The sequence below is a fragment of the Chlorocebus sabaeus genome, chromosome 2, assembly GCF_047675955.1.
Source record: "Chlorocebus sabaeus isolate Y175 chromosome 2, mChlSab1.0.hap1, whole genome shotgun sequence".
NCBI lineage: Eukaryota > Metazoa > Chordata > Mammalia > Primates > Cercopithecidae > Chlorocebus > Chlorocebus sabaeus.
Window position 1 is genome coordinate 14185176 of NC_132905.1, and position 70310 is coordinate 14255485.

The 70310-nt window shown below is 50.4% G+C and overlaps 1 protein-coding gene, 1 non-coding gene and 1 pseudogene across 2 annotated transcripts; 1 reads left to right on the forward strand and 2 right to left on the reverse strand.

Annotated features, from left to right (window-relative positions):
- Positions 1-39563: 39563 nt before the first annotated feature.
- LOC103244502 (keratin, type I cytoskeletal 18 pseudogene) lies at positions 39564-40957 on the reverse strand (annotated as a pseudogene).
- A 2555-nt stretch (positions 40958-43512) lies between these two features.
- Positions 43513-60559, reverse strand: RNF114 (ring finger protein 114). Its single transcript, XM_008014364.3, is given in 7 exon segments — positions 43513-45321; positions 47998-48105; positions 50741-50855; positions 51498-51604; positions 55239-55389; positions 60404-60498; positions 60500-60559. Coding segments are annotated over 7 exon segments (687 nt in total). The 5' UTR covers positions 60545-60559; the 3' UTR covers positions 43513-45255.
- On the forward strand, positions 56556-56660 carry LOC119618695 (small nucleolar RNA U13). Its single transcript, XR_005235066.1, has one exon. It is a non-coding gene; the product is annotated as a small nucleolar RNA U13 (small nucleolar RNA).
- Positions 60560-70310: the final 9751 nt, after the last annotated feature.

Here is a 70310-nt window from a genome sequence, read left to right on the forward strand (position 1 = left end):
TTGACGTTTGAGGGTCTGGGAGCTGGCGACCCAGGGAGGAGAGGTCATGTTCTAGTTTGAGGGTTGTGGACTTCCAGACCCAGGCAGGAGCAATGTTGTTGAAGTTCGAGGTCTGGAACCTGGCGACTCAGGGAGGAGAGGTCATGTTCTAGTTTCAGGATCATGGAGCTACAGACCCAGGCAGGAGCAATGTTGTTGTAGTAAGAGGGTCTGGGAGCTGGCGACCCAGAGAGGAGAAATCTTGTTTTAGTTTGAGGGTCGTGGAGCTGCAGACCCAGGCAGGAGCAATGTTGTTGAAGTTTGAGGGTCTGGGAGCTGGCGACCCAGGGAGGAGAGGTCATGTTCTAGTTTGAGGGTCGTGGAGCTCCAGACCCAGGCAGGAGCAATGTTGTTGATGTTCGAGGTCTGGAACCTGGCAACCCAGGGAGGAGAGGTCTTCTTCTAGTTTGAGGGTCGTGGAGTTGCAGACCCAGACAGGAGCAATGTTGTTGAAGTTTGAGGGTCTGGAACCTGGCAACTCAGGGAGGAGAGGTCATGTTCTAGTTTCAGGTTCGTGGAGCAACAGACCCAGGGAGGAGCAATGTTGTTGAACTTTGAGCGTCTGGGAACAGGCAACCCAGGGAGGAGAAATCTTGTTTTCGTTCGAGGGTCGTGGAGCTCCAGACCCAGGCAGGAGCAATGTTGTTGAAGTTCGAGGTCTGGAACCTGGCGACCCAGGGAGGAGAGGTCATGTTCTCGTTTGAGGGTCGTGGAGCTCCAGACCCAGGCAGGAGCAATGTTGTTGAAGTTCGAGGTCTGGAACCTGGCGACCCAGGGAGGAGAAATCTTGTTTTCGTTTCAGGGTCATGGAGCTCCAGACCCAGGCAGGAGCAAAGTTGTTGAAGTTGGAGGTCTGGAACCTGGCGACCCAGGGAGGAGAAATCATGTTGTAGTTTGAGGGTCGTGGAGCTGCAGACCCAGGCAGGAGCAATGTTGTTGGAAGTTTGAGGGTCTGGGAGCTGGCGACACAGGGAGGAGAGGTCATGTTCTAGTTTGAGGGTCGTGGAGCTCCAGACCCAGGCAGGAGCAATGTTGTTGAAGTTCGAGGTCTGGAACCTGGCGACCCAGGGAGGAGAAGTCTTGTTCTCGTTTGAGGGTCGTGGAGTTGCCGACCCAGGGAGAAGCAAAATTGTTGAAGTTCGAAGGTTGGGAAGCTGGAGACTGAGGGAGGAGAGATCTTGTTCTTGTTTGAGGGTCATGGAGCTGCAGACCCAGGGAGGAGCAATGTTGTTGTAGTAAGAGGGTCTGGAAGCTGTCGATCCAGGGAGGAGAGGTCTTATTGTAGTTTGAGGGTCGTGGAGCTGCAGACCCAGGCAGGAGCAATGTTGTTGAAGTTTGAGGTTCTGGAACCTGGCAACCCAGGGAGGAGAGGTCATGTTCTAGTTTGAGGGTCGTGGAGCTCCAGACTCAGGCAGGAGCAATGTTGTTGAAGTTCGAGGTCTAGAACCTGGCGACCCAGGGAGGAGAGGTCTTCTTCTAGTTTGAGGGTCGTGGAGCTGCAGACCCAGGCAGGAGCAATGTTGTAGTAGGAGGGTCTGGAACCTGGCGACCCAGGGAGGAGATGTCTTGTTCTCGTTTGAGGGTCGTGAAGTTGCAGACCCAGGGAGAAGCAAAATTGTTGAAGTTCGAAGGTTGGGAAGCTGGAGACTGAGGGAGGAGGGGTCTTGTTCTTGTTTGAGGGTCATGGAGCTACAGACCCAGGGAGGAGCAATGTTGTTGGAGTAAGAGGGTCTGGAAGCTGTCGACCCAGGGGGAGAGGTCTTATTGTACTTTGAGGGTCGTGGAGCTGCAGACCCAGGCAGGAGCAATGTTGTTGAAGTTTGAGGGTCTGGGAGCTGGCGACCGAGGGAGGAGAGGTCTACTAGTTTGAGGGTCGTGGAGCTGCAGACCCAGGGAGGAGCAATGTTGTTGTAGTAAGAGGGTCTGGAACCTGGCGACCCAGGGAGGAGATGTCTTGTTCTCGTTTGAGGGTCGTGGAGTTGCAGACCCAGGGAGAAGCAAAATTGTTGAAGTTTGAGGGTTGGGAAGCTGGAGACTGAGGGAGGAGAGGTCTTGTTCTCCTTTGAGGGTCGTGGAGTTGCAGACCCAGGCAGGAGCAATGTTGTTGAAGTTTGAGGGTCTGGAAACTGGCAACTCAGGGAGGAGAGGTCATGTTCTAGTTTCAGGTTCGTGGAGCTACAGACCCAGGGAGGAGCAATGTTGTTGTAGTAAGAGGGTCTGGGAGCTGGCGACCCAGGGAGGAGAAATCCTGTTTTCGTTTGAGGGTCGTGGAGCTCCAGACCCAGGCAGGAGCAATGTTGTTGAAGTTCGAGGTCTGGAACCCGGGGACCCAGGGAGGAGAGGTCATGTTCTAGTTTGAGGGTCGTGGAGTTGCAGACCCAGGCAAGAGCAATGTTGTTGAAGTTTGAGGGTCTGGAACCTGGCAACTCAGGGAGGAGAGGTCATGTTCTAGTTTCAGGTTCGTGGAGCTCCAGACCCAGGGAGGATCAATGTTGTTGAAGTTCGAGGTCTCGAACCTGGCGACCCAGGGAGGAGAGGTCATGTTCTAGTTTGAGGGTCGTGGAGCTGCAGACCCAGGCAGGAGCAATGTTGTTGAAGTTTGAGGGTCTGGGAGCTGGCGACCCAGGGAGGAGAGGTCATGTTCTAGTTTGAGGGTCGTGGAGCTCCAGACCCAGGCAGGAGCAATGTTGTTGAAGTTCGAGGTCTGGAACCTGGCAACCCAGGGAGGAGAGGTCTTATTGCAGTTTGAGGGTCGTGGAGCTGCAGACCCAGGGAGGAGCAATGTTGGTGTAGTAAGAGGTTGGGAACCTGGTGACCCAGGAAGAAGAGTTCATGTTCTAGTTTGAGGGTCATGGAGGTGCAGACTCAGGCAGGAGCAATGTTGTTGAAGTTTGAGGGTCTGGAGCCTGGCAACCGAGGGAGGAGAGCTCATGTTCTAGTTTGAGGGTCGTGGAGCTCCAGACCCAGGCAGGAGCAATGTTGTTGAAGTTTGAGGGTCTGGAACCTGGCAACCCAGGGAGGAGAGGTCATGTTGTAGTTTGAGGGTCGTGGAACTGCAGACCCAGGCAGGAGCAATGTTGTTGAAGTTTAAGGGTCTGGAACCTGGCGACTCAGGGAGGAGAGGTCATGTTCTAGTTTCAGGTTCGTGGAGCTACAGACCCAGGCAGGAGCAATGTTGTTGTAGTAAGAGGGTCTGGGAGCTGGCGACCCAGGGAGGAGAAATCTTGTTTTAGTTTGAGGGTCGTGGAGCTGCAGACCCAGGCAGGAGCAATGTTGTTGAAGTTTGAGGGTCTGGGAGCTGGCGACCCAGGGAGGAGAGGTCATGTTCTAGTTTGAAGGTCGTGGAGCTCCAGACCCAGGCAGGAGCAATGTTGTTGAAGTTCGAGGTCTGGAACCTGGCGACCCAGGGAGGAGAGGTCTTCTTCTAGTTTGAGGCTCGTGGAGTTGCAGACCCAGGCAGGAGCAATGTTGTTGAAGTTTGAGGGTCTGGAACCTGGCAACTCAGGGAGGAGAGGTCATGTTCTAGTTTCAGGTTGGTGGAGCAACAGACCCAGGGAGGAGCAATGTTGTTGTAGTAAGAGGGTCTGGGAGATGGCGACCCAAGGAGGAGAAATCTTGTTTTCGTTCGAGGGTCGTGGAGGTCCAGACCCAGGCAGGAGCAATGTTGTTGAAGTTCGAGGTCTGGAACCTGGCGACCCAGGGAGGAGAGGTCATGTTGTAGTTTGAGGGTGGTGGAGCTGCAGACCCAGGCAGGAGCAATGTTGTTGAAGTTTGAGGGTCTGGGAGCTGGCGACCCAGGGAGGAGAGGTCATGTTCTAGTTTGAGGGTCGTGGAGCTCCAAACCCAGGCAGGAGCAATGTTGTTGAAGTTCGAGGTCTGGAACCTGGCGACCCAGGGAGGAGAGGTCATGTTGTAGTTTGAGGGTCGTGGAGCTGCAGACCCAGGCAGGAGCAATGTTGTTGAAGTTTGAGGGTCTGGGAGCTGGCGACCCAGGGAGGAGAGGTCATGTTGTAGTTTGAGGGTCGTGGAGCTCCAGACCCAGGCAGGAGCAATGTTGTTGAAGTTCGAGGTCTGGAACCTGGCGACCCAGGGAGGAGAAGTCTTGTTCTCGTTTGAGGGTCGTGGAGTTGCCTACCCAGGGAGAAGCAAAATTGCTGAAGTTCAAAGGTTGGGAAGCTGGAGACTGAGGGAGGAGAGTTCTTGTTCTTGTTTGAGGGTCATGGAGCAGCAGACCCAGGGAGGAGCAATGTTGTTGTAGTAAGATGGTCTGGAAGCTGTTGACCCAGGGAGGAGAGGTCTTATTGTAGTTTGAGGGTCGTGGAGCTGCAGACCCAGGGAGGAGCAATGTTGGTGTAGTAAGTGGTTGGGAACCTGGTGACCCAGGAAGAAGAGTTCATGTTCTAGTTTGAGGGTCGTGGAGGTGCAGACTCAGGCAGGAGCAATGTTGTTGAAGTTTGAGGGTCTGGAACCTGGCACCCCAGGGAGGAGAGGTTATGTTCTAGTTTGAGGGTCGTGGAGCTCCAGACCCAGGCAGGAGCAATGTTGCTGAAGTTTGAGGGTCTGGAACCTGGCAACCCAGGGAGGAGAGGTCATGTTGTAGTTTGAGGTTCGTGGAGCTGCAGACCCAGGCAGGAGCAATGTTGTTGAAGTTCGAGGGTCAGGGAGCTGGCGACCCAGGGAGGAGAGGTCATGTTCTAGTTTGAGGGTCGTGGAGCTCCAAACCCAGGCAGGAGCAATGTTGTTGAAGTTCGAGGTCTGGAACCTGGCGACCCAGGGAGGAGAGGTCATGTTGTAGTTTGAGGGTCGTGGAGCTGCAGACCCAGGCAGGAGCAATGTTGTTGAAGTTTGAGGGTCTGGGAGCTGGCGACCCAGGGAGGAGAGGTCATGTTGTAGTTTGAGGGTCGTGGAGCTCCAGACCCAGGCAGGAGCAATGTTGTTGAAGTTCGAGGTCTGGAACCTGGCGACCCAGGGAGGAGAAGTCTTGTTCTCGTTTGAGGGTCGTGGAGTTGCCTACCCAGGGAGAAGCAAAATTGCTGAAGTTCAAAGGTTGGGAAGCTGGAGACTGAGGGAGGAGAGTTCTTGTTCTTGTTTGAGGGTCATGGAGCAGCAGACCCAGGGAGGAGCAATGTTGTTGTAGTAAGATGGTCTGGAAGCTGTTGACCCAGGGAGGAGAGGTCTTATTGTAGTTTGAGGGTCGTGGAGCTGCAGACCCAGGGAGGAGCAATGTTGGTGTAGTAAGTGGTTGGGAACCTGGTGACCCAGGAAGAAGAGTTCATGTTCTAGTTTGAGGGTCGTGGAGGTGCAGACTCAGGCAGGAGCAATGTTGTTGAAGTTTGAGGGTCTGGAACCTGGCACCCCAGGGAGGAGAGGTTATGTTCTAGTTTGAGGGTCGTGGAGCTCCAGACCCAGGCAGGAGCAATGTTGCTGAAGTTTGAGGGTCTGGAACCTGGCAACCCAGGGAGGAGAGGTCATGTTGTAGTTTGAGGTTCGTGGAGCTGCAGACCCAGGCAGGAGCAATGTTGTTGAAGTTCGAGGGTCAGGGAGCTGGCGACCCAGGGAGGAGAGGTCATGTTCTAGTTTGAGGGTCGTGGAGCTCCAGACCCAGGCAGGAGCAATGTTGTTGAAGTTCGAGGTCTGGAACCTGGCGACCCAGGGAGGAGAAGTCTTGTTCTCGTTTGAGGGTCGTGGAGTTGCCTACCCAGGGAGAAGCAAAATTGTTGAAGTTCAAAGGTTGGGAAGCTGGAGACTTAGGGAGGAGAGTTCTTGTTCTTGTTTGAGGGTCATGGAGCAGCAGACCCAGGGGGGAGCAATGTTGTTGTAGTAAGAGGGTCTGGAAGCTGTTGACCCAGGGAGGAGAGGTCTTATTGTAGTTTGAGGGTCGTGGAGCTGCAGACACAGGGAGGAGCAATGTTGGTGTAGTAAGTGGTTGGGAACCTGGTGACCCAGGAAGAAGAGTTCATGTTCTAGTTTGAGGGTCGTGGAGGTGCAGACTCAGGCAGGAGCAATGTTGTTGAAGTTTGAGGGTCTGGAACCTGGCAACCCAGGGAGGAGAGGTCATGTTCTAGTTTGAGGGTCGTGGAGCTCCAGACCCAGGCAGGAGCAATGTTGTCGAAGTTTGAGGGTCTGGAACCTGGCAACCCAGGGAGGAGAGGTCATGTTCTAGTTTGAGGGTCGTGGAGGTGCAGACTCAGGCAGGAGCAATGTTGTTGAAGTTTGAGGGTCTGGAACCTGGCAATCCAGGGAGGAGAGGTCATGTTCTACTTTGAGGGTCGTGGAGCTCCAGACCCAGGCAGGAGCAATGTTGTTGAAGTTTGAGGGTCTGGAACCTGGCAACCCAGGGAGGAGAGGTCATGTTGTAGTTTGAGGGTCGTGGAGCTGCAGACCCAGGCAGGAGCACTGTTGTTGAAGTTTAAGGGTCTGGAACTTGGCGACTCAGGGAGGAGAGGTCATGTTCTAGTTTCAGGGTCGTGGAGCTACAGACCCAGGGTGGAGCAATGTTATTGTAGTAAGAGGGTCTGGGAGCTGGCGACCCAGGGAGGAGAAATCTTGTTTTAGTTTGAGGGACATGGAGCTCCAGACCCAGGCAGGAGCAATGTTGTTGACGTTTGAGGGTCTGGGAGCTGGCGACCCAGGGAGGAGAGGTCATGTTCTAGTTTGAGGGTCGTGGACTTCCAGACCCAGGCAGGAGCAATGTTGTTGAAGTTCGAGGTCTGGAACCTGGCGACTCAGGGAGGAGAGGTCATGTTCTAGTTTCAGGATCATGGAGCTACAGACCCAGGCAGGAGCAATGTTGTTGTAGTAAGAGGGTCTGGGAGCTGGCGACCCAGAGAGGAGAAATCTTGTTTTAGTTTGAGGGTCGTGGAGCTGCAGACCCAGGCAGGAGCAATGTTGTTGAAGTTTGAGGGTCTGGGAGCTGGCGACCCAGGGAGGAGAGGTCATGTTCTAGTTTGAGGGTCGTGGAGCTCCAGACCCAGGCAGGAGCAATGTTGTTGATGTTCGAGGTCTGGAACCTGGCGACCCAGGGAGGAGAGGTCTTCTTCTAGTTTGAGGGTCGTGGAGTTGCAGACCCAGACAGGAGCAATGTTGTTGAAGTTTGAGGGTCTGGAACCTGGCAACTCAGGGAGGAGAGGTCATGTTCTAGTTTCAGGTTCGTGGAGCAACAGACCCAGGGAGGAGCAATGTTGTTGAACTTTGAGCGTCTGGGAACAGGCAACCCAGGGAGGAGAAATCTTGTTTTCGTTCGAGGGTCGTGGAGCTCCAGACCCAGGCAGGAGCAATGTTGTTGAAGTTCGAGGTCTGGAACCTGGCGACCCAGGGAGGAGAGGTCATGTTCTCGTTTGAGGGTCGTGGAGCTCCAGACCCAGGCAGGAGCAATGTTGTTGAAGTTCGAGGTCTGGAACCTGGCGACCCAGGGAGGAGAGGTCATGTTCTAGTTTGAGGGTCGTGGAGCTGCAGACCCAGGCAGGAGCAATGTTGTTGAAGTTCGAGGGTCTGGGAGCTGGCGACCCAGGGAGGAGAGGTCATGTTCTAGTTTGAGGGTCGTGGAGCTCCAGACCCAGGCAGGAGCAATGTTGTTGAAGTTCGAGGTCTGGAACCTGGCGACCCAGGGAGGAGAGGTCATGTTGTAGTTTGAGGGTGGTGGAGCTGCAGACCCAGGCAGGAGCAATGTTGTTGAAGTTTGAGGGTCTGGGAGCTGGCGACCCAGGGAGGAGAGGTCATATTCTAGTTTGAGGGTCGTGGAGCTCCAGACCCAGGCAGGAGCAATGTTGTTGAAGTTCGAGGTCTGGAACCTGGCGACCCACGGAGGAGAAGTCTTGTTCTCATTTGAGGGTCGTGGAGTTGCCGACCCCGGGAGAAGCAAAATTGTTGATGTTCGAAGGTTGGGAAGCTGGAGACTGAGGGAGGAGAGGTCTTGTTCTTGTTTGAGGGTCATCGAGCTGCAGACCCAGGGAGGAGCAATGTTGTTGTAGTAAGAGGGTCTTGAAGCTGTCGACCCAGGGAGGAGAGGTCTTATTGTACTTTGAGGGTCGTGGAGCTGCAGACCCAGGCAGGAGCAATGTTGTTGAAGTTTGAGGGTCTGGGAACTGGCATCCCAGGGAGGAGAGGTCTTCTTCTAGTTTGAGGGTCTTGGAGCTGCAGACCCAGGGAGGAGCAATGTTGTTGTAGTAAGAGGGTCTGGGAGCTGGCGACCCAGGGAGGAGAGGTCTTCTTCCAGTTTGAGGGTCGTGGAGTTGCAGACCCAGGCAGGAGCAATGTTGTTGAAGTTTCAGGGTCTGGAACCTGGCGACCCAGGGAGGAGAAGTCTTGTTCTCGTTTGAGGGTCGTGGAGTTGCAGACCCAGGGAAAAGCAAAACTGTTGAAGTTTGAGGGTTGGGAAGCTGGAGACTGAGGGAGGAGAGGTCTTGTTCTCGTTTGAGGGTCGTGGAGCTGCAGACCCAGGGAGGAGCAATGTTGGTGTAGTAAGAGGTTGGGAACCTGGTGACCCAGGAAGAAGAGGTCATGTTGTAGTTTGAGGGTCGTGGAGCTGCAAACACAGGCAGGAGCATTGTTGTTGAACTTCAAGGGTCTGGAAGCTGGCAACCCATGGAGGATAAGTCATGTTCTAGTTTGAGGGTCGTGGAGCTCCAGACCCAGGCAGGAGCAATGTTGTTGAAGTTTGAGGGTCTGGAACCTGGCAACTCAGGGAAGAGAGGTCATGTTCTAGTTTGAGGGTCGTGGAGCTCCAGACCCAGGCAGGAGCAATGTTGTTGTAGTAAGAGGGTCTGGGAGCTGGCGACCCAGGGAGGAGAAATCTTGTTTTCGTTTGAGGGTCGTGGAGCTCCAGACCCAGGCAGGAGCAATGTTGTTGAAGTTCGAGGTCTGGAACCTGGCGACCCAGGGAGGAGAGGTCATGTTCTAGTTTGAGGGTCGTGGAGCTCCAGACCCAGGCAGGAGCAATGTTGTTGAAGTTTGAGGGTCTGGGAGCTGGCGACCCAGGGAGGAGAGGTCATGTTCTAGTTTGAGGGTCGTGGAGCTCCAGACCCAGGCAGGAGCAATTTTGTTGAAGTTCGAGGTCTGGAACCTGGCGACCCAGGGAGGAGAGGTCATGTTGTAGTTTGAGGGTCGTGGAGCTGCAGACCCAGGCAGGAACAATGTTGTTGAAGTTTGAGGGTCTGGGAGCTGGCGACCCAGGGAGGAGAGGTCATGTTCTAGTTTCAGGTTCGTGGAGCTCCAGACCCAGGCAGGAGCAATGTTGTTGAAGTTCGAGGTCTGGAACCTGGCGACCCAGGGAGGAGAAGTCTTGTTCTCGTTTGAGGGTCGTGGAGTTGCAGACCCAGGGAGAAGCAAAATTGTTGATGTTCGAAGGTTGGGAAGCTGGAGACTGAGGGAGGAGAGGTCTTGTTCTTGTTTGAGGGTCAAGGAGCTGCAGACCCAGGGAGGAGCAATGTTGTTGTAGTAAGAGGTTCTGGAAGCTGTCGACCCAGGGAGGAGAGGTCTTATTGTAGTTTGAGGGTCGTGGAGCTGCAGACCCAGGGAGGAGCAATGTTGGTGTAGTAAGAGGTTGGGAACCTGGTGACCCAGGAAGAAGAGTTCATGTTCTAGTTTGAGGGTCGTGGATGTGCAGACTCAGGCAGGAGCAATGTTGTTGAAGTTTGAGGGTCTGGGACCTGGCAACCGAGGGAGGAGAGGTCATGTTCTAGTTTGAGGGTCGCGGAGCTCCAGACCCAGGCAGGAGCAATGTTGTTGAAGTTTGAGGGTCTGGAACCTGGCAACCCAGGGAGGAGAGGTCATGTTGTAGTTTGAGGGTCGTGGAGCTGCAGACCCAGGCAGGAGCAATGTTGTTGAAGTTTAAGGGTCTGGAACCTGGCAACCCAGGGAGGAGAGGTCATGTTGTAGTTTCAGGGTCGTGGAGCTGCAGACCCAGGCAGGAGCACTGTTGTTGAAGTTTAAGGGTCTGGAACCTGGCGACTCAGGGAGGAGAGGTCATGTTCTAGTTTCAGGGTCGTGGAGCTACAGACCCAGGGTGGAGCAATGTTGTTGTAGTAAGAGGGTCTGGGAGCTGGCGACCCAGGGAGGAGAAATCTTGTTTTAGTTTGAGGGTCGTGGAGCTCCAGACCCAGGCAGGAGCGATGTTGTTGAAGTTTGAGGGTCTGGGAGCTGGCGACCCAGGGAGGAGAGTTCATGTTCTAGTTTGAGGGTTGTGGAGCTCCAGACCCAGGCAGGAGCAATGTTGTTGAAGTTCGAGGTCTAGAACCTGGCGACCCAGGGAGGAGAGGTCTTCTTCTAGTTTGAGGGTCGTGGAGCTGCAGACCCAGGCAGGAGCAATGTTGTAGTAGGAGGGTCTGGAACCTGGCGACCCAGGGAGGAGAAGTCTTGTTCTCGTTTGAGGGTCATCGAGCTCCAGACCCAGGCAGGAGCAATGTTGTGGAAGTTCGAGGTCTGGAACCTGGCGACCCAGGGAGGAGAAGTCTTGTTCTCGTTTGAGGGTCGTGGAGTTGCCTACCCAGGGAGAAGCAAAATTGTTGAAGTTCGAAGGTTGGGAAGCTGGAGACTGAGGGAGGAGACGTCTTGTTCTTGTTTGAGGGTCATGGAGCTGCAGAGCCAGGGAGGAGCAATGTTGTTGTAGTAAGAGGTTCTGGAAGCTGTCGACCCAGGGAGGAGAGGTCTTATTGTAGTTTGAGGGTCGTGGAGCTGCAGACCCAGGGAGGAGCAATGTTGGTGTAGTAAGAGGTTGGGAACCTGGTGACCCAGGAAGAAGAGTTCATGTTCTAGTTTGAGGGTCATGGAGGTGCAGACTCAGGCAGGAGCAATGTTGTTGAAGTTTGAGGGTCTGGAGCCTGGCAACCGAGGGAGGAGAGGTCATGTTCTAGTTTGAGGGTCATGGAGCTCCAGACCCAGGCAGGAGCAATGTTGTTGAAGTTTGAGGGTCTGGAACCTGGCAACCCAGGGAGGAGAGGTCATGTTGTAGTTTGAGGGTCGTGGAACTGCAGACCCAGGCAGGAGTAATGTTGTTGAAGTTTAAGGGTCTGGAACCTGGCGACTCAGGGAGGAGAGGTCATGTTCTAGTTTCAGGATCGTGGAGCTACAGACCCAGGCAGGAGCAATGTTGTTGTTGTAAGAGGGTCTGGGAGCTGGCGACCCAGGGAGGAGAAATCTTGTTTTAGTTTGAGGGTCGTGGAGCTGCAGACCCAGGCAGGAGCAATGTTGTTGAAGTTTGAGGGTCTGGGAGCTGGCGACCCAGGGAGGAGAGGTCATGTTCTAGTTTGAGGGTCGTGGAGCTCCAGACCCAGGCAAGAGCAATGTTGTTGAAGTTCGAGGTCTGGATCCTGGCGACCCAGGGAGGAGAGGTCTTCTTCTAGTTTGAGGGTCGTGGAGTTGCAGACCCAGGCAGGAGCAATGTTGTTGAAGTTTGAGGGTCTGGACCTGGCAACTCAGGGAGGAGAGGTCATGTTCTAGTTTCAGGTTCGTGGAGCAACAGACCCAGGGAAGAGCAATGTTGTTGTAGTTTGAGGGTCTGGGAGCTGGCGACCCAGGGAGGAGAAATCTTGTTTTCGTTCGAGGGTCGTGGAGCTCCAGACCCAGACAGGAGCAATGTTGTTGAAGTTCGAGGTCTGGAACCTGGCGACCCAGGGAGGAGAGGTCATGTTGTAGTTTGAGGGTCGTGGAGCTGCAGACCCAGGCAGGAGCAATGTTGTTGAAGTTCGAGGGTCAGGGAGGTGGCGACCCAGGGAGGAGAGGTCATGTTCTAGTTTGAGGGTCGTGGAGCTCCAGACCCAGGCAGGAGCAATGTTGTTGAAGTTCGAGGTCTGGAACCTGGCGACCCAGGGAGGAGAAGTCTTGTTCTCATTTGAGGGTCGTGGAGTTGCCTACCCAGGGAGAAGCAAAATTGTTGAAGTTCAAAGGTTGGGAAGCTGGAGACTTAGGGAGGAGAGTTCTTGTTCTTGTTTGAGGGTCATGGAGCAGCAGACCCAGGGGGGAGCAATGTTGTTGTAGTAAGAGGGTCTGGAAGCTGTTGACCCAGGGAGGAGAGGTCTTATTGTAGTTTGAGGGTCGTGGAGCTGCAGACCCAGGGAGGAGCAATGTTGGTGTAGTAAGAGGTTGGGAACATGGTGACCCAGGAAGAAGAGTTCATGTTCTAGTTTGAGGGTCGTGGATGTGCAGACTCAGGCAGGAGCAATGTTGTTGAAGTTTGAGGGTCTGGGACCTGGCAACCGAGGGAGGAGAGGTCATGTTCTAGTTTGAGGGTCGTGGAGCTCCAGACCCAGGCAGGAGCAATGTTGTTGAAGTTTGAGGGTCTGGAACCTGGCAACCCAGGGAGGAGAGGTCATGTTGTAGTTTCAGGGTCGTGGAGCTGCAGACCCAGGCAGGAGCACTGTTGTTGAAGTTTAAGGGTTTGGAACCTGGCGACTCAGGGAGGAGAGGTCATGTTCTAGTTTCAGGGTCGTGGAGCTACAGACCCAGGGTGGAGCAATGTTGTTGTAGTAAGAGGGTCTGGGAGCTGGCGACCCAGGGAGGAGAAATCTTGTTTTAGTTTGAGGGTCGTGGAGCTCCAGACCCAGGCAGGAGCGATGTTGTTGAAGTTTGAGGGTCTGGGAGCTGGCGACCCAGGGAGGAGAGTTCATGTTCTAGTTTGAGGGTTGTGGAGCTCCAGACCCAGGCAGGAGCAATGTTTTTGAAGTTCGAGGTCTAGAACCTGGCGACCCAGGGAGGAGAGGTCTTCTTCTAGTTTGAGGGTCGTGGAGCTGCAGACCCAGGCAGGAGCAATGTTGTAGTAGGAGGGTCTGGAACCTGGCGACCCAGGGAGGAGAAGTCTTGTTCTCGTTTGAGGGTCGTCGAGCTCCAGACCCAGGCAGGAGCAATGTTGTTGAAGTTCGAGGTCTGGAACCTGGCGACCCAGGGAGGAGAGGTCATGTTCTAGTTTGAGGGTCGTGGAGCTGCAGACCCAGGCAGGAGCAATGTTGTTGAAGTTTGAGGGTCTGGGACCTGGCGACCCAGGGAGGAGAGGTTATGTTCTAGTTTGAGAGTCGTGGAGCTCCAGACCCAGGCAGGAGCAATGTTGTTGAAGTTCGAGGTCTGGAACCTGGCGACCCAGGGAGGAGGGGTCATGTTCTAGTTTGAGGGTCGTGGAGCTGCAGACCCAGGCAGGAGCAATGTTGTTATAGTAAGAAGGTCTGGGAGCTGGCGACCCAGGGAGGAGAGGTCTTCTTCTAGTTTGAGGGTCGTGGAGCTCCAGACCCAGGGAGGAGCAATGTTGTTGTTCTAAGAGGGTCTGGAACCTGGCGATCCAGGGAGGAGAAGTCTTGTTCTCGTTTGAGGGTCGTGGAATTACAGTCCCAGGGAGAAGCAAAATTGGTGAAGTTTGAGGGTTGGGAAGCTTGAGACTGAGGGAGGAGAGGTCTTGTTCTCGTTTGAGGGTCATGGAGCTGCAGACCCAGGGAGGAGCAATGTTGTTGTAGTAAGAGGGTGTGGAAGCTGTCGACCCAGGGAGGAGAGGTCTTATTGTAGTTTGAGGGTCGTGGAGCTGCAGACCCAGGGAGGAGCAATGTTGGTGTAGTAAGAGGTTGGGAACCTGGTGACCCAGAAAGAAGAGGTCATGTTGTAGTTTGAGGGTCGTGGAGCTGCAAACCCAGGCAGGAGCATTGTTGTTGAACTTCAAGGGTCTGGAAGCTGGCAACCCATGGAGTCGAAGTCATATTCTAGTTTGAGGGTCGTGGAGCTCCAGACCCAGGCAGGAGCAATGTTGTTGTAGTTTGAGGGTCTGGAACCTGGCAACCCAGGGAGGAGAGGTCATGTTCTAGTTTGAGTGTCGTGGAGCTACAGACCCAGGGAGGAGCAATGTTGTTGTAGTAAGAGGGTCTGGGAGCTGGCGACCCAGGGAGGAGAAATCTTGTTTTAGTTTGAGGGTCGTGGAGCTCCAGACCCAGGCAGGAGCAATGTTGTTGATGTTCGAGGTCTGGAACCTGGCGACCCAGGGAGGAGAGGTCATGTTGTAGTTTGTGGGTCGTGGAGTTGCAGACCCAGGCAGGAGCAATGTTGTTGAAGTTCGAGGTCTGGAACCTGGCGACCCAGAGAGGAGAGGTCATGTTGTAGTTTGAGGGTCGTGGAGTTGCAGACCCAGGCACGAGCAATGTTGTTGAACTTTGAGGGTCTGGGAGCTGGCGACCCAGGGAGGAGAGGTCATGTTCTAGTTTGAGGGTCGTGGAGCTCCAGACCCAGGCAGGAGCAATGTTGTTGAAGTTCGAGGTCTGGAACCTGGTGACCCAGGGAGGATAGGTCATGTTCTAGTTTGAGGGTCGTGGAGCTGCAGACCCAGGGAGGAGCAATGTTGGTGTAGTAAGAGTGTCTGGAACCTGGCGACCTGTGGAGGAGAAGTCTTGTTCTCGTTTGAGGTTCGTGGAGTTGCAGACCCAGGGAGAAGCAAAATTGTTGAAGTTTGAGGGTTGGGAAGCTGGAGAGTGAGGGAGGAGAGGTCTTGTTCTCGTTTGAGGGTCGTGGAGCTGCAGACCCAGGGAGGAGCAATGTTGTTGGAGTAAGAGGGTCTGGAAGCTGTCGACCCAGGGAGGAGAGGTCTTATTGTAGTTTGAGGGTCGTGGAGCTGCAGACACAGGGAGGAGCAATGTTGGTGTAGTAAGTGGTTGGGAACCTGGTGACCCAGGAAGAAGAGTTCATGTTCTAGTTTGAGGGTCGTGGAGGTGCATACTCAGGCAGGAGCAATGTTGTTGAACTTCAAGGGTCTGGAAGCTGGCAACCCATGGAGGAGAAGTCATGTTCTAGTTTGAGGGTCGTGGAGCTCCAGACCCAGGCAGGAGCAATGTTGTTGAAGTTTGAGGGTCCGCGAGCTGGCATCCCAGGGAGGAGAGGTCTTCTTCTAGTTTGAGGGTCGTGGAGCTGCAGACACAGGGAGGAGCAATGTTGTAGTTTGAGGGTGTGGAAACTGGTGACCCAGTGAGCAAGGGTCTTGTTCTAGTTTGAGATTGGTGGAGCTAGAGACCCAGGGAGGATCCGTGTTGTTTTGAATGTCGTGGTTCCGGAGACGCACGGAGGAGCCGGTGCTTCCTTTCAAGTCTGAGAGTCATTGAGCTGGAAATCCAGGGAGGACCCGGTGTTGCTGTTCTAGTGAGGGCAGTGAATATGGAGACTCAGGGAGGAGTGGGTGCTGTTGTTCGTGCCTGAGGCTTGTGGAGCTGGAGAACCAGAGAGGAGCTGGTGCTGGTGTTTAAATCTGTGGGTTCTGGAGCTGGAGCCCTGGGGGGCAGATGGTGTTGCTGTTGTTCAAATCTGAGGGTCATGGGGCTTGAGGTACAGGGAGGTGTCGCTGCCTCTGTTCAAGTCTGAGGGTCGTGTAGGGGAGGAGGTAGTCTCAGTGTCTAGTGTGAGGGTGGTGGAGCTGTGGACCTGGGGAGGAGCCGGTGCTGCTGTGGAGTTTGAGGGTCATGGAACTGGAGACCTAGGGAGGAACCAATGCTACTGCCAATTAAGTCAGAAGGTCGTGGATCTGGAGTTTTGGGGAACAGCCCATGCTGCTGTTTAACTGTGGGGAGGATCCAGTGTGTCAATAGAAGTTTGAGGGTTTGGGAGCTGGAGAACCAGGGAGCAGCTGGTGATGCCGTTGTATTTTGAGGGTCGTGTATCTGGAGACCTGGGGAGAGTCTGGTACTGCTGTTGTAGTTTGAGGGTCGTGGAAGTGGAGACAGGGGGAGGAGCTGGTGCTGCTGTTCTAGTTTGAGAGTAGTGGAGGTAGGGATCCCGGGAGGAGGTGGTGCTCGCATTCAAATCTGTGGGTCCTGGAGCTGGAGCTCTGCGGGGGAGCCGGTTCTGCCATTCGTGTCTTAGGTTCTTGGAGCTGAAAACCCAGGGAGGCAGCGGTGCTGCTTTTCTAGTTTAAGGGTCATGAAGCTGGAGACCTGGATAGGAGGTGGTGCTACCGCTGTTCAAATCTGAGGGTCGTGGAGCTGGAGCCTTGGGGAGTTGCCGGTGCCGCCTCTCAAGTCTGAGAGTTGTTGAGCTGGAGATCCAGGGAGGAGCTGGTGGTGCTGTTGTAGTTTGAGGATCATGGAGTCGGAGACACAGGGAGGACTGGTGCTGTTCTAGTATGAGGGTGGTGGAGCTGGAGATACTGGGGGAGGGGAAGCTGGTGCTGTTGTTTAAGGCTGAGGATTGTGGAGCTGGAGACACTGGAGGGAGCTGTTGTTGCTGTTATTCAGGTCTGAGGGTCATGGGGCTTGAGGTACAGGGAGGAGCCGCTGCTGCTGTTCAAGTCTAAGAGGTCGTGTAGCTGGAGAGTGGGGAGGAGGTAGTCTCAGTGTCTAGTGTGAGGGTGGTGGGCTGTAGACCTGGGGAGGAGCCGGTGCTGCTGTGGAGTTTGAGGGTCGTGGAACTGGAGACTTAGGGAGGAGCTGGTGTTACCGCCATTTAAGTCAGGGGGTCGTGGATCTGGAGCTTTGGGGAACAGCCCGTGTTGCTGTTTAACTGTGGGGAGGATCCAGTGTGTCAGTTGAAGTTTGAGGGTTTGGGAGCTGGAGAACCAGGGAGGAGCCGGTGATGCCATTGTATTTTGAGGGTCGTGGATCTGGAGACCTGGGGAGAGGCCGGTACTGCTGTTGTAGTTTGAGGTTCATGGAACTGGAGACAGGGGGAGGAGGCGGTGTTGCTGCTGTTCATGTCTGAGGGCTGTAGAGCTGAAGACCCAGGGAGAAGCCCGTACTACGGCTTTTTAAGTCTGATGGTCATGGAGCCTGAGACCTGGGGAGGAGCCGGCGCTGCTGTTCAAATGGCTCCTCCGCGGTTCTCCAGCTCCATGATCTTCAAACTAGGACAGCAGCAGCAGCTCCTCTCGGGGTCTTCCAGCTCCATGACCCTCACGCTAGAACAGCAGCACCGGCTCCACCCTGGGTCTCCAGATCCACGACCCTCAAACTAGAACAGCAGCACTGACTCCTCCCTGGGTCTCCAGATCCACGACCCTCAAACTAGAACAGCAGCACTGACTCCTCCCTGGGTCTCCAGCTCTACAACCCTTAGACTTGAGGCGCTGGAGACTCGGGCAAGAGTCAGGGCTGCTCTTCTACTTCGAGGGTTGTGGAGCTGGAGACCCAAGGACAGCAGCTGCTGCTATTCTAGTTTGAGGGTCTTGGAGCCAGAACCTTTGTGAGGAGCCGGTGCTGCCTTTCAAGTCTGAGAGTCATTGAGCTGCAGATCCAGGGAGGAACCGGTGTTACTGTTCTAGTGTGAGGGTCGTGGAGCTGGAGACCCAAGGAGGAGCTGGTGCTGTGTTCCAGTTTGAGGGTAGTGGAGCTGGAGGTCTCAGGAAGAGCCGGTGCTGCTGTTTATATCTGTGGGTCCTGAAGCTGGAGCCCTGGGGGGGAGCTGGTGTTGCTCTTGTTCAAGTCTGAGGGTCATGGGGCTTGAGGTACAGGGAGGAGCTGCTGCTGCTCTTCAAGTCTGAGGGTCGTGTAGCTGGAGCGCGGGGAGGAGGTAGTCTCGGTGTCTAGTGTGCGGGTGGTGGAGCTGTAGACCTGGGGAGGAGCTAGTGCTGCTGTATAGTTTGATTGTCGTGGAACTGGAGACCTTGGGAGGAGCCGGTGCTTTGAGCATTTAAGTCAGAGGGTCATGGATCTGGAGATTTGGGGAAGAGCCTGTGCTGCTGTTTAACTGTGGGGAGGGTCCGGTGTGTCACTTGAAGTTTGAGGGTTTGGGAGCTGGAGAACCAGCGAGGAGCCGGTGATGCCATTGTATTTTGAGGGTCTTGGATCTGGAGACCTGGGGAGAGGCTGGTACTGCTGTTGTAGTTTGAGATTCGTGGAACTGGAGACAGGGGGAGGAGCTGGTGCTGCTGCTGTTTGTGTCTGAGGGGAGTGAAGCTGGAGACCCAGGGAGGAGCCGGTGCTATTGTTCATGTCTGAGGATTGTGGAGCTGAAGGGAGACCCAGGGGGGAGCCGGTGCTGCTGATGTAGTCTGAGGGCTGTGGAGCTGGAGATCCTGGGAAGAGCCGGGGCTGCCGATCAAATCTGTCGATCTTGGAGCTGGAGCCCTGGGGGTGACCTGGTTCTGTCATTCACGTCTTAGGGTCGTGGAGCTGGAAACCCAGGGAGGCGATGGTGCTGCTGTTCCAGTTTAAGGATCGTGAAGCTGGAGACCTGGACAGGAGGTGGTGCTACTGCTGTTCAAATCTGAGGGTCATGGAACTGGAGCCTTGGGGAGATGCTGGTGCTGCCTCTCAAGTCTGAGAGTTGTTGAGCTGGAGATTCAGGGAGGCACCGGTGTTGCTGTTGTTGTTTGAGGATTGTGGAGCTGGAGGCCGAAGAGGAGCTGGTGCTGCAGTTCAAGTTTGATGGTCTTGGAGCTGGAGACCTAGGGAGGAGCTGGTGCTACCGCCATGTAAGTTGAGGGTTGTGGAGGTGGTGGTCCCGGGGAACAGCCAGTGCTATCGTTGAAGTTTGAGGGAGCTGGAGAGCCAGGGAGTAGCCGGTGCTGCTGTTCTAGTTTGAGTGTTGTGGAGCTGGAGCCTTGGTGGGGAGCCGGTGCTGCCTCCCGAGTCTGAGAGTCATTGAGCTGGAGATCCACGCGGGAGCTGGTGCTGCTGTTGTAGTTTGAGGATGGTGGAGCTGGAGACCCGGGCAGAGCTGGTGCTGGAGTTGGAGTTTGAGGGTCAGGGAGCTGGAGATCTGGGAAGGAGCTAGTGCTGCTGTTTAAGTCTGAGGGTCATGGAGCTAAACATGGAGCCAAAGTTGGGGAAGTAGAGAGAGAGAGTTACAGGATGACCCTGGAAACTAGATTTAGCTGTACCCCAAGCAAGCTGAGCTTGGGAACTTCTAAATGCTAGTGATGAGTGCATTCTTTTTCCTCTTAACACAGTTTGGATTTGTTTCCTGTCTCACGAGGCAGAAAGATCCTGATTAATACCCTTAGGAATTGAAAAGCTTAAAAAAACTAAAAGATGTTGGTAATAATAATACTAGGAATTAAACCATGATTATCCTGACTGGCAGAGGCAAAATCACACACACTATATCTATATCTATATCTATATCTATATCTATATCTATATCTGTATCTTTCAATCAGTTAATAAAATAAAAAATACATTGAAAAATAGACCCAAGCAAAGTTATAAAATGTTGTTTCATGGAGAAGCGATGGAGGACAGAGATTCATCTGAGAGGTGCTATTAATGGAGAAACTGAGAACTTACCATTTTTTCCCGTGAGGTTTTGGTGCAGAATGATATTGTGTGAGTTCTGGCAGCTGAGTCACTTCCCACAGCCCGGTGATGCCGTCGGTGTCACAGAAGGACCCTCTCCCAGCTGGTCCTGCCTCTCTGCTACGATGAGTGCGGCCTCTGATCCCCAACAGCTGACTGCGTCTTGAGACCAGGCCCATGAGCACAAGGGTTTCCATGGTGAAGGTTCCTGGATGGAACACCGTGGATGTTGCTAACATTCCTTCCTGATGTTCATCTGCCATCTTGCTATTTAATGCAATGTCTTCTAAATATTGAATAGGAAAAAGTATTTGTACAATGTGGGTAAGGTATAAAGAATATCCACACACTGGACACACGGACAGGGAGGGGCACCCACAGCAAACTCCCTTCGCCTGGGAGCAGGTGTGGTCCTTGAATCCTGTGTCGCCTGTTTCTTCCTCCGCCTTGGCCTACAGGCCCAATGTGATGTGACCTCTGCCTGCCTCTCCGACTCCATCTCCCCTCCCGTTCCTGTTCTTTCTAACAATTATGTTACAGCCTCAGTGAATATGACAAGGACCCTGAATCACGGTGGCTTTACTGAGACACAGGTTCATTCCTTTCACATGAAAGTCCAAGCCAGTCGGGTGATTCTTCTCTGTGCATTTTTCCGGGTCTTAGGCTACTTCCATCTTGCTGCTCTGACTTCCTTAGGGTGTAGCTTCCCCACAGTGTCCATCCTATCTGCTGCCAGCCGGCAGGGAGGGGAGAAGAGAACAAGAGGACATAAACCTCCCTTCCTCTAAAGGCAGTTGCTGTGCACTGGCCTCATGTGCATTGGCCACTGCCTGGTCATGTGGCCACTGCTTGCTGCAAGGGATGCTGGGAAGTTTTCATCCTGGATGCCAGTGCCCACCTGGGTGACTCCTGAGGTCGAGGGGAGAGAGGACATGAAAGAGAGTCACTGGCTCTTCCCACCATCATGCACGTTGCTGCAGTCTAGGGCGACTCACTGCCTCAGCTTGCTCAGGACTCAGGGGGGCCATGGGGCACAGACCTTTCAGTTTTATAACAGGGGCAGTTCCAGGCAAAGCATCCCAGCTTGGCTGAGACTCAGAAGTTTCCTGGGACATGGGATTTCTAGTGTTAAAACCAGGAAAGTTTTGGGCAAACCTGGACAAGTTGGTCCCCTCTACTCTAGACACACTGGCTTCCTTTCTGCTCCTCCAGCAGGCCAAGCCAGGGCCTGCCGTGGGGCCTTTGCATCTACTATTACCCCTGTCCAGGATTCCGTTTCTGCAACTCTGTGCGGCTCAATCCTCTTCTGTTGAGGAAACGCTGCTCTCTGGGTGCCCCCGGGAGCCTGGTCTGCTGTACTCAGCACCACATGCTCTGTGAAAATCCCTCCATGCTCTTCATAGAATGAAATCGGTTCTTTCCACCCTTCCCTGCCCAGTTTAGTTTTTCAAAATCTCTGAGGATTATAGTTTTTATTCTCTTCACCACTGAAAGAGACATCCCTTTCCCTAAAGCTGTGGCTGGGTTCATGCAAAGTCAGGTAAATCTGATATTAATAATAACCTGAATGAAAATCATGTATTAAATCCCAAGGTTATGATGTAGGAAGCAGGGATTCTGAAGAGATGTGTAAGCCTGATAAAGGCCAAAGGGTGTGGATTAAAAGGAAATGTGGGGTGGAGAAACATTTCATGCAATAGAACCCCACCTCTTGGTGAGTTCATTGGTACAACCTTTCCAGAGGGCAATTTGGCATCTGGCCAATGAAAGTGCATAACTTTTGGTCCCAAATTTCATTTATAGACAGTTGTCCCTAGGAAATAGTCAGAAAAGTATGGAAAGATGGATCTCTAAGGATTTTCATAAAAAGAAGTTGGAAGCATGAATGCCCACTGGTGGTCCCGCCCCCTGGCACCAGTGCTCCCCTCTCCTAGTGGGTGGGCACAGGCTACATTTTCCCAGGCTTCCTTGCAGTGAGTTGTGGCCATGTGACCAGGTTCTGGCCAATGGGAGGTAATAAAAGTGTTGGGTGGTATTTTTGGAAACCCCCTTCTGTAACTTCTGTCTTGATATGGTTTGGATGTTGGTCCCCTCCAAATCTCATGTTGAAATGTGATCCCTGATGTTGGAGGTGGGGCCTGGAGGGAGGCATTTTGGTGATGTGGGCAGATCCCTCTCACAATGACTTGGTGCCGTCCCAATGGCAATGACTGAGTTCTTACCCTGAGTTTATGGGATATCTGGTTGTTTAAAGGGCCTGGCATGTCTTCCTCCCTCTCTTGCTCTTTCTCTCACCATGTGATGTACCTGTTTCCTTTTTGCCTTCTGCCATGATTGGAAGCTTCCTGAGGACTTCCCAGGAGCAGATGCTGGTGTCATGCTTGTACAGCCTGCAGAACTGTGAGCCAATTAAACCTCTCTTCTATAAAGAACCCGGCCTCAGGTATTCCTTTATAGCAACGCGGATGGACTGACACATATCTTTACTGTCATTTCTTAGTTGTTCCATCCTTTGACCTGCTTCCTGGAAAAAGCATATGATGGTTGGAGCTATTCTTGTCACCTTGAACCTTGAGGATTAGGCTCCTACCCTGTGGACAGCAAAATGTCCTCTGGAAGGAAATGAAAGTCCTTTACGCCACCCTAGACTGACAACCTTCAGTTTTGTGTTCACTTTTTTATTTTTTGAGACAGAGTCTTGCCCTGTTGCCCGGGCTGGAGTGCAATGGCATGATCTCAGCTCATTGCAACCTCCGCTTCCTGGGTTCAAGTGATTCTCATGCCTCAGGCTCCCAAGTAGCTGGGATTACAGGTGCATGCCACCATGTTCAGCTAATTTTTAAATTTTTAGTAGAGACAGAGTTTCACCACGTTGACCAGGCTGGTCTTGAACTCATGACCTCAAATGAAACACTCGCCTCAGCCTCCCAAAGTGTGGGGATTACTGGCATGAGCCATTGTACCTGGCTCGGTCTTGGTTTTTATGAGATAAACTTCTGTCTTGGCTGACGTTACATCACTGATTGGTGATACAACCGTAACTGGATAATAAATAGGAAATTCGTTTAATAATTATATCTACATATGCCCACACCAAAAACTATAGTAGTCTGTTGTTATCAATGTGTAAATATGGACACAAAATATTGTTTAGTGTAAACAAAGCTTTTTTTTTTTTTTTTTTTTAAAGAGTCTGACTCTGTTGCCCAGGCTGGAGTGCAATGGTGTGATCTCAGCTCACTGCAAACTCCACCTCCTAGGTTCAAACAATTCTCCTGCCTCAGCCTTCCGAGTAGCTGAGATTACAGGCGCATGCCATCACACCCAGCTAATTTTTATATTTTAGAGCTGGGGTTTCACCATGTTGTCCAAGCTGGTCTCAAACTCCCGACCTTCAGTGATCCTCCTGTCTTGGACTCCCAAAGTGCTGGATTACAGTCATGAGCCCCTGAGCCTGGCCCATAAAGCTTTATTGTATTTTAATGAAGCAAATATGTGTAAGTGCGTAAGTGTGATAATATGCGTGTATTGTCTAACAGGAGCACTACATAGCAAAATGCGAATGCTGCTTATCTTTGGTGTTGGAGTCACTTGTGATTTAAAAGCTTGTTTTCTTCTATTTTTCAAAACTTTCAAAATGAGCTGTGACTTTGACTATTAGAAAAAATACTATAATAATTGAGAGGAAAGAAAATCCCGCCTCCTGTTGAAACTGACTGGAGCTGGGAGACATTAGAGATTCCTTTGCAGGTGTCACCTCCCTGCCAGAAAAGTGGCCATGCAGGACCGTCCTTCGAGCCAGATGTGCCTCTTTCCCCCATCCCTGTACCTGGTGTGAGGTCACACAGACAGTGAGTGTCCTTCACAGTCTGACCTGCCAAGCTCAGGGGGAAGCCAAGATCTAGTGACATTCAGAACCCGGGTGAGCTGAACAGCTGTGACTGTGCCTTGGGTGGGTGACCTCTCCCCTTGAAGAGCAAGACATAACTCTAGTGCAATTTCTAAACATTTACAAGAGAGGATTTTTTAACTTTTCACTCCTTTATTCCAACTAGCACATTTGGAAGCATAAAGTGCACAAAGAAGACCTGCTATTTACAATCCCTTTCCCCAAGCCAGCGTTAGATTCAAAAGCAGCAGATAAAGCTCACGGCTTTGATGAAAGGGGCAGTGTTTTCATTGGAAACAATTAATACTGCTCCCCATTCTGGGGAGAATTTAAAGAAAATAATGTGGAGGAGATTTAGCTTGGCATGACACAAACAAATGATTTCAGATCACAAATGTAATCATTTGATCTTGCTTTAAAACTAAACAATTCAGAACAATCTGGCATCACATTCTCTTCTGGGTCTGTGAAACTCTGAATTCTGGTTTAGTCTGAATTCCCAAGGCAGGACTGAGGATAGAAAAGATTTGATGGCAGAACCCTGGTACTGTGGTTATCACATGGTTAAAGACGTAGGCTTGGTTAATGCACTGCACCTGCTTATGTATGAGGCTCACCTGAGAAGGTGATACTGACAAGCCCCTCCTATGGGTCTGAGGGCTCTTCACCAGGAGTGGAGCCTGGGGCCTGCTCCCAGGTGGGATCAGGTTTGCACCAAGAAGCCCTCTATGCAAACAAAACAAAACAAAAACAGAAAAAAACAAAACAAAACAAAACAAAACAAAAACAGTAAAAAACAAAACAAAACAAAAAAAAACCGATTGAACATAAATTAGTTGCCAACATTTGCATTTTAATTCTAACAATCTGTATTTTCAACTGCGGTGGAAAGTCAGCCTATCTGGCCAGGCCGGGCTGGGATCTGGTGGATTTCGGTTTCTGGTTAGGGAGGGTATTTGGGGTTTGCCCCTCCAGCATCTGTCCCAGTGTGGAGTGGGGGTGGCCAGGCTCAGTGTGGAGAACTGCAGTGAGTGGCCGAGGTCCTTGGCTGTCTCCAGACAGCTGGAGGGACCCTGCCGCCTCCTGCTTGGGGTGGGCTGGGTTCTCTGCTGCCCCCCATCCCAGCCCACAGCCTCTTGAACTCCACTGAGACCACCCCCATGTGAGGCTGGGAAGGGAAACCTGCCTTTGTAAGTGAAAGCAGGTGAAATCGGGCTATGACTGTGTCAGAAACTAAAAGGCTCTGTCACAGTTGCAGCCAGGAAGACTGTCACCACGGTGGTGTGCAAATGACAGAGATGTGTGGGACAGCGTCTGCCAAGAGACAAGCCAGGTGAGGGCAGGTCGTCGTGGAGGGAGGAGGGGTCCTCCCCACAGCAGCAGCGCCATCCCGCAGAGAAAAGGCCCTTGGGGAGGGACGCGTTCTGAGGAGGCCCCGTGCTGTGCGGAGTGGGCGGTTCAAGGCCTGAATGTCGGGCACACAGAGCCGTCAGTGTCCCCATGGGAGCAGGGGTGCTCTCAGCCAGATGATTTGGGTCCTTGGATGCTCAGCCCCTGTGTGTGTGCGAGGGGTTGGTCCTCTGCTCTGTCCCTTCTGAAGGCAGCTGTAAGGTAGGGAGGCCAAAGAGCTCAGTGTCAGACGAGACTGGGTGCAGGTCCCACTTCCTGCCAGCCCAGTGCCTCTGAGCCTCAGTTTCCTCATCTGTATAGTGGGGCTAATCCCAGCCATCTATACTGCCTGCCTGCCTGCCATGTGCCAGGCCCTTTTTACACATCTTTGATTGCTTGAGGGCAGGGACTTTATTATCCTCCTTTAGAGTTGAGAAAGAAGAGGCACAGAAAGGTTAAACCACTTACCTGGGGTCACACAGCTGCTATCGCAGAGTAGTCTCCAGACTTGAATGGAGCAGTAAGCCCCGCCCTGGGCGCCAACAGGTGCTCCAGGAATGTCCGGTGCCATTTATCACCCTCATCACCTGCTGCGAGGGCTCGTCCCATCATGCAAACCCCGTGAACGTGAAGTGAGGGGACATGTGCAGGATCGAGTGTACTGGTGGGTGACGTAAGTAAAGTAATAACCACAGGATGATATTAACAACCCATATTAGTGCTACCAGCAGCCTCATCTGCCTGCTTCTCTGGGCCCAGGATTGTCTGCAAACTCCCAGGAGCTGGTCCTGAGTGGGTCAGAAGAAAGGTCTGAGGTTATGGGAAGGAGCAGCTTGCCCAGCTCATGGCCCGTTCTGTGCAATGGGAGTCCCTGTCCCCACAGCTGTCCCCCAGGGTCTGCTCCCAGGTGGGCTGGGAACACCCCAGGGCTGGGCAGCTTCAGGCCAGTGTTCTGTGGTAGTGACAACCCCCCCACCCCCGCCCCACAACCCTCTCACCCTGCCAGCTGCTGGACACACAGTAGCTACAGGGCACAAACTCTGAGACTAGGACCGCTGCGGGTCCCATGGCACAGAGCCCCCTCCTCAGCGCCCGACTGAGAAGGAGGAGACACGCCTCAGGGTGAATCCTGCTCTGAGGTCACTGCAGGATAAATGGCTTCTGGGTCGAACACCTCACAATGGGATGTGTCTTAGTGTGGAGTTTATCAAATCGCAGCTGTGATGCATTAGTGGGTCTTGAAATCAATTTAGAGGGTCCAGCCCGGCATTGAAAATCTGCAATAAACCAGAATAGACTAGGTCAGGAGACATCAGAGCGCGTTGTGTGCAGCGAGGGTGAGTGTCGTTTGGGGAAATGTGTTGCGTTTCTGTATAAATGGATGTGCATGTGTGCTGTTTGCAATGGGTTTCTTACGGGGGGGTTGCACTAAAAACGTTAAGAGAATCTCTGTCTTACGGCCTGATGGTAACACAGAGGGGAATCACCTAGTGGTGACCATTTTCCTCAGAACCTTTCATGTCCCTGATTTGAGACCCGTTTATAAGACTGAGAAACAGGCCTAAGCTGGTGCCAAGAGTTTTGGTTACGTCAGGGATAAGGCTGTGGCTCTCTCATCCCACAGTCCACGATGAGGGGTGGAGGGGAATTGAACCGCAGGACGAAGTGATGAACGTGTGAGAAATGAGACCGGGAAAGGCAGAGGCTCGGAAAGCAAACAGAGAGGGGAAGAGGAAGGGACGTGGGGAGGGGCGGGTGACTGTGAGGGAGAGGAAGGGGGAGGGGGGTTATTTCTGAAGCTCTAGGAGCTGCCTTCCTGCATTGCTGAGTCAGCGCCGCCTGGACTCAGAAACATTCATTGTCCATTCAGTGACTCCTTGGAGCTTAAGAGCTCTGTCAGGATCCGAAATGTGTCCAGTAGCTCTTCAGAGCCATTCAGTTTTCATCCCGTGTGGGACCTGGACACATGTGCATGCAAACCAGCACACTTACACATACACACACACACACACAGATACACATGCCCACACACACTCACGCATCCATGTGCTCACACACAGATACACACATGCACATGTGTGCATACAATGCACACGCATATATGCACACTGATAATACACACTCACACAGACACACTCATATGCACACACTAACACACATAGCCACACTTATATGTGCACTCACACACGTGCTCACTCCCACACCCACACATGCCCACGCACTCACAGACACGGTGAATCGGGTGTATTTAATATGCAGTTCGTGCCCGTGCCTCCCCCCAGATCCCCATGTGACCTGCTCATCAGAGGAGGCCCAGAGTCCTGGGGGGAGCCCTGGTGTCCCTCCACCTGATCTCCATGACAACCCAGCCGGACGCCGGTTTGTGAGTGTGAAAGCTTCAGGGCCCACACGACCTCCCACATTAATTCATGCCCATCAGCTGTTCACTACTCAACGCTCCCATGTTATGTGAGGCAGCGAGGCACAAAACTGGCATCTGTTGTGGGGCGTGTGTGTGTGTGTGCGGTGAGCTTGGCACACAGGATGAGGTTTAGGGCAAAAGAGCATGAAAGATGCAGCCAATAGTAATTGGATTACAGCTGTTGATTGCTTTCAAAGGACTTAACATAGAATATGAATCCCAAAGACACATGACATCTGGTGAATTAGAGCATCTCACAGACAGAGTGGGGATAAAAGGAGAAATAACAAATTTGATGAAATTTCCCACATGGTCCTGAAATTGCTGGTGGAATGGGGGATTGCAGTCCGGGTATGAGGCATTCAAGAGAATCTGAAAGTGTCCCCCAAAAAGTGCTCCCCAGAAACTAGCACTGATCAGGCCGTGGAAAGCACAAGGCCTCACACGACAGGTTCTGGGCTCTGCCTTCCTTGAACATGGCGGGTGGAGGGGCTGGGGAGAGAGGCAGAGGCTGAGAACAGCTGGAGACAAATGGTCGAATTCGGTTCTTTTATCTGTAGCAGGGACTCAAACCCAGGGTGTCCTGGCTGCTGGAAGGTTGAGCAATGCTGGGCCGTATTTCGACACATGGCGTCACTGGCTGAAGCAGGGCTGGTCCTGTGGCCGAGATACCCTCTTCCAACCCTGCACGGGTCCCCTGACCCCCAGGCCTGCAACCATTCACACACCCCCATGCAAAGCCCCCCACCTTCTTTGGACAAGGATAAGCATAGCTTCAGGACATCGTCCTCCTGCCCTACGTGGGCAGAGTTGAGCCCCCAGAGCTGAGAGGGAGGCTCCCCAATACTCATCTCCCGACAATGGCCACTGTTCCTCAAAAGGTCACTTCCAAAGAATGCCAGGTGGCAGGTACCAGGTTTTGGCATCTGATACGCTCCCATCCGCTCCCTGGGTCCAAAGAAATCATCCTTTGTAATCTCTGATGGGGAACAACTGGCCACTGTCCTTTAATTAGCAGGGGACGCACTAAGCTATGACCTCCTGCAGGCTCCGTAAACGTCCGTGAAATCAGCCTGGTGACTCCAAGCTTGGTGCAGACTGCGGGGGCCCAGAGAGGCCAAGGGGAGCCCCCGCCCCCCGTCTGGCTCTGAGAATAGCCTCCAGGAGAAAATGCCAAGCCACTGGGACTCATGGCAGCTGCTTAACCTGGCAAGTTCTTTCTTGCAGATCGAGATCCAGGCTGTGATCTGGGCTGGCTCTGCACATTCCAGCCGCTCATTTTACCTGCTGGTTGGAGCTGCCTTGGTACCTCTGAGGGCTGCTTGTGCATGAGTGGGGGCTGCTTTTGAACACATGGCGGCCCCATCAGCAGCGCCTTCTCCACTTCTTCTGGCCTTATTAAATGGTGGTTATTGCAGGGAGGATGCAGCGCCAAGCATCCTCTTATGCAACACCGTGAGATGTGGGGTGTCCAGTGTCCCAGTAGAAATTCAAGCCTCATTTCCCTCTGAGATACTGGGATGGGGCCACGTGCAGAGTCTCAGTGCCTGGATCCCGGGTGCGTCTTCTGAGGCTGTGCATGAGGTGCCAGGGCCTGGCCCTGGGCTGTGTGGGACGGGATTGAAGCGTGTGTGATGAGAGGGCCCAGGTCACACCCACCAGGGGCCAGGAGTGCCAGATGTAGATGCCAGTGCCTGCCCAAGTCACCCAAAACAGAGAAAGGGAGGCGTTGGGAAGCCCTCGGGCCAGAGGCTGATGATGTGGAGTCCTCGAGGGGACTGCCTGCTGCTCAGGGCAGAAGGGGACATCCTGATGCGGCACCCATGACAGCCCCCCACCGTTCCTGCCCCCTGGACCCACTGTCCCCAGAGACCTGCGGAGGGAACCCCGGCTGACGAGAAGGTGTCTCTGTCACTTGCTTTGTCTCCCCTTGGTCACCTCAAACACATGCTCAGAGCCCTCGGGTGACAAGCCTCTGTTTCTGCCCCCTTCTGATGCCCCTGCCCCACGGTGTGGCCACTGCTCCTGGCTTGCAGTGTCTGTGCGGCTGTGACAACCCGGGTTCCTCTCAGGGCGGGTGTCCCTCCTGCAGAAAGCTCACCCTGTCTCCTGGGCCCTGGCCCTGCTCCTGGACAGAGGAGGGAGGACTGGGGTTGTGGCTGATGGATTCTCATGTCACCTCTTCCCCGTATTCCCCTGGGCTCTTCCTTCAGAGCCTCCACCCTGCACCCTGATGACTCACTGCGTCTCGTGTAGGAAGCCCCCAGTGACATCTCATGCCCTGTACACAGGTCCCTGCAGCCCGGGCCCTTCCCCAGCTCTGCTGCCTCTGGGGAAACCCCACTTTCACCCCTCCTCCCTCCTTACATCTGGCGGGGAGTGCAGGGGGCTTGCTGGAGGGAAGCCACATGTGAGACCCACACGATGCACCAACCCCCACTGTGCAGACCCCCCCCCCCCATCTATTACCTTCCGTCCCTTCTGCAGTCAACACAGCCCTGGCTCTGCATTCGGCCCTCTCTTTACGGGGCTGTGTCTGGGCAGATGAGGCTGGAAAGCAACTCACTGGGCCGAGCTGGGGTGTGTTGTGGATGTCACAGCCAGGCCTCTGCAACAGGAGGCTCCAGGATCCCTTTGGGGTAGGGTGGGGGGCAGGAGAGTGCAGGTTAAATGGGATGGGCAGGGGCAGGCAGGTAGCAGGGGTGATTAATTTTTCTCAAAGCGTTGCCAGGCTACCTTTCAATTCCTTGTCTGTGGCCCAGGTCCAGGAAAGCGAATGTTCTGCTGCCAACCTGGCTTGTCTTTTAATCACACCCTTTGCTTGTCAGTTAAGACACCCTGGTATACTCTCGTTGCCTTTTAGCAATCTTTGCAACTTGCTGGACTTTTCCACCCAAATAGGAACAGTAGACCATGGTACCGTGTGCCGGGCACTGTGCTAAATGCATTAGCTATTTCAATCCTCACGATAGCCCTATGAGATGGGCACTCTCATTATCCTTATTCTATAGATGAGGAAATTGGCACAGAGAGGTTACTTAACTAGCTCAGAGTCACTCAGCTAGTGAGTGGCAGAGCTGAGATTTGAACCTAGGCAGCCTGGCTTCAGGGTCTACGCTCTTAATGTCTCACTGTAGGGCTCTTAAGTGAGTTTCCAGCTTCCGTGACTTCAGGTGAAGGGACTTCTCTGTGGAGGCCAGGCTAGGTGGAAGTTTATCCATGGGTCCTACAGCGGCCATCTGGAAGGATGGGATTGACTGTGACTCAGACTCTACTCTTGCCGCTGCCTCTGCTGGGAGCTCTGTCCCCTGGCTCACCCCAGGATCTGCTCCTTCTCCCTCCTCAGGACTCAGGTGCAGCATTGCAGAGGATGTTTGCTGAGCATCTGCTATCTGCCAGGCACTGTGCTAGGTGCAGGGGATCTCGCGACAAACAAAATTCCTGCTTTTATGAAGCAGACATTCCGTAAGTGGAGAGGGATAAACAAATCAGTGAAAGGTACGCATGTCAGCTGCTAATCCCCGCTACGGGGAGACATTCAGCAGGCTTGGGGATAGGAAGCTCCAGGTATGTGGGAGGGTGCGTTAGCTTCCTGTGGTTGCTGTGACAAATCACCTCCAAGTTGATAACTTCAAACAACACAGATGGACTCTCTCCCAGCTCTGGAGGTCAGGAGTCTGCCCTCAGTTTCACTGGGCTAAGTCAAGGGGTCAGCAGGGCTGGCTCCTGCTGGAAGCGCTGAGGGCAGGATTCTTTGCATTTTCAGTGTCTGTATTTCCTCCCTCCCTCCCTCTTTCTTTCTTCCTTCCTTCCTTCCTTCCTTCCTTCCTTCCCTCCCTCCCTCCCTCCCTCCCTTCCCTTCCTTTCTTTTCTTCCTTCCTCCCTTCCCTTTCTCCTCCCTTTCCTGCCCCTTCCCTTCTTCGCTTCCCTTCCCTTCACTTCTATTTCCTCCCCTCGTCTCTACCTTTGTTTATTTTTCTCTTTCTTTCTCCCTTCCCTTCTCTTCCTTTCCTTTCCTTTCCTTCCTTCCTCTCTTCCCCTCTTTCTTTCTCCCTTCTCTTTCTCACTCCCTTTCATTCCCCTTCCCTCCTTCCCTTCCCTTCCTTTCCCTTCCCTCCCTTCCCCTCCTCTCCTTTCCTCTTTTTTCTTCCTTTCTTTTTTCTTTCTTTCCTTCTTTCTTCTCTCCCTCTCTTTCTTTCTCCCTCCCCTTCCCTCTCCTCCCCTCCCCTCTCTCCCCTCTCTCCCCTTCCTCCCTTCCTCCTTCCTTCCCTTCCCTTCCCCTTCCTTCCTTCTTTTTTTTTTCCTCTCTGTCTTTGTCTCTTTCTTTTTTTTTTAGAGATTGGGTCTCGCTCTGTCACCCAGGCTGGGGTGCAGTGGTACAGTCTTGGCTCACTGCAGCCTCTGCCTCCTGGGTTCAAGTGATTCTCCTGCCTCAGCTTCCCAAGTAGCTGGGACTACAGATACGCACCACCACATCCGGCTAATTTTTTTTGTATTACTAGTAGAGATGGGGTTTCATCATGTTGGCCAGGCTGGTCTCAAACTCCTGACCTCAAGTGATCCACCCGCCTCAGCCTCCCAAAGTGCTGGTCCGGCCTGTATTTTCCTTTAAGCCCCTCGTATTCCTGGGCTCGTGGCCCCTTCCTCCATCCTCAAGCACATGATTCCAGTCTCTGCCCTGTCACAGCTCCTCTGACTCAGACCCTCCTGCCCCGCTCCTATAAGGAACGCTGTGATTACACTGGGCCCACCCAGGTCATCCAGAGTCAGTTTCTATCTCAAGATCCTTTACTTAATTACATCAGCAAAGCCTCTTTGCAATGGACATACCCACAGGTCCTAGGGGTTTGAATGTGGACACACATGGGGGGCCCTTGTTCAGCCCCCTATGGAGGGTGGTTGGTGATTTTCAGTAGGATGGTCAGGAAAGACCCCCCTGAAAAGCCACCATTTGAGCCAAGACCGGAGGAGCTGAGGCTGTGGGCCAGGATGACATCGAGGGTGGAGCCTTCCAGGCAAAAGAACAGTGAGTCCAAAGCCGGCCACAGGTGTGCTGGCATGTTCCAGGAAAACCGGGGAGGGAGCCACAGCTGCCACCGAGCGAGGAGAGGAGCCGCGGGAGGTGAGGCCAGAGAAGCCTTGGGGGCAGAAGTTGCGGGTCTCATGGTTGTCATGAAGCTCGGGGTTTTACTCTGAGTATGTGGGAGCCATGGAGGGTTCTGAGCAGAGGAAGCACAAGACCCGACCTAGGTTTCACAGGCTTCCTCTGGCTGCTATGTGGAAAATAGGGAAATGGGGCAAGATTGCAAGACAGGAGACCTGTTGGGAAGCTTTTGCACAGCGGCCTTGGTGAGAAAGACTCATGACTTGGGCCAGATGCTGGGATGTGTCCCCCACATCTCCTTTCAGGAGCAGGCATGCATGCCCCACTGCCAGGGGGTTGCCTGCTGAGAGCTCACAGCTGAGACCCTCCCCAGAAAATGCCCCAGCCAACAGGAGCTGCTTTGCCCAGTCACCCTGGGGTCCATCCATCTCCAAAGACTGGTAGTAAACACAGGGGTCTAAAGGTCCAGCCCCTTGACTCAATTCATCGCAGTTCTGAAGGGCCGTCTTTGCTGTTACATATCATTCAGATTGTGAAAAATCTGAAAAAAGGGAGAAAAGAAAAGGGAAGAGAATGGTCACATTTTATTGCGATGCCTGTGTTTTGTTTCATTTAAACAATTTTCTCTCCCCTTTGAGTCCAGCCTGACTCAGGAGATGGGGAGAGACTTCCTCTCATTCTGTCTCATGAGGAGCTCGAACCTGCTCCCTGAAATCTCCATCAGCTCCGGCAAGCCCTCGGGCTCTGCTGCCCGTAACACAGCTCCCTGCTTACCAGAGGCTTTTGCAGGCACGTTAAACGTTCACTCAGACCCTGAACTAGATCGAGCCACAGAAAGCTTTGACTCACGGAGCTGCCGGTCCCCATTACCCTAAGATACGCATTCTTTCTCTTAAGGAGTTAAGGTGCCATATTGAAACTTTAATCTTTAAATACAGGTAAATAAAACATGATTACAGAAATCATTTTCAGTAGAAATTCATCTTAAGTTAAACTTTCTGCCTCACTGAACTCATCTTTTGGGAGTGGGTGGTTGTCCCTGCTGCAGATAATTGTGACCCTGACTAGCTGGACCTGTGTTCACTGTGAACTGTTTCCTCTGTGGGCCCCAAAGACGCTGGGTGTGAATCGTCCGAGTGAGTGGGGTCTCTCACCTGTGAGTCCTCCCACCAGGGGCCCTGTCCTTCCACCCACCTTCCCCTGGGCCTGTTTCCCTTGAGGTCTGAGCTGGGCTGCCCAGTGAGGGGTCATCCCTGCTGTGAGATGAAACCGAGGCGTGACTCCCCACCCCTATGCAGGGCCCTAGAGGGCGTGCGCGGCTTCAACCCTCTGATCAAGGGCGGATCCAACTCCCTGCTCAGGGCAGCAGCTCGTGGCTTGTTCAGTCCCAGCGGCATCTCGATGGGGTGACGTGAGGGGCACAGAGAACCGAGGTTTGGGTCTGATGGGATTAAACCCCCAACTGGTGTCCCCGCGTCTTCTCTTTGCTGACACCAGACACCAAGAAGAAACATCCCCAGACACACCCGTGAGTGAATTCCGAAGGGTGAGTGGGGGCCAGGCGGCCTCTGAAGGCTCCACGCGGGTTTTTAGGTTTTGCTTTTTGCAGCAGCAAACCCACTGCTCTGGGCTGGGAATTGGTGTTTGCTAAACACACAGGTGGTCTGGAGTGATGTTTTCCTTCTTTAGCAAAGTAACACATGCTCCTTACAGAGAGTCAGACATGCAAAGAGGCAGGCATGTTTTTTAAGGATAAGTGAAACCTTCAGCAGGTTCACGGGGACTGAGTGAAAGGTCTCCCCCCAGGTCAGCCCCTCAGCCTCCCAGTTTCTTCTTGGAGAAGCCAGTGCAGGGCCCCGCGGTGGGGGCGGTGGGTGGGAGGCGATCTCAAGACATCAGGACACGATTAGAGGGTCTCAGTTCATTTTGACACCTGTGCTCGGGAGTCGCTGGCTGGGACTGGACTCCTGGCAGCACCCAGTGAGAAGGGGACAAACCAGGCTGTGACTCTGGCCATTTTCTCCTCTGTGATTATGATTCCCTTGCTGCACCCCCTCTTTCTGGCCCATCCACAGAGCACAGACCTGTCCTTGCTGGCTGACATTTCCCTGCTCCCTGAGGCCGGGTGTGCACCCTGGGGTGCTCAGAGAGTGTCCCTGGATTGATTTCAGGGCCCTCAGTTCTCGGAGGAGATGCCATTCCCTGCAGAGCTCCGTTCACCTGCTCTGAGCACTCCTCGTCCTGCCCCAGGACGTGCTCTCTGGTTTGGCTGGAATGAATGACCCCACCATGCCAACTCTGGGATTCAGGCAAATCAGAGCTGCTGGGCCCGGGCTGTGTTGTCCAGCTGGCCCAGGTGTTTGTACTGAAACACAGCTGTGTCCCCACTGGTTGGTGCAGAGACACTGTCTCTATCCCTGTGGAGACCCTGCGCTGGCACCCCAAGATACAGCAGCCCAAGGGGCACAATTGCTGGCCCAGCAGGAACTTGGGGATCCTACACTCGAGCTATGGTCAATGTCCACGATGACTGGTTAGCCACCAAGTAAACAAAGACAGAGGTGTGGGCAGACGTGCTGTGGCCTCTCAGTGCTGGGTGTGCGAGTGGCCAGAGAGGGCGTCTGAGATGCCCCAGGTGTCTTCACACCCAGACCTGGGTCTGCCAAACCCTGATGGCCCCGAGAGTCCTGACCAGATCCCCGAGGGCCAACCCAACATGCTGGGAATGACCATCGGTGCCAAGCGGGCCCTGGGCAGCTGGGGAAGGGCCGTCACCTCCAATGTTCCACTACCCGGCTCCTCCTCTTTCCTCAGGGGCTGGAATCTGCCCACTGGGCACAGGTCCTCACACAAAGTCTGGTCCAGAAAAAACAGGACCACATTGCCAGGCAGCCTGTCCTTCCCCTCCCCACATTCTGTGCTCTGATTACAGAAATGACGGGCTCATGGCCAGAGACACCAAGCAACAGAGAAAGAGAATAAAGTTGAAAATAAGAATCATTCTTCATCCTACACCTACACAGGGCTGTGTTTTAAGTAAATAAGTTCCTTGATTGTGTCTGTGAGGAGGCCTGAGGTCCTATAACTAAGGATGTTTTTTCGTTTTTTGTTTTTTTTGTTTTTTTTTTTTTGAGGTGGAGTCTCCCTCTGTCGCCCAGGCTGGAGTACAGTGGCGCGATCTTGGCTCACTGGAGCCTCTGTTTCCTGCGTTCAAGCGATTCTCTTGCCTCAGCCTCCCAAGTAGCTGGGACTATAGGTGCACACCACCATGCCCGGCTAATTTTTCGTGTTTTTCATAGAGATGGGGTTTCAACTGTTAGCCAGGATGGTCTCAATCTCCTGACCTCATGATCTGCCTGCCTCAACCTCCCAAAGTGCTGGGATTACAGTCGTGAGCCACTGCGCCCGGCCTGATCAGTGAATTTTTTGGTGCCCCCTTAAACTTTATGCCTCACTTGCTGGACCCTGATTATCCAGAGATGAGCGCCTCCCTCCCCTGCCTCATCCTAGTCCCCATCCTGCTGATAGGCCTCTGGTCTCTGCTTCTTGATGACATCTGGGGAAGTTTCCCTAGGATTTTGGTCACTTTGATTTATCATAACAGACTTGTTAATAATGAATGGAATATGGCAGGGCCTGGTGGCTCATGCCTGTAATCCCAGCACTTTTGGAAGCTGGGTGGGCAGATTACTTGAGGTCAGGAGTTCGAGACCAGCCTGGTCAACATGGAGAAACCCCGTCTCTACTGAAAACACAAGAATTACCTGGGCGTGCTGACACATGCCTATATTCCCAGCTACTCAGGAGGCTGAGGCAGGAGAATCGCTTGAACCTGGGAGGCGGAGGTTGTAGTGAGCTGAGATCACGCAACTGCACTCCAGTCTGGGAGACAGAGCAAGACTGTCTCAAAAAAACAAAAACAAAAACAAAAAATGAATGGAATAGCTCATGTTTAGGTGTTACAAAATCCATGCCAGACAAGTCTAAACTTTAACCTCACACCCAGTTCCTAGATTAGTTCCTTTTCCAGCTCAAATTCAGCTTAAGCCTCGGGAGTCCTTAGTTGCGGGAGGAACCACCTGCTCTTTTCCCTACCTTTGTTCCTGTTTTTTCTCTGCTGGTTCCTGTGGGGCTGGGTGCATTCAGAGGTCGGGACACGCTAAAGGTCTTTGGCTTTTTGGTTCTATTGATGGGTGAGTTCCAAATACTAGCTTTCTCTTGTAGGATATCTCATTTATTTATTTGTTAGAAATATTTATTTAGAACACACCATTCATGTGCCAGACACTGTTCCAGCCACTGGGGATAGGGTGATAAATGAGATAAACAAAAATACCTGCCCAGGTTAAGCTTCTATTCTAGGGAAGACAAAAAAGAAAGAAAATACATGTGTACTTAGCACATTAGAACGTTCCAAGTACTGTAAAAAAAGTAAAGCAGGCTGGACTCAGTGACTCATGTCTGTAATCCCTGCCCTCAGGGAGGTCGAGATAGGCAGGTTGCTTGAGCTCAGGAGTTCGAGACCAGCCTGGGCAACATGGCAAAATCCTGTGTCTAAAAAAAAAAAAAAAAAACAAATGTAGTTGGGTGTGGTCGCATGCCCCTGTGATCTCAGCCACTGGGGAGGCTGAGGTGGGAGGATTGCTTGAGCCTGGGATGCGGAGGTTGCAGTAAGTCAAGATCACGCCATTGCACTCCGGTCTGTATGACAGAGTCAGACACTGTCTCAAGAAAAAAAAAAGAAAAAGAAAAACAAGAAAGCAGAGATGGGGGCAAGCAGGAGAGGGGCCTGGGGATGGGAGCCTCCCTGACCTCCCACAGTTCTTCCTGCCCCTCTCCTGTCTCACTGGGCACGGGCCACCTGGGGCTTGTGGTTGTTTTGCGCCAACCTAATATCTTGTTCCTGCCAACAGTCGGAGGCCAACTGAGGCTTCTCTGTCCTCCACAGGGAACAGCATTGGCCTAAACCTGCAGACACCTTTGCAAAGGGGAGTCAGCTCAGGTAAACCCGCTGGCGAAGCATGATTCCAGCGTGGGGACACCGAGGCCGACACTTCTTGCTGTAGGTGATTTAATGTTGGGCCTCAATATTTCACTCCCCCTGTAAGAGTATGACACATCCACATCCTTACCGGGGTCCAGGGGAGGGTGGATAGGCTTATCCATCCCATATGTATTGCTTGTGGCTGGGTGACGTGCTTATGCCAAGAGCATTTTCATAGACACGGCACAGGCAGAAGCCTAGAATGTGTCGGCACTGCCAGGCCTGCCCTCTAATGCTCTTGGTTTTTCCCACGAGATGAGCGTGCCCCAGGGAACTTTGGCTCCGGCTGCAGGATGAGAGGCGTGTAGAGCACGCAGAGTTCCAACCCTCAGCCTGGAGTCAAGCCCAGACTACATCAGCCTAAGCCCCACCAAGCCACGGGTGCAGGGGTGAAAAGCAAATGCTAAGTGTCCATGACATTGACTTTCAAAGGGGTGCCTCATGTTATGTGGTTCATCCCAGCAACAATGAAGAAATTTCTCTATCAGTCGGTCGGTAAATAATTATTGACGATGTACTAGGAAGGTGGAGTGATTGGAGTAGATTTGATCCCTATTCTCATGGAGCTTACTTTCTAGAGGGGAAGACAGATGATGAATGAATAAATATAAATTATTCTATTAGGTTGGTGCAGCAGTAATCCCGGTTTTTGCCATTAAAGGTAATGGCCATCAAAAGCCGGGAGGAGCCAGCGCTGCAGTTCATTAAAAGTAATGGCAAAAACTGCGATGACTTCTGCACCAATCTAATAGAATAATTAGAAGTGTGCAAAACGTTGCAATGGGAAACTTCCAAGTGCCGGGATAACATCTAGCTTCCTGGAGTCAGGAGATGGGGGTTTTCAACCTAACCAAGCTGAAGTCCAAGTGATGGGGGCGGGCTGGGGGTGAAATTTCAGCGGAGACTCCAAGGATGAATGGTAATTAGAAAAGTGAACCCAGATGGTGAGGGGGGAAGTGTTTCAGGCACAGAGAACAGCATGTGCAAAGGCCTATGTGGGGAGGACATCCTGTGTTCATCGACCTGAGGGGTGAGCAGCAGGCTGGAGCAGAGCGGGTTGAGAGGAGGGTGGGGAGCCGGGGAAAGGCACTCCAGGCAGAGGGCACAGCAGGGGGAAAGACCCAGAGTCAGGCCTGAGCCCGTGTGGTTTGAGGAAGTGACAGAGGCCTGTCTGGCAGGAAAGAAACCGCAGAGGGGAGACCATAAGGCCAGGGCAGAGGGCAGGGCCGTGCTGGGCACTGTGGGCTGTGGATGGTACCTGGCATTTATTCTTGGGTGAGGGGAACGTGTTAGAAGATTTTAAGGAGAGCAGGAACATTTGGGGATAATGTGTATTCTAGGAATCTCAACCAAGTAAATTCATAGTTCGAATGTTCCCAAGACTTCTGCACAGGCAAAGTGAAAGATGGTTTCTAGAGCTGTGAGATAAGATCATGGTAAAAAAGAATGACTAAGTTTCTAAAGGTCATTTCAAAGGGTGGATTTCATTTTTTTCTTTTTCTTTTTTTTTTTTTTTGAGGCGGAGTCTTGCTCTGTCGCCCAGGCTGGAGTGCAGTGGCACTATCTCGGCTCACTGCAAGCTCCGCCTCCTGGGTTCACGCCATTCTCCTGCCTCAGCCTCCTGAGTAGCTGGGACTACAGGCACCTGCCACCACGCCCGGCTAATTTTTTTGTATTTTTAGTAGAGATGGGGTTTCACCGTGTTAGCCAGGATGGTCTCGATCTCCTGACTTCGTGATCCACCCACCTCGGCCTCCCAAAGTGCTGGGATTACAGGCTTGAGCCACCGCGCCCGGCCCAAAGGGTGGATTTCCATCTTACAATTGAATATAAGTAGATTGCAAGGTTGATGGAAAGTAGAAAATTTCCTGACTGGCGTGAACAGAAAAGAAACATCAATTAGAAAGGAAAACATTTATTTATTTACTTCCCCTGCAGTTTTCCTGACTGCTACATTTCAGGAGAAGGGATGGTTTATGAGGGTCAAGGAGCCGGAGGCATGGGGAGGAGCTGGTGTTTTTGTTCCGGTCTGAGGGTCCTGGAGCCGGAGCCCATGGGAGGAGCCGGTGCTGCCACTGATGCCTTAGGGTCAAGGAGTTGAAGATCCCAGAGGAGCTGGTGCTGCTGTTCCAGTTTGAGGTTCGTAGAGCTGGAGACCCAGGGAGAGAAGATGGAGCTGCTGTTCTAACTTAAGGATCATGACGCGGAAGAGACAGACAGGAGCTGGTGTTGCCACTGCTCAAATCTGATTGCATTGGACCTGCAGCCGGGGGTGGAGCCGGTGCTACCTTTGCAGTCTGAGAGTCATTGAGCTGGAGGTCCAGGAAGGAGCTGGTGCTGCTGTTCTAGGGTAAGGGTCATAGAGCTGTAGACCTAGGGAGGAGCAATGTTGTTTTAGTTCGAGGGTCTGGAACCTGGCGACCCAGGGAGGAGAGGTCTTGTTCTCATTTGAGGGTCCTGGAGTTGCAGACCCAGGCAGGAGCCATGTTGTTGAAGTTTGAGGGTCTGGGAGCTGGCAACCCAGGGAGGAGAGGTCTTCTTCTAGTTTGAGGGTCGTGGAGCTGCAGACCCAGGGAGGAGCAATGTTGTTGTAGTAGTTTGAAACTACTTCATTGATTTGTAAATCAGACCATGAGCTTCATTGGTCTCAGACACCATTTTGCCATCCACTATCTGGTGGGTAGTGGTCTTTTGGATGGTTTGCATGGAGTTGCGGCTGTCCAGGGCATCACCAAGATTGAAGTCCTCGCTCTCTTCCAGCAGGCGGCAGTAGGTGGCGATCTCAGCCTCCAGCTTGACCTTATGTTCAGCAGGGCCTCCTACTCCTGGGCCTAGTGCTATCTCTCTGCCTGGGTCTATGCCAGCTCTGACTCCAGGTGCAGCAGTATCCCGCTGAGCTGTTCCATCTGCAGGGCATAGCAGGCCTCCACCTCCCTCAGGCTGTTCTCCAAGCTGGCCTTCAGATTTCTCATGGAGTCCAGATAGATCTCCAAGGACTGTACATCTCAGTTCTGTGAGAGTCATCTCAGCAGCTCCAACCTTGGTGGACTGCGTGGTGACTACTGTGGTGCCCTCCTCAGTCTACTGAGACCAGTACTTGTCCAGCTCCTCTCGGTTCTTCTGAGTCAGCTCGTCATATTGGGCCCGGATGTCTGTCATGATCTTGCCGAGGTCCTGAGATTTGGGGTATCTACCTCCACGGTCAACCCAGAGCTGGCAATCTGGGCTTGTAGGCCTTTTACTTCCTCTTTGTGGTTCTTCTTCATGAAGAGCAGCTCCTCCTTGAGAGCCTCGATCTCTGTCTCTAGCTGCAACCAAGTGACACTGATGTCATCAATGACCTTGTGGAGCCCATGGATGTTGCTCTCCACAGACTGGCACATGGCCAGCTCTGTCTCCTACTTGATTCTAAAGTCATCAGCAGCAAGATGGGCACTGTCGACCTGCAGAACGATGCAAGCATTGTCCACGGTATTTGTGAAGATCTGAGCCCTCAGGTCCTCGATGGTTTTGAAGTAATGGCTCCAGTCTCTGACCTGGGTCCCTTCTTCTCCAGGTGCTCCCGGATTTTGCTCTCCAGCTTCTGGTTCTTGGTCTCCAGGCTCCTCATTCTGTCCAGGTAGGAGGCCAGAAGGTCGTTCAGGCTTTGCATGGTCTCCTTCTCATTCTGGATGCCTCCCATTCCTGCCAGATCCCCAGCCATCCCCACGGACAGGTCCCCGGACCCCATGCCACCCCGGAAGCTGGTGGAGCAGGACTTGGAGATCCGGGAACCAGAGCCCCTGGGGCCTGCATAGATGCTGACTGGGCTGCTGACCAGCAAGGTGCCATAGCTAGGCGTCTGGACAGAGCCCAGGGACCAGTAGGGTAGTTGGAGGAGAAGGTGGAGTGGTGAAGCTCATGCTGTCCAGGGGGGAGAGAGAGAGGACAGGACTCAGGCTTTGCTGACATTATTTCTTTTTTATTATTTTTTTGAGACAGTGCCTCACTCTGTCACCTAGGCTGGAGTGGCGCAACTGTGGCTCACTGCAACCTCTGCGTCCAGGGTTCTGTGATTCTCCTGCCTCAGCCTACTGAGTAGCTGGGACTACAGGCACCCACTACCATGCCCAGCTAATTTTTGTATTTTTAGTAGAGACGGGGTTTCACCATGTTGGCCAGGCTGGTCTCAAACCCCTGACCTCAAGTGATCTGCCCACCTAGGCTTCCCAAAGTGCTGGAATTATAGGTGTGAGCCCCCACACCTGGCCCAAATGTGTTATTTAAGAGCTAAAATTAACTTGAGACAACAGAGCGAGACTCCATCTCAAAAAAATAAAAATAAATAAAATTAACTTGATTTGGTAATACGGGGCATGGAGGTGGACAAGGAGTTAAAGATGAGGTGTGGGTTAATTCTTGAGCAATTACAAGGATGGTGGTTATGTCTGCTGCGAAAGAGGCCGAGCAGACAGCGTAGGGTGGTAGGAAGGTGGTGGACGAGTTCAGTTTGAGTCATGCAGAACTTAGAATGCCTTTATTTATTTAGAGACAGAGTTTCGCTCTTGTTGTCCAGGCTGGACTGCAATGGCGCTATCTTGGCTCACCGCAACCTCTGCCTCCCGGGTTCAAGTGATTCTCCTGCCTCAGCCTCCAGAGTAGCTGGGATTACAGGCATGTGCCACCACACCTGGCTAATTTTGTATTTTTAGTAGAGATGGGGTTTCTCCATGTTGGTCAGTCTGGTCTCCAACTCCTGCCTCGGCCTCCCAAAGTGCTGGGATTACAGGCGTGAGCCACCACACCCAGCCTAGGATGCCTTTAAATCACACAGCTGAGCAGGTCTACGAGGAAGCTGGCCTAGAGCTCCAGGGAGCTGTCAGGCCTAGGGTCATCGTTCTGGGTGCACTGACACAAGAATGGTAATGAAGACCAAGGGCAGAGGGGTGAGTGGGTGAATCTGCCCAGGAAGGGAACACAGGGTGAGTGGGAGCAGAGCCTGAGGAATCCCACTAGCGAGGAGAAGGGAACCAGGAGGAGCAGGCTGCCGAGGAAACAGAATAGGAATATGGCAGAGAACTGAGAAGAGAAACCAGGAGGGCCTCCCAGCTGAAAAGTCAACAGAAGCAACTTCTGTGAAAAGAGGGAGGGATCAAGAGCGCCTTGAAGAGGGAGCTGGACAAGGACTAATGTCTCAGTTCAAATGTCATTTTCTCGACCTATTTTGGCATGACACAGGATTTCATTTCCAGAGGATCAGACCTCAAAGAAACAGGCACAAATTTGCAGTTCTCTGAGGTAACTGGAGTCCAGGACTCAACCGATACTTAGACAAAGGTGGCCTGCATGGATATGGAGGCGGAAGAGGCCTCCCAGGTGTCTGGCTGGGGTAGTTACCACTGCAAGATGGAGTAATACAAAAGAGGGCATGGGTGAAGATTGGAGATGCTGGCTGTATTAAATATCAGGTTTCAGGGCTGGGTGCGGTGGCTCACACCTGTAATACCAGCACTTTTGGAGGCTGAGACAGTCGGATCACATGAGGTCAGGAGACAAGCCTGACCAACATGATGAAACACCATCTCTACTAAAAATACAAAATTAGCTGGGTATGGTGGTGGGCGCCTGTAATCCCAGCTACTCGGGAGACTGAGGCACGAAAATCACTTGAACCTGAGAGGCAGAGGTTGCAGTGAGCCAAGACTGCACCACTGCACTCCAGCCTGGGCAAAAAGAGCAGAACCCCAACTCAAAAAAGCAAAACAAAACAAACAGGTTCCAGGCCAGGCTCGGTGGCTGACACCTGTAATCCCAGCACTTTAGGGGGCCAAGGTGGACCACCTGAGCCCAGGGGTTCAAGCCCAGCCCAGGCAACATAGTGAGACCCTGTCTCCTCCTTAAAAAAAAAAAAAACTAAGGTTTCTATGGGATTGGAATGAAGCTCAAGCAGCCAAACACTACAGTGGGCACCCACGATGCTGTACAGGGAGAGCTCTGTATACTTTGCTCCTTGGATCCTAGCATCCTTAAGAGGCAGATAAAATTATCTCCACTTCATAGGAGACAGGTTCAGAAAATATTCACTAGATGCCCCACACCTAACAGCAGAGTATGAACTTAAACACATCCAGGACCTGAAACTTGACCCTGCAGAGTCCCTTTACTGCAAGCCTTCAGCACTGCTGCTGTTATGCACACGCAGCAGAAGCCGCATGTCTAAAACCTTGCTATATGGAGCACTGTCACTTCTCACCTCCCAGAGCCTCCCAACTGTAACAAGTGTTCTTTTTACAGAGGACAGGCACCATGAGGCCCAGCTGGTGGCATCAGCTGAGATTAGATGCCAAATAGGACTCAGCAACAAGCAAGAACTTCCCTTCTAGAAAGGGTTAACAATCTCCTGGAGGTTCCCCAAGCCCATGCTGTGGCAAATGGTGTTGAATGAAAACAACCATAGCTTCCCAGTTACATTAAGTTATGAAATTTATTTATATTTGACCTTTAAAAGCCAGAACATAACAAATCTCACTTTCTGGAAAGTCATCTTACTAGAAATACAAGAAGTGCACTTAATACAAGGAAATAAGTTTCTTGGTGCCACCAGTGAGGTGGACATACACTCATATCAGTTCCCTCAAATGAAGGTTTCGTCAGATTTCCCTCCAGACTTCTGAGATGATCTGAATTCAGGAAGGTCTGAGAGAACTTTTTCCAGAAATTACAGTGAACAAGCTGACCTTAACTTTTGGGTCCTCCCGAGAAATACTAATGAAAGAACTATTTTTTCCAGTGGGCCCTGTCTTTGCTGGCTTCTTGGCATCTGCAGCTCTTCACCGGCAGGCACGGAGCCCCACAGCAGAAGTGTATAAGCACAAGGTCACTTGCAGCCCCATTAGAGACATATGACATCAAAGAACCAACCTAAACCCATATGCCTTTTGGTCAGAGGTTCTGCTCCTACAGATTAGGCTGACAGCTCTTGGACTTATATTTATTAATATTTGTGAAATATGAACTCCAAGCTTCTTGAGCTGTTACTAAAGCAAGTTTCCAGCAACAGCTTTTATTAACAACTGTTCATCATGCGATGTGCTGTGCCTTATGAACAATGTCTCGTCACAACAGACCAGGGGGCAGTACTGGGTTTCCTACAGCTTCTCTCTGCATCTACAAAGCAGGTTTTCAAACACATTTTACATGTCGAAACCAGTGTCATAAGGAAAACATATGTGATAGAAAAACAATGCTCAGTTTAATCTAAGTTACCAAGCAGAAGGTAAAAGAACTAGTATCCGCTGAGTCCCCAAACTTCTTTCTTCTAATTCATCTGAGGATTCTTTTTTTGTGCTTCTAGAGTAAGAATTAGGCAGGCTCCCAAATGGAGAGGTAAACATGACCGCTTGTTTGAAACTACTTCATTGATTTGTAAATCAGAACCAAAAAGCTCTGGCCCTCCCACTTCTCTTCGCTGACCCTCCTCCCCACTTATGGATAAACAGACTTTAACTTCCCTAACCCAGAAACACTTCCACCAAAAATATATGGTTATACCTTATCCTAAAAAGGCACCATGCAGGCATTTAAGACTGAACCAGTGAACTCTAAGGATATGTAGTATTAGGAAAATATCACTAATCAAAACATCCAGCATCAGATGGTGCAAAACCCCAAAAGGACTGGTGACATGTACCCCGGGATGGCAACCCCAGCTTCTGGCAACCCCACAGCCCAGCGGAAGCTTCAGCTCTGGTCAGGTGCACGGCTGCCAGAGTCTGCACACCTCGGGGACAAGGAAAGGAGACGCTTGCTTCATTGTGCTATTCATGACCCAGAAAAGGTCCTGGCTGGCTTGCAGGACCCGAGAGACAAACACTGGATGGGAGGAATGAGTGTGAAACAAGAGGTGGAGAAGCTAGATTCTCTTCCACAGGAGGCGGCAGAAGCTCCAGAAAGTAGCCGAGAACCAACACAAACTCAACCATGTGACAAACGAGGTTAACAGTAGGGGAAGACAGCTTTGGCAAGAGCCCAAAGGGAAGAGGAGGGCTGACCTGGGGACCCATTTCCCCTGTCAGAAGTGACCCTGTCCCAATGCCATGGCTCACTTTCAGGTCTGTTGAACAGGTAAGGTACAGGAGTCATAGGTTTCACGTTTAATATGTAATGGAAGCTCTGGAACATGAGACAGACAGCAAGCACAGACTCTGCTCACTGGTCGATGATGGAGCGCTGCAACACCTGATTCATCATGTCCTCTTCATCAACATCATAATCCTAAGGGCAAAAACAGACATGCAGCCTCAGCAACAGTTCCCAGATGCCAAGACTGGCTTTCAGTAGAAGCAGGACAGCCTAGCAACTGGATCTGGAGCAGGCTGCCAGGGACTGGATCCCTGATTCAACTGTCTGTGATGCTAGCTATGTAACTTTGGGAAAATTAATCTGTCTCTGCTGCCTTATTCTTTTTTTTTTTTTTGAGTCTCGCTCTGTTGCCATGCTGGAGTACGGTGGCACAATGTCAGCTCACTGCAACCTCTGCCTCCTAGGTTCAAGCGATTCTCCTGCCTCAGCCTCCCAAGTAGCTGGGACTACAGGCGTGCGCCACCATGCCCAGCTAATTTTTGTATTTTTAGTAGAGATAGGGTTTCACCATGTTGTCCAGGATGGTCTCAATCTCTTGATCTCGTGATCTACCCGCCTCGGCCTCCCAAAGTGCTGATATTACAGGTGTGAGCCACTGCACCTGGCCAGTCTGCTGCCTTATTCTTAAATGAAGATAAGGATGCCTCCCTTAAATGGAGATTGAGAGACCCAGACAGCACATGAATGGAGCCTGGCACAGACCAAGTGCTCAGAACGTTTATAAGTTTGTTGGAACAGAGCATGCAGATGCACTGAGCTGAAGAGTTGTTTCTGAGAGGTGGAATCAGTGCCCAGTACAGAATCAGTTTTTTAGAGCCATACAGTACAGCAGAAACTATAGTGCAACCAGCCCTCTTTAATGAGGCATTTTTAGGAATTACATTCATCTGTGTCACATTAACAAAAAGGGAGTTATTCTGAAGTCTGAGTTTCAGACACTGTCAGACTGAGAATAAATATTCTTTATGATAATTTAGGAAAGAGCTTTCTTTCTTAGATACTGAAATTCAGCCATTAAGACCGAACACCACTCTAAAATCCTAACCTGACATCTATATACATAGGAGGTTTACCTGATATAGTTGGCCAAATTTACCTATTACTATAATGCCAAGACAACAGTGTGCCCCTTTGAAGCCACCCAGCTCTAGGGAAAGAATATAAACCTGACAACCATATTTGGCTAGTGGATCTATGCTATTTGACCTGAAGTACTTTTGAAGATAATTAAAACCTGTGAAACTTCCTGTGAAATTTTCCTGTCCTGCTTTGGGCATGGGGTGGGGGAATGGAGAAGCTAGGCAATGTTGCGCCTGCATTTCCACAGGAAAACAAGGGGTGGAGGTGATGGCAGCATAGAGTCAGACACAACCCAGCTTGGAAATCCTCAGGAGGATCATTTCAATTATGGTCCCCGTGGACGTGTGAGCTTGAGCCTCCCAAGTCCAAATTGTTTTTTTTTTTTTTTTGAGACAGGGTCTCATTCTGTTGCCCAGGCTGCAGTACAGTGGCATGATCTCAGCTCACTGCAACCTCTGCCTCCTGGGCTGAAGAGATCCTCCTGTCCCAGCTCCCTCAAAGTAGCTGGGACTACAGGCAGGAACCACCACAACTGGTTAATTTTTGTATTTTTTTGCAGAGACAAGGTTTTACCATGTTGCCCAGGCTGGTCTCAAACTCCTGAGCTCAAGCAATCCACCTGCCTCAGCCTCCCAAAATGCTAGGATTATAGGTATGAACCACCGCACCTGGCCCCAAACCAAGTTCTATAACAGGCAGAAGTTATATAAACCACAAGAAAAGTAGACAAAACTTTGGGGGCAGGGCTAGGAGATGGAAAGAGCAAGCATTACTGTCTCTGTCTCAAGACTGACCAAATCATCTTCGTGTTTTGTTTTGTTTTGAGACAGAGTCTCGCTCTGTTGCCCAGGCTGGAGTGCAGTGGCGCAATCTTGGCTCACTGCAACCTCGCCTCCCAGGTTCAAGCGATTCTCCTGCCTCAGTCTCCCAAGTAGCTAGGATTACAGGCACCCGCCACCACACCCGACTAATTTTTTGTATTTTTAGTAGAGACAGGGTTTCACTATGTTGGCCAGGCTGGTCTCGAACCCCGACCCCGTGATCCGCCCACCTTGGCCTCCCAAAGTGCTGGGATTACAGGCGTGAGCCACTGCGCTTGGCCCAGATCATCTTCTTAAATGTCACTCTGGGTGGGGCATGGTGGCTCACGCCTGTAATCCCAACACTTTGGGAGGCCAAGGTGGGCGGATCACGAGGTCAGGAGTTCCAGACCAGCCTGGCCAACATAGTGAAACCCTGTCTCTACTAAAAGTACAAAAATCAACAGGGCATGGTGGCATGCACCTGTAGTCCCAGCTACTCAGGAGGCTGAGGCAGGAGAATCACTTGAACCCAGGAGGTGGAGGTTGCAGTGAGCTGAGATCATGCCATTGCACTTCAGCCTGGGCGACGGAGTGAGACTCCATCTCAAATAAACAAATAAATGTCACTCTGGCCACCTGCCTGGCCCATGAATAGAAACTGTATAGTAGCTACAGTATACATACTGGAAGCCCATCTAGCTCCCCAGCTACAGCTGCCTGCTCACCTCTTTCACTCAGTCTTCTACTATCCCAGATTTCTCTCTTGACAATTCCCTTTATCACTGTATCCAGTATACAGACTGGAAGCCCATCACAACAGTGACAAAGTTCAACACTGGGGGGGCCCCACTTCCCCTTTGGAGAAGAGTGAAGTAGCCGTGCCATTCCCCCAGGGGAGGGATCAGAGCCTAGGCTCCAGACTTACCACGAAAGTGTCGTAAGAAAACCGGTGCCGGCGTTGGATGTGCTCTCTGAAGTTGGCGCTGCGGTAGTTGGGGTCTCCCCAGGGCATCGAGGCACATATCGGACAAACCTTTCAACACAAAAGCAAGGTCTTAGGCACCCAATTTCCAAGCTTGCACCAGCCCTCTGTAGCCTGTGCCTGGCCTCCTTTCTTCCAGGACAGCTTTCCTGACATACTGTCCAGGGCCAGTAACTCCTTCCTGTGCACATCAACAGCCCAGAAAACACTGCAAATTTCCTACTCAAGTCAAATGACACGTGGGAGTGGGTAAAGTTCAAATCATGATACCACCCTTTCTCATTCCCTACTGTAGGCAGAGAAGTGAGTCAGCCTGGTGGGGGGCCTAGACTGGCCTTCCGATCCAGCACAGAAGACAATCCAAAAGCACGAGGAAAACTAAGAAAACAAGCCAATGAGCGATGTCCCAGGGAAGTAAAACACAGCCTCACATGCATCTTAACAAAGGAAATACTCAGGTAAAGGGGATGGGGCCAAAAAGCCCTCACGCAACAGGTTGATTTGGGTTTTGAAGATTGGGAGGTATTTGGAAAGGCAAAGAGAACATGATAAGGTGCTCCAGGCCAGGCACAGTGGCTCACACCTGTAATCCCAGCACTTTGGGAGGCCAAAAGCGGTAGATCACCTGAGGTCAGGAGTTTGAGACCAGCCTGGCCAACATGGTGAAACACTTTCTCTACTAAACTTACAAAAATTAGCTGGGCATGGTGGCACACACCTGTAGTCCCAGCTGCTTGGGAGGCTGAGGCATGAGAATTGCTTAAACCCTGGAAGTGGAGGTTGCAGTGAGCCGAGATTGTGCCACTGCACTCCAGCCTCCAGCCTGGGTAACAGAGTGAGACTCTGTCTCAAAAAAACAAAAACAAAAAAATGCTGCTCCAGAAGAGAGGTAGCAGCATGGAGAAAAGGCCAGAAGGTGGCGGTTACTGTCAACACATGCAAACGACCAGACCAGTGAGCATGGAAAACTCATGCCAGGGAGAGAGATGACCTAAGTGCCCCCACTTAAAGGTGCAACCCTACCCCACAGCAAAGAGGATACAGTGATAAAGGGGACTGACATGAGAGAAATCTGGGATGGCAGAAGACTGAGTGGAAGAGGTGGACAGGCAGCTGTAGCTGGGGAGCTAGAACATAGGATGGGACTAGAGACTGAAAAGGAGATGGCTTCCAAAGGGAAGGGAGAAATGCAGAGTTAAGAACTTGCAGAGGAAGAGGAAGACAGAACAGGGCCAAAGGCTGAAGAGAAAGCCTCAACATAAACAACATAATCAGAGGGATTTCAGAAGCCAAAGGAGGGGAAAAAGACAGAAAATTAGGCTGCCATACCAGAAAAGTTCAGCAATAATAGTATCCAACAAAATTATGAGTACAAGTAACATTTAACCAAGTCAATCTGTATCTAAGAATTTAGCTTATAAACATACATAGATACAGGCAAAGATATATTTCTCAAAATGGCCAGTTCTATCTTAAGATGAGCATTGATAGCTGCCCTAGTACTCTCACAAAAGCTCATTAAAATTCTAAAATCTCTGCACCACTGTTTACAGCAATGGAGCTGAAGGCTGCCCATACAACAGAGTATGTAGTTCAAGAGAAGTAGTATCAGATAAATGGAAAAATTAAAACAAAACTATAGAGGAAGTATACACCTAACTATAAAAAAAGACCTAGTCTGTCAATCACATTAAGAGAGAAAGGTAACACATTGCTGAGATGGAACAAATACTTTTTTTTTTTTTTTTGGGAGTTTCGTTCTGTTGCCCAGGCTGGAGTGCAGTGGCATGATCTCAGTTCACTGCAACCTCTGCCTCCCGGGTTCAAGCAATTCTCATGCCTCAGCCTCCCAAGTAGCTGGGATTAAAGGCGCGTACCACCATGCCTGGCTAATTTTTGTATTTTTAGTAGAGATGGGGTTTCACTATGTTAGCCAGGCTGATCTTGAACTCCTGACCTCAAGTGATCCACCCGCTTTGGCCTCCCAAAGTGCTGGGATTACAGGTGTGAGCCACCGTCCCCGGCCTATTTTTTTTTTTTTTTTTTTCAAAGGAGACTACACACGCCAGTCAGTGATATCTGAGTAAAATGTCCAAGGATTGATAAGCCTTTTCCTAATAATTTCACCTAAATCCTCTTTCCCCACAAATACGAAGAAGTTACTTCCAAAAGCTTCATGGAGAAATTTGGTGGATACCAAGGGATCCAAGTTAATGTTAGCAACAATAGACATCACATGACTTAATGTAGCACCCAGAGAACTCATGTACCATCCCTGCCTCTGCTTTGGGGGGAGAGGAAAATTGCTATGAAGGACATTACCATTGTTAAGATTAAAACATGAATTTTATGTTAGATATTAGATTGTATCAATGTTAAATTTCTTGAACATGATTATACACACAAAAATATAATTTTCCAAGAAAACACTCTTGTTCTTAAGACATATACACTCCTGTATCAGGGTGCAAAAAAGTCATGGTATCTGTAGCTTATTCCCAAGTGGTCAGCAAAATATGTGTATTATAGAGCATGGTTAAGCAAATATGGTAAAATGTTAACAATCTGTGAATCTAGGTGAAGGGCACACAGGACTTCATTTTACTAATCCCATCATTTTTCTCCAAGCTTGATCCTTTCCCACAATAAAGTTTAAGGAAAAAAAAAAAAAAAAGGTTACTCTTACCACAGATTTGGTATCCGTGCTATGGAATAATTTGCAGTGTTCCACAAGTCCTTCCTGATCAAAGTTCTTCTCAGGACAGTAAGGACAAGGAAAGGTATAACGGTTTGGAACATTCCTGGAAGGTGAAAGACAGGAAAAAAGAAAATTTTTCTGTGAGTACCTTTCCATTCAACTTCAACCACAGTACACTCCCAAAAGGAGCAAAGCTCACCGAATGTGTAACGACAAGGACGCTGATGATCACTTTAGACTCAGATCAAGTGTTTTGAAGACAATAGCTCAGCTGGCCGGACATGGTGATTCACACCTGTAATCCCAACAGGCCAAGGCAGGAGGATCACCTGAGGTCAGGAGTTCAAGACTAGCCTGGCCAACATGGCGAAACCCTGTCTCTACTAAAAAATATAAAATTTAGCCAGGATTACTGGCAGGTGCCTGTAATCCCAGCTACTCGGGAGACTGAGACAGGAGAATCTCTTGAACCCGGGAGGCAGAGGTTGCAGTGAGCTGAGATTGCGCGACTGCACTCCAGCCCAGACAACAGAGCGAGACTTCGTCTCAAAAAAGAAAAATAGCTCAGCTAACATCTGAAGTGAACACCAGAGTCCTCCCTTGCATACTCCTCCCAAAATACTTGTATCAGCTTTAGCCAGCATAACAATTCATACAACTAAACCCCTGACCATGCAAGGTGTCCAACTTCTTTGTATTAATAGCAAGAGATAACCTCCACCTAAGGGGAGACTGAGTCATTTACCTTGGCTGAAGAGATGCATCCTTAATGGTGGCCTTCACACCTTCCATGATGTAATTCTGGTATTTGGAACAAGTAGCCACGTGGGACCGGATCTTGGATAGGAAGAACTCAAATAGGAAGAATCAGAGCCCACAAGTTAGTGAAGACCTTGTAACAGGCCAAATGTAGTCCCAAACAAGGGCGCAAAGAAAACTAGACCTACACCACCCTGGCAAATAATCTCACCAGACTCCTGACTATGCTGATGGGGCTGAAACCCTGATTATTGCAGATTTCCCATTAATAACAAGGCTGCTATTTTATTTGACTAAATCAGGATATCTGCTTCCACTCTAAAATAACTCTCCTAGAGGTTTGCTCCTATTCATGACAGGCTGTGTGCTCACAGACAAGTTCCAAATCTAGGATGTTTTTAAAAGTTTTCTATACTAGCATTTAAACTAGTCTCCTTATAGTAAGCCAAAAACCATATTCTGTTATGTGCAGCAGAGAAAAGTGATCATTTAGGTAAAACGTAAAAAGCCACCAACCCTGATTAAAGTATCAATCACCAGACTCTGAGAAATAATCTTTAAAATCTAAATTCTTTTTTTTTTGAGACGGAGTCTCACTCACTCTGTTGTCCAGACTGAAGTGCAGTGGCACCATCTCGGCTCACTGCAACCTCCGCCTCCCGGGTTCAAGTGATTCTCCCACCTCAGCCTTCTGAGTAGCTGGGATTACAGGCGTGTGCCATCATGCCCAGCTAATTTCCGTATTTTTAGTAGAGATGGAGTTTCACCATGTTAGCCAGGATGGTCTCGAACTCCTGACCTCAAGTGATATGCCTGCCTTGGCCTCCCAAAGTGCTGGGCTAACAGGTGTGAGCTACCATGCCCGGCCCAACCTTTCACATAAAATCTAGGCTGTGCAATAGCAAAATAGAAAGAGAAGAAAACCCAGAGAATAGTGCTTCATTACAGGTTTTCTAAAAAGAAAGAAAGTTTTAAGAATTGAAGAAAAGAGGGAAGGAAAGAAAAACATTTTTAGAGGCATGCCAACCATACAATAACTAATCTTGAAAATGGAGAAAAGCAAAAGCACACAGTAAAACAAACAAAAAGCCCATCATGGGTGGAGCGTGGTGGCTCACACCTGTAATCCTGAGGGAGGCTGAGGTGGACCATCACTTTGCACTCCCAAGTTTCAGATTAGCATGGGCAACATGAAAACTCTGTCTCTACTAAAAATACAAAAAAAATTAGGTGGGCGTGGTGACACATGCCTGTAGTGCCAGCTACTTGAGAGGCTGAGGTGGGAGGATGGTTTGAGCCAGGGAGGCAGAGGTTGCAGTGAGCCGAGACCACACCATTGCACTCCAGCCCGGGCAACAAAGCCAGACTCCGTCTCAAAAAAAAAAAACAAAACAAAACCAAAAACCACATTATGCATGCATAAATAAAGATGAAGAGACTGGGCGCAGTGGCTGACACCTGTAATCCCAGCACTTTGGGAGGCCGAGGCGGGCGGATCACAAGGTCAGGAGATGGAGACCATCCTGGCTAACACGGTGAAACCCCGCCTGTACTAAAAATACAAAACAAAACCAAAAAAGAGATATATACATATATATATATGTATACATATCTATATATATCCGCACATGGTGGCAGGCACCTGTAGTCCCAGCTACTCCAGAGGCTGAGGCAGGAGAATGGCGTGAACCCAACAGGCGGAGTTTGCAGTGAGCCGAGATCACGCCACTGCACTCCAGCCTGGGCGACAGAGTGAGACTCCGTCAAAAAAAAAAAAAAAAAGGGCAGTAGGAAACTGTAATTCAGTATCTTGAGTTTCTAAAAGTAAACTTCAAAGGGGGAAAAATCCTCCAAGATTGGAGCTCCAGCTTACCATGATGATTGTCTCACCTCCAGCTAAAGAACTTGACTTTAAGCTACAAACTGAGGAATCCCCAATTTTTTTTTTTGTAGAAACTGGGTCCACTATATTCCCCAGGCTGCTCTCAAACTTCTGGGCTCAAGCAATCTTCCCACCTCAGCCTCCCAAGGAGCTGGGACTACATGCAGACACCACTACACACAGCTAGTTTTGTTTGTTGGCTTGTTTTGGTATATAGTGTCCCACTATGCTGCCCAGACTGATTTCGAACTCCTGGGCTCAAGTGATTCTCTTACCTTGGCCTCTCCAAGTGATAGGATTACAGGCATAAGCCACCATGCCCAGCCTCAATAGTGAAGCCCCCAATTAAGATATAGAAAATAGCCCTATTCAGCATTAAAATGGTCCTACTATGCATCGCTAATTCTAAATCACTCTGAAAAGGAGATGGTGAGGTATATTCATACTATGGGCATCCATACCGAAGTGTTAAAAATAATGAAACTGACATGCAAGGCTGTCCAATATGTAAGAGAAAAAAAAAAACTGAAAGTGAAAAAAAAGTTGGGAATGAATGTACATTTAAACAAGTAAAAAAAGTTGAGGAAACATATATATTATAGTGTGATCTCATTTTGCAAAAATTCTACAACTGGGTTGGTAAACATTCTACAGTTTTTACCAACTTTTGGTAAAAGTTTGTCAAAGGGCAGAAAATGTTATGTAGCTTTCGAAACTGAATCACTTTTTTTTTCTTCAGACAAAAAAAAGTCCAGCTCTATCGCCCAGGTTGGAGTGCAGTGGTGAGAACTCAGCTCACTGCAATATCTGCCCCCTGGGCTCAAGCCATCCTCTCACCCGAGCCTCCCGAATAGCTGAGACTACAGGCACACACCACCATGCCCTGCTAGTTTTTTGTATTTTCAGTAGAGCTGAGGTTTCACCATGTTGTCCAGGTTGGTCCAGAACTCCTGGACTCAAGCAATCCACCCACCTCGGCCTCCCAAAGTGTTGGGATTACAGGCATGAACTACCTTGCCAGGCCTTAAATTGAACCATTTTTGAAATAATCTCTGGAATGAGGAACAAGCCTACATTATTGTATATTGTTGTATGGTCTGCAATTTAAAAAATTTTAAAGATTCTAAAATCAACAAGGCTGTGTATATCTCTTGGAAAATAAGACAACAGTATTTCTCCTTTCCAGCAGCAGTTATAACACGTATGAAAATAAATATACTTGACTCTGATTATACAAGAGCATTTCAAATGTTAGCTATTGTTACTATAATCCAATGATTTCATATTGACTTTTTTTTTAAGAGACAGGGTCTTGCTGTCAGCCAGGCTGGAGTGCAGTGGCATGATCATAGATCACTGTAATCCCAAACTCCTGGGCTCAAGTGATCCCTCCGGCCTCTGCCTGCTGAGTAGCTGGGCCTACAGGTACATACCACCACATCCGGCTACTTTTATTTTTTGTAAAGATGAGGTCTCACTATGTTGCCCAGTCTGGTCTCTTAACTCCTAGCCTCAAGCTCTTGTCTTGGACTCCCAAAGAGCTGGGGTTACAGGCATGACCCACCATGCCCGGCCAAAATTGATCTTTTATAGGAAAAAACTGGGATAACTCATTTCTATGGCTTTCAAAGCTAAAATATATACTTAACCAACTCTTAAAAATGGAAACAAAAACCAGTAGGTTATGAAAACAAACCAGCCCAGCCATCACCACAGGTAACTGGCATGCACGCGTGCTGTTAGTGACCTAGTCATGCTCTAACTTCAGAAACAACGTGGTAGCTGTACGTTTTACCCCATCTTATCATGGAAAGACATGGACTCTTCCACATTACTTCCACATACATTCTTACGGCAGCCATGGCAAGAAGTCTCTGTGCTCTCAATCTGCCGCTCGAGCTCCATGGCTCGGACGCCAGGTGCCAGAGCGCTGCGACACACCCCACAGACAGGCTTCTTCGGCTTCAGACATTCCTGCAGGCATGCAGAGCAAAAGCTAGAACAAGACATACGGAGAACCTCTGTCACGCATCATGGAGACAAGAAAACAAATACGGATCAACTTTTAAAAAGACATCAATGGATAATGGAGTAAAAAACAACTTGCTCTCTCCTCCCAATTCAAATACTAAGTCCTTCCAGGCCAGAAGAATTGAGGGATAGGAGTGGACTACAAAGAACACACAACTATGTGCAAATGCAAAAAAGAAACAAATGCAAACTCCTGTGATACGCAGTGAAGGTGTTAAGGTTGAGGGTTCAAGCCTTAGGCCCTGCCACTGAGGGATCTCAGTGGGGTTTTTTTTTTTTTTGAGGCGGAGTCTTGCTCTGTCACCCAGGCTGGAGTGCAGTGGCTGGATCTCAGCTCACTGCAAGCTCCGCCTCCCAGGTTCACGCCATTCTCCTGCCTCAGCCTCCCGAGTAGCTGGGACTACAGGCGCCCGCCACCTCCCCCGGCTAGTTTTTTGTATTTTTTAGTAGAGACGGGGTTTCACCGTGTTAGCCAGGATGGTCTCGATCTCCTGACCTCGTGATCCACCTGCCTCGGCCTCCCAAAGTGCTGGGATTACAGGCTTGAGCCACCGCACCCGGCTTCAGTGGGGTTTCTTGAATCTTATTCTTTACTTTGTAAAATGGAGAGAGTAGTACCTACCTCTAGGATTGCTGGGAGGATACAGTTTGTATAGCAGACCCCTGGCAGAGTATCCAGCATGTACAAAACGCACCATAAAGGGGAGCTGCTATCATTAGAGGTGAAGGCAAAGCGCTACAGGAACATAAAGGGAAAAGCAACTAGTTGTGACCTGAGAAAGAAAGGGCTGGAAAGACTGCAGAGACGGCTGGGCGCGGTGGCTCATGCCTGTAATCCCAGCACTTTGGGAGGCCAAGGCGGGCAGATCACGAGGTCAGGAGTTGGAGACCAGCCTGGCCAACGTGGTGAAACCCGTCTCTACTAAAAATACCAAAATTAGCCAGGCAAGGTGGCAGATGCCTATAACCCCAGCTAATTGGGAGGCTGAGGCACAAGACTCGCTTGAACCTGGGAGGCAGAGGTGGTTGTGCACTACAGCCTGGGCAACAGAGCGCGACTCTGTCTCAAGGGGGGAAAAAAAAAGACTGCACAGACAGCGTCTCTGATCAGCCTTAAAACTGTTCAGCTGGATCCTTTTGTAGTTCATGGACGTGAGGACTGGGTGTTCATGTGCATGTGTGAGATGTGCCACCCTCGAACCTTGTTACAGATGTTGGCCCATTACCCATCTGACATTTAAAAAAAGAGGTCAGCTAGCAGAGGAAGGGAAGACTATTCTAGGCCTAATTTAGGCTTACAACTCCTATGTATCTGAGGAAATAAACATCTAACAGACTTTTCCTCATAAGCAGTAGGGAGCCAGAAGTTTAAAGCAAGGTATTAACAAAACAAGACCAAATCCAGGTTTCAGAAAAATATTTCTGTGCTATCACGGAAAACAAAGTTTTGTTGTTGTTATTTTGAGGCAGAGTTGTGCTCTGTTGCCCAGGCTGAAGTGCAATGGTGCGATCTTGGCTCACTGCAAAATCCGCCTCCCGGGTTCAAGCGATTCTCCTGCTTCAGCCTCCCCAAGTGGCTGGGGTTACAGGCACGTGCGACCACACCCAGCTATTTTGTATTTTAGTAGAGACGGGGTTTCACCACGTTAGCCAGGCTAGTCTCGAACTCCTGACCTCTGGTGATCCACCTGTCTTGGCCTCCCAAAATGCTGGGATTACAGGCATGAACCACTGCACCCAGTCCTATACTTTTTTTTTTTTTTTTTTTTTTAGGTGAGAAGGTGAGAAGAGACAACGTAGAAACCAAACAGATGGCTAAAGGCAGAGGATTGTGAGGGTCTGACTGAAGCAGTAGGGGATGAATTCAGGAAACCATTCATGAGAGGCAGAATCAGGAGGACTTGATAACTTACTGACTTTGAGAAAAGAAGTCAAAGATGACCGAGTTTCTATCCTAAAGCCTAGGCAGATGTTAATGCTGAGATAAGGCATACAGAAAGAATGGAGAAGACACCTGGGCTACTTACCCAACCTGATAGATTAAGACAGTATAACCAAATCTGCCAGAAAGAACTAAGGATATATAATGAAAGGCAATCTTCTGAAACACTTGACCATTTTCTATTGCCTCTAAGAATCTCCTTCCTCCTTGTCACTAAGTTAGATGTTAATGCTGTTAGGCAAAATTCCAGACCAGGTACAGAAAAGGTAAGGGAGTCTATTCATTTACCACTAAGGGCAATGGAAACTTGACAAAGCCCTGTTCTCATGATGCTTACATTCTAGAGTGAAGGGAAACACAAATGTTAATTTCAGATAGTGATTAAATATATGAAGGAAATACGGCAAACAGACCAGCTGAAGGGATCACAGAAAGCTGCTTCTGAGGAGTTGGCATTTGAGCTGGGTGGGACCTGATTACGAGGACAGCCACACAGATCTGGGTGCAGAGCTCCACACCAAGATGATGCCACACACAAATGAGGACTGGAAAGGCAGGCAGGCAGACCTTGGGGGCCACAATGCGGTAGACCATGGTGAGAAGGGCAAGCGATAAGGCAGTAGACACAGGCAGGGCCTGTGGCCATCACTTCTGTTGCCTGTTCACAAATGCAGATGACAACAGGAACCCAAGAGAGCACAGAGGGTCCAGTGAGTATAATGCAACCAAACCCAGCATGCAGATAAAAGCAGCTCGAAGTCTCTTTGCAAGCACACACACACAGGTTCAGCTCATCTATCAAATGTTCATGAGTCACTTTGTGCCTGAGACATACCCAAACTACCAGACTGCTTTTCAACTGCTCAAATATCCTGGGCTGGCTTTTCAGTTTCTATTTCCTATTTATGGGCCCTTTCCTAGTTCAGCCTTCTGACGCTCCACTCCGTCACAGTGCTAGGAAGAAATTCTCCTCTCTTGGGCACCCAGCCAGCTGCCTTTCTCCAGCTGTATTCTACTGGATTGGAGAACGCAGTCATTCAGGGCTTGAAATAAAGTTTTATAAAAATCCAGTGCCCCAGCCAGAGTTGTAGTGATGCTCAACTTTCCAAGCACAAAAGGTAAAAATCAAGTAGGCACAGGAGAAAGCATTCCGGTTGGAGCTAAGGGGGACTCAGGCTGCTCTCACAGAGGTGCTTCCATCTGTCTTCAATTGCACTGAACTGCTGAGCACGTGGGGCTAGGACAGCGAGGACAGAGAAGAGCCAAGGTTTGAATACCTACTGTTCCTTGCCCTCTGACCTAGGAAAGGTTCACTCAGCTCAAGAAAATCTCAAATTTTGCTGCTCTTCATTTAGCAAACTGTGCTGGGTCTAGCCTTTTTACAAATGTTAATAGTAAATGAAATCCACTGAATTAATCCAAAATCAGGTAAACCTGATCCAAGGATAAGCGGATTCAATGAAAAAGCTAAAGACCACTTCAACTCTCGTGAAGCTTGCTTACACGACTTATTAGTTCATTCAACCATTACCTGATCATTCACCCCACGCACAGAGGTGTGATCCCTGAAATACCCTCCCACTTGCAGAATGAAGTTTTACAATAGTTTGACGAGTCATTGGTACTTATTTGTAAACTCTGAAGGCAGAGTCTACCCCAAGATCTGGCACATAGAGGCCATTCCAGTCAGTTGAGGGGCAAAAAAGATATGGCCACTCCATCATGAGCTGTAAGTTTTGCTCTGTGCAAGCAAGGAGAAGGAAGTTAAGTCCCAGAAAGGAAGTGGGGGAAGTAATTTAGATGGGGATGGTGTTTGGTGAGGTAACCTAACCAGGGACTTGAAGCCCGAGGCCTGAAAAGCGAGCGGGGGGGGGGGGGGGGGGGGGGGGGGGGAGGGGAGGAGTTCCAGGCTAACTGAATTGCAAAGAGGAATAGCCTAAAGCTACATGATGAGGCAAAAAGCAGCCAGTTAGGTGCCAAGCACTGTTCTCTAAACTATTAAAACGGTCACCAGCAGTATATCTGGGAAGAGTTAGGCCACGGCGACCCTTCGACAGGCAAGCGTCGGACCCTCGGTGTATTCACCTGTAAAATGGCTGCCAACCCTCCCCCGCTGCAGGGTTGCTATAGAATCATGCCCATGGAGTGCAATGGCTACTGTGCCTGCTGACTAGTGAAGGGGTGCCAAGACCAATGCCAAGGTGATCCCACGATAAGCACTGAGAGAGACGAGAGGAAAAGCCAATTCTGAGGCAGAGCAGGTGGCCACGTTGTCTACAATTCTTTCAACTCAGGTGTGTTTGTGCGTCGGATGGAACAAGGCTTAGATTCAAATCGACCAACCTCGAAAGCCCCGGCCACAGCCCAGGACTGGACATCTTTACACATATCTGCTTTAATCATTAGAACCAGTCTATTCACAGTATTCAGGTCATGAAGGCTTAACTGAAAACTGAAAGAAACAAACCTCCTACACAGGAAGTAGAATGCTAACAATCCCATCTGCCAACTCCCACCCCCTTTCACAGCTAAGGGCAAACTGGCCAGATCCCCATAAAGACTTCCCTTTTGTTGTTTTAGTCTAGTTCCGCGTTTCTCCCAACTTTGGTTCATATTAGAATAACTCGCCACAGCTAGACTCAATGCCAAATGTCCTATGCTAAGAGCGACGCGGTCTAGAAAGGAAACGTCGGCTCTCCAAGGGCGGACTTCCGAGCCTAAAGTCCCCGCAGGGCACGAGTCCACTATCACGTGTGGGAAGGAGACTGACAGGCCGCCTGGAACATCGCAGGCGCTCAACGGACAGCAGCAGCCCCAATAAGACGGGCGGAGGGACGGGATACTTAGAAGTAAGCGGGGCGGGACAGAAGAGCGCCCCGGCAGCTTTCACGGCCCTTAGGAGCCCCGGGGGACACCCCCGGGAGGCCCCTCTGGGTGGGTCCTCTGGCTCCCGCCCTGAGACGCATCTCGTTCCTCGGCTCCATTTCCTTCCCAGTCAGTTAAGTGCCTCCCGACCAGGCCCGGGCTCGCCGCTTACACGTGTCCGCAGGGCACCTGTACCGGCTTCTCGTACACCTCTAAGCACACGGGACACGTGAAGCGGCCTAAGGGATCAGCCTCCGCCGCCGGCCCCCGCCAGCTGCGCACCTCCCCCGCCGTCTTGCTGTTGCGCCGCCATCTTGCTGCCGCTCTGCGCCGCGCAACGGCGGCCGATGAGGAGTAGGCCAAGGGGGCGGGTCTCGCTGCCGGAGGGGGCGGGGCTTGAGGGGCGGTGAGCGGTTGGGGGCGGGGCTCGTGGCTGGGCCGCCCCTCGCGGCCCCTGGGGCCCCTCTGACCCAAGCGAGCTGAAGGCCGAGGGAAATCTGGAAAACGTGGAAACCAAATCCAAAAGCTGCCAGATTTGGGACGGGCTCTGCGCGTGGGCCGCTGTTTTCCAAATTTAAGCCGTTAGTTCGGCACCACTTGCATTTATCACTATTTATCTTCGAATCAAATTCCTTTTTCCTTAAATTTATTTATTTATTTATTTAATCTATTTTGGGAAAAGGTCTTGTTTTGTCGCCCAGGCTGGTGTTCAGTGGAGCGAGCATGGCTCCCTGCGGCCTCGACTTCCGGGGTTCAAGCGATCCTCCCACCTCAGCCTCCTGCGTAGCTGGACCACAGACAGTCACCACTATGCCGGACTAATTTATTTATTCTTGTTTTTTTTTTTTTTTTGTAGCGATGGGGAAAGGAGGTGGGGAAGGAAAGGAGGTGGGGAGAGCGGGCGGGTCTCGCTGTTGCCGAGGCTGGCCTCGAACTCTTGGACGCAAGCGATCCGCCTGTCTCAGCAACCCGAAGTGCTGGGATTACAGCGGTGAACCACCGTACCCAGCCATTTCTTAAATTTAAGCAAATTTAATAACATCTAATTCCTGAACTGCAAGAAGAAAGTCAATATCATTTATTTATACAAAGGAGCTGGGTACGGTGGCTTATGTCTGTAATCCCAGCACTTTGGGAGGCCGAGGCGGGCGGATCGCTTGAGCCTAGGAATACGAGAGCAGCCTGGCCAACAAGGTGAAACCCCGTCTTTACTAACAATACAAAAATTAGCCAGGCGTGGTTGCCCATGCCTGTAGCCTCAGCTACTCAGGAAGCTGAGGCAGGAGAAGCCTTTCACCTGGGAGGCGGAGGTTGCCGTGGGACAAGATCGTTCACTTACTCCAACAGTCACTGAACTTCAGCCTAGGCAACAAGAACAAAACTCCATCTGAAAAAAAACTCAACAATAAAGCACATTCATTTCAAATTGTGCAATAATCACCATCAGCTATCTCTAGAATTCTGGTCGCCTTGCTAAACTGAAACTGAAACTCTGTCCCCATTAAACAATAACTTCCTGTTCCCTCCTCCCATCCCCATACCCCCAGACCCTGGCAATTTTGTCTATGATTTTGAAGCACTTATAGCTATAAAATTTTCCCTGAGCACTGCTTTCACTGTGTCCAGTAAATTTTGGCATGCTGTGTTTTTGTTTTCATTTGTTTCTCAATATTTTCTCTCTTTATTTATTTAATTAATTTATTTTTTTTTGAGATGGAGTCTCACTCTGTCGCCCAGGCTGGAGTGCATTGGTGCGATCTCTGCTCACTGCAGCCTCCACCTCCTGGAGTCAAGCAATTCCCCTGCCTCAGCCTCCCAAGTAGCTGGGATTACAGGTGCCTGCCACCACTCCTGGCTAATTTTTGTATTTTTAGTAGAGACAGGGCTTCACAATGTTGGCCAGGCTGGTCTCAAACTCCTGACCTCAAGTGATCCGCCAACCTCGGCCTCCCAAAGTGCTGGAATTACAGGCGTGAACCACCGTGCCTGGCCTGTTTTTGAGTATTTTCTAATTTCCCTTGTGATTTCTTCTTTGATCCAATGGTTCTTTAAGAGTGTGTAAATTTCCACAAATTTGTGAATTTTCCAGTTTTTCTTTGATATTGATTTCTTTTTTTTTCATCCCCCCTCCCCATATTGATGTCTAGCCTTATCCAGTTGTGCTTGGAGAAGACATTCGGTATGATCTCTTCTTTTATTTCTTCTTTCTTTCCTGTTTTTTTGTTTGTTTGTTTGTTTGAGACAGAGTCTTGCTCTGTCACCCAGGCTGGAGTGCAGCGGCACGATCTCGGCCCACTGCAAGCTCCACCTCCCGGGTTCACGCCATTCTCCTGCCTCAGCCTCCCGAGTAGCTGGGACTACAGGTGCCCACCACCACGCCCGGCTAATTTCTTTTTGTATTTTTGGTAGAGACGGGGTTTCACCGTGTTAGGCAGGATGGTCTCGATCTCCTGACCCTGTGATCTGCCCGCCTCGGCCTCCCAAACTGCTGGGATTACAGGCATGAGCCACCCCCGCCCCCCGGCCCTTTCTTTCCTTCTTATCTTTGCCTCTCTGTCTTTCTTCTTTTCTTCTTTCTCTTTTTGTAGAGATAAAGTCTTGCTGTGTTGCCCAGGCTGGTCTCAAACTCCTGGGCACAAGCAATCCTCCTGCCTCAGCCTCCCAAAGTGCTGGGATTACAGGCCTGAGCCACCACGGCTGGCTGATGTCTACCTTTTAAAATCTCTGGAGGCTTAATCTGTGGCCTAACATATGGTCCATCCTGGAGGCCATCCCATGTGTGCCTGAGAAGAATGTGTATGCTGTTGTTGGGTAGTGTCTGTGTATGTGTTAGATCTGGTTGTCTTACTGTGTCGCTCAAGTCCTTTATTTCCTTACTTATCTCCTATTTGTTCTATTTATTCTTGGGAGTAGGGCATTGAAGTCTCGACCTATTATTGTGGAATTGTCTATTTCTTCCTTCAATTCTACCAATTTTTGTTTCATATGTTCTGATGGTCTGTAATTAGGTACATAAATGTTTATAATTGTTATATCTTCTGGCTGCATTGAACTTGTTATTAATATACAATGCCTTCTTTATCTCTTGTAATCTTTTGGACAAGTAATTTTCCTTTTTTCTTTTTTTGAGATGGAGTCTTGCTCTATCGTCCAGACTGGAGTGCAGAGGTGTGATCTTGGCTCACTGCAACCTCCACCTTCTGGGTTCAGGTGATTCTCTTGTCTGAGCCTCTGGTGTAGCTGAGACTACAGGCATGCACGACCATGCCTGGCTAATTTTTGTATTTTTAGTCGAGACAGGATTTCACCATATTAGTTAGGCTGGTCTCGAACTCCCGCCACCGTGCTCGGCCTGGACAGGTAATTTTTCTGATATTAGTATTGCCAGCCCTCCTGTTCTTTGGTCACTATTTGCATGAAATATCTTTTTCCATCCTTTCAGAGCCAGTCTATAAAGTGAGTTTCTTGTAGACAGCAATACAGTTGAATCATGTTCTTTAAAAAAAAAAAAAAAAAAAAAAAAGTCTGGGCGCGGTGGCTCAAGCCTGTAATCCCAGCACTTTGGGAGGCCGAGACAGGCGGACCACAAGGTCAGGAGATCGAGACCATCCTGGCTAACATGGTGAAACCCCGTCTCTACTAAAAAATACAAAAAACTAGCCGGGCGACCTGGCAGGCACCTGTAGTCCCAGCTACTCGGGAGGCTGAGGCAGGAGAATGGCATAAATCCAGGAGGCGGAGCTTGCAGTGAGCTGAAATCCGGCCACTGCATTCCAGCCTGGGCGGCAGAGCGAGACTCCATCTCAAAAAAAAAAAAACAAAAAACAAAAAAAAAACCCTGGGTATGGTGGCTCTTGCCTGTAATCTCAGCACTTTGGGAAACCGAGGTGGGTGGATCACCTGAGGTCAGGAGTTTAAGACCAGCTTGACCAACATGGTGAAACCCTGTTTCTACTAAAAATACAAAAATTAACTGGGTCTGGTGGTGCACGCCTGTAATCCCAGCTACTCAGGAGGCTGAGGCAGGAGAATCGCTTGAACCTAGGAGGCAAAGGTTGCAGTGAGTGGAGAATGAGCCACTGCACTCCAGCCTGGGCAACAAGAGTGAAACTCAGTCTCAAAAAAAAAAAAAATTCTTTTCCCTTCCCTTCCTTCCCTCCCTCCCTCCCTCCCTCCCTTTCTCCCTTCCTCCCTTCCTCCCTTCCTCCCTTCCTCCCTTCCTCCCTTCCTCCCTTCTTTCCCTCCCTCCCCGCCCTCCCTTTCTTTCTTCCTCTGTTTCTTTCCGTTTTTTTTTTTTTTGAGACAGGGTCTCTGTCATCCAGGATGGAGTGCAGTGGTGTGATCACAGCTCACTGCAACCTTGACTTCCCAGGCTCAAGTGAGCCTCCTGCCTCAGCCTCCTGAGTAGCTGAGACTACGGGCATGTGCCATTTACACCTAGCTATTTTTTCTATTTTTTGTAGTGACAGGGTCTCTCTATGTTGCCTAGGCTTTTTTTTTTTTCTTTTTTGAGACAGGATCTGGCTCTGTTGCCCAAGCTGGAGGGCAATGGCACAATTTTGGCTCACTGCAACCTCCGCCTCATGGGTGCAAGCCATCCTCCCACCCCAACCTCCCAAGTAGCTGGGACTATAGGCGTGCACACCACAGCCAGCTAATTTTAAAATTTTTTGTAGAGACAGGTTTTCACCATGTTGCCCAGGCTGGTCTCAAACTCTTGAGCTCAAATGATCCTCCTGTCCTGGTCTTCCAAAGTGCTGGGATTACAGCCGTCAGGCATCATTATTAAAATTTGTTTGCTTAAATTTAAGAAGGGGCTGGGCATGGCTGCTCACGCCTGTAATCCCAGCACTTTGGGTTGCTGAGGCAGATGGATCGCTTTTGTCCAGGGGTTTGAGACCATCCTGGGTAACATAGTGGGACACCCCACTGCCCCCAACTCCTTCCCCTGTCTCTACAAAAAATACAAAAGTAAGTGGGAGGATCACTTGAGGCCAGGAGTTCAAGATCAACCTGGGCAACGTACCAAGACCCCGCTGTCTACAAACAAACAAACATAAAATTAGCCGAGTGCAGTGGCATGGGTGTGCCTGTAGTCTTAGCTACTCGGAGGAGGGCTGCTTAAGCCCAGGAGTTCAAAGTGTCAATGAGCTGTGATCTTGCCACTGCACTCCAGCTTGGGCAAGAGCAAGACCCTGTCTCAAAAAAAAAAAAAAAAAAAAAAAAATTAATGCCAGGTGCAGTGGCTCATGCCTGTAATCCCAGCACTTTGGGAGGTCAACATGGGAGGATCACTTGAGGCCAGGAGTTCGAGACCAGCCTAATCAACATAGCAAGACCCCACCCTCCCGCCCACCATCTCTACATAAAAAAACTAGCTACATGTCGTGGTGCACACTTGTGGTCCCAGCTACTCAGGAGGCTAAAGTGGGAAGATCGCTTAAGCTCTAGAGGTCGAGGCTGCAGTGAGACATGATTGTGCCACCGCATTCCAGCCTGACTGACAGAGACCCTTTCTCAAAAAAAAAAAAAAAAGGCCAGGCGCGGTGGCTCACACCTGTAACCCCAGCACTTTTGGAAGGCCGAGGCAGGTGGATCACAAGGTCAGGAGATCGAGACCATCCTGGCTAACACGGTGAAACCCCGTCTCTACTAAAAAATACAAAAAAATTAGCCAGACGTGGTGGTGGGTGCCTGTAGTCCCAGTTACTCGGGACGCTGAGGCAGGAGAATGGCGTGAACCTGGGAGGAGGAGCTTGCAGTGAGCCAAGACTGCGCCACTGCACTCTAGCCTGGGCAACAGAGTGAGACTTCATCTCAAGAAAACAAAAAACAAAAAACAAAAACAAAAAAAAACAAACTAAATAAAATTTAAAATTCTATTCCTCAGTCTTACCATCCATATGTCTAGTGCTCAATAGCCACATGTGACTCGTGGCTACACATTGAAAAGAGCAGACATAGAACATTTCCATCGTTGCGGGAAGATCTATTGGACAGCGCTGCTATAGATAAGAAAGCTACATGCACACAGATATCCAGGACGGTGTTGTCACAGTAGGAAGATACTGGAAGCAACCAAAATGATGATTGGGGGTTGATTAAATAAATGCAATAGATATAATTACTAGTATGTCAATTCCATGAGGTCAGGGGGTTTTGTCGATTTCGTTTACTGTTGGATCTTCAGCTTCCAAAATAATGCCTGGTGCATGCTAGACAACTACATAAATATTTGTTAAATAAATATGAAGCTGATATTGAATCATCTCATATGTGTGTGTGTGTGTGTGTGTGTGTATATATATATATATATATATATATATTCGATGAAGTCTCGCTCTGTTACCCATACTGGAGTGCAGTGGCACAATCTGGGCTTCCTGCAACCTCGCCTCCTTGTTTCAAGCGACTCTCCTACCTCAGCCTCCCGAGTAGCTGGGATTACAGGCACGCACCACTGCACACCGGCTAACTTTTGTATTTTTAGTAGAGATGGGGTTTTGCCATGTTGGCCAGGCTGGTCTTGAACTTCCGACCTCAGGTGATCTGCCCACCTCGGCCTCCCAAAGTCCTGGGATTACAGGCGTGAGCCACCGCACGTGGCCCAAAATATATTTTTTAACTAAAACAACATCAAGATGCCAAGTAATGCAACTAATATATGTGTATGTTTGTATATGATAAATAGATGCCTTTGGAAAGTAGGGTGACCAAGTGTCCAGGTTTGCCTGGGAACGAGGGGTTTCCCAAGATGTGGGACTTTTTTCCCCAGTTTTGGGACTTTCCCAAAACTGGGAAAGTCCCGGGCAAAACAGGATGAGTCAATTGCCCTACTGGAAAGATTTTTTTTTTTTTTTTTTTTTTTTTTTTTTTTTTTGAGATAGAGTCTCACTGTGTCACCCAGGCTGGAGTGCAGTGGGACCATGTTGGCTCACTGCAACCTCCATCTCCTGGGTTCAAGCAATTCTCCTGCCTCAGCCTCCTGAGTAGCTAGGATTACAGGCACCCACTACCACACCTGGCTAATTTTTTTTTTTTTTTTTTTTTTTTTTTTTGAGACGGAGTCTCACTCTGTCGCCCAGGATGGAGTGCAGTAGCCGGATCTCAGCTCACTGCAAGCTCCGCCTCCCGGGCTTACACCGTTCTCCTGCCTCAGCGTCCCAAGTAGCTGGGACTACAGGCGCCCGCCACCTCGCCCGGCTAGTTTTTGTTTTTTTTTTTTTAGTAGAGATGGGGTTTCACCGTGTTAGCCAGGATGGTCTCAATCTCCTGACCTCGTGATCCGCCCTTCTCGGCCTCCCAAAGTGCTGGGATTACAGGCTTGAGCCACCGCGCCCGGCCCCGGCTAATTTTTTAATATTTTTAGTAGAGATGGGGTTTCATCATGTTGGCCAGGCTGGTCTCGAACTCCTGACCTCTGGTGATCCACCCGCCTTGGCCTCCCAAAGTGCTGGGATTACAGGCATAAGCCACCGCGTCCAGCCTCCTAGGAAGATTTCTGAGAATCTGGTACCAGTGGTTCCTATTAGAAAGGGAAACTGGCCTGGGCGTGGTGGGTTGCGCCTGTAATCCCAGCACTTTGGGAGGCTAAGGCAGGTGGATCACTTGAGCCTGGCGGTTCGAGATCAGCCTGAGCAACATGGCAAGACCCTGTCTCTATTTTATATGAAAAGAAAACAACAACAGAAGGGCATCTAGGGAACTGGGTCTAAGGTTCTGGGTCTGGAGAAAGACTCGTCCTTCTGTTTCCTTTTGTGTTGTCTGAGTATTTATATCAACTTCATGCACCACTTTTCAATTAAAAATTTGGGACCAGGTGAGGTGGCTTATATCTGTAATCCCAGCACTTTGAGAGGCTAAGGCGCTTTCCTGGAGCCCAGGAGTTCGAGACCAGCCTGGGCGACATAGCAAGATCCCATCTCTACAAAAAATACAAAAATTATCTGGGTATGGTGGCATGCACATGTGGGCTCAGCACTTTGGAAGGCTGAGGAGGTCTGCTTGATGCCAAGATGTTGAGGCTGCAATGAGCCATGATTGTGCTATTGCACTCCAGCCTGGGTGACTTTTTTTCTCTTAAAAAAAGAAAATAAATAAACAATGATGCTTTAAGAACAGTTCAGATGAATCAGAAATAACTCCAGCCCTCAAATCCTGTAACTCTCAGGCGTCAGAGTTCTATCAGCCTCAGGCCACATGTAAAATTTATCGCTATACTTATCTAAGTTAGGCATAATTTACACCATCATGTATTGCTACATATTTAAACCTGTGGGCAGATAATTTCATCTTGATTTCAGCTGATTCTTCAAGATTGCCAAATTGCTGAGAGCCAGGAGGAATTCCTACTGACACCACCAGGGGGCGTGTGAGCATCTCACAGACTCACCTGGCTCTGCAGAGAACACCGGCTCCTTTATTCTTTCCAGATCTCTAAGTATTTCCTGCCTCTGCCCATCATGGCTTACTGTACATTGCCTGAAAACAAAAATTAAAAAAAAACAGAGTCTCGGCCTAAAAGGAGTCTTAACAGAGGAGACACTGGCAGGTAAATATTCGTTCAACCAATAACCCTGTGTGCTAAGTATCCTGCTAAGTGTTGGAAATGTAACAGTGAATGATTCCGTCTCAAACAAGAAAGCCACGCGGGAATGATCACATCAAAATGCGGCCCCTGGCAGGGCGCGGAGGCTCACGCCTGTAATCCCAACACTTTGGGAGGCAGAGGCCGGCATATCACTTGAGGTCAGGAATTTGAGACCAGCCTGGACAATATGGTGAAACCCCCGTCTCTACCAAAAAAATGCAAAAATTAGCCGAGTGTGGTGGCACATGCCTGTAATCCCAGCTACTCGGGAGGCTAAGGCAGGAGAATCGCTTGAACCCAGGAGGCAGAGGTTGCAGTGAGCCGAGACCGCTCCACTGCACTCCAGCTTGGGCGACAGAGTGACAGCCTGTCTCAAAAAAACAAAAAAAACTGCCTCCAGAAAATTGCATTCATTCGTTATCCCACCAGCTCATAGCATTTTACAGTTTCTATTATATCAAGGGTCAGCCACATAATGGTAAAAACATAACGATCTCATAATATCTGACAAGAACTGCAACCAAATAATGAATACTAACAAGAAGACATTGAAATGGGAGATTTGAATCCACCTTCATCTACAATAAACTGCACCTCATGTGTACATTGTGACTTGAGACATTGGCTGAGGATAGAACAAAGTCATCACAATTAACGAGACATTTCAAAACTAAGCATTCACATAGAAGTAGAATTTCCAGGTCACTTGGTAAATATGTGTTTAATTTGTATTTTGTTTTTGAGATGGAGTCTTGCTCTGTTGCCCAGGCTGGAGTGCAATGGCATGATCTGGGCTCACTGCAACCTCTGCCTCCTGCGTTCAAGTGATTCTTCCGCGCCAGCCACCTGAGTAGCTGGGATTACAAGCACCTGCCATCATGCCTGGCTAATGTTTGTATTTTTGTAGAGATGGGGTTTCACTATGTTGTCCAGGCTGGTCTTGAACTCCTGATCTCAGGTGATCTGCCCACCTCGGCCTTCCAAAGTGCTGGGATTACAGGTGTGAGCCACTGCGCCCAGCCAATGTGCATTTAATTTTATTAGAAACTGCCAAACCGAGCCATTTTCCAACTATTTCCCATGACCACTAACAAGGTATGAGTTGCTTCACATTCTCACCAACATTTGGTTGTCAGACACTTTTACTTTAGCCATTCTAGTGAGTGTGTAGTGGTATCGTGCAGTTTTAGATTTCATAACGATTAATGCCATTGAGTACCTTTTCATTTGCTTATTGGCCATTTGTATGTTTTACCTCTGTGAAGTGTCTGTCCAGATCTTTTGTTATTTATTTATTTATTTATTTATTTATTTATTTATTTTTCGAGATGGAGTCTCGCTTTGTCACCCAGGCCGGAGTGCAGTGGTGCCATCTCGGCTCACTGCAACCTTTGCCTCTGGGGTTCAAGTAATTCTTCTCCTTTAGCCTCCCTAGTAGCTGGGATTTCAGGTGTGTGCCACCACGTCCAGCTAATTTTTTTGTATTTTT